This window comes from Bubalus bubalis, chromosome 7, assembly GCF_019923935.1.
Source record: "Bubalus bubalis isolate 160015118507 breed Murrah chromosome 7, NDDB_SH_1, whole genome shotgun sequence".
In the NCBI taxonomy this organism is placed as follows: Eukaryota; Metazoa; Chordata; class Mammalia; order Artiodactyla; family Bovidae; genus Bubalus; species Bubalus bubalis.
Genome location: NC_059163.1, coordinates 91,861,490 through 91,933,310, shown reverse-complemented (window position 1 = coordinate 91,933,310; position 71,821 = coordinate 91,861,490). Strand labels below are relative to the sequence as shown.

At 41.4% G+C, this 71,821-nt stretch overlaps 2 protein-coding genes across 5 annotated transcripts; both read left to right on the top strand.

Moving 5' to 3' along the window:
* Positions 1-13,832: 13,832 nt before the first annotated feature.
* RPL34 (ribosomal protein L34) lies at positions 13,833-18,569 on the top strand. Its single transcript, XM_006066868.4, has 5 exons — positions 13,833-13,913; positions 14,930-15,003; positions 15,086-15,185; positions 15,467-15,570; positions 18,437-18,569. Exons 2-5 carry the CDS (start codon positions 14,939-14,941, stop codon positions 18,519-18,521), a joined length of 354 nt encoding a protein of 117 aa, XP_006066930.1. The 5' UTR covers positions 13,833-13,913; positions 14,930-14,938; the 3' UTR covers positions 18,522-18,569.
* Positions 18,570-44,206: 25,637 nt separating this feature from the next.
* On the top strand, positions 44,207-66,529 carry OSTC (oligosaccharyltransferase complex non-catalytic subunit). Of its 4 annotated transcripts, XM_006066869.4 has the most exons (5): positions 44,207-44,402; positions 48,770-48,863; positions 52,424-52,621; positions 55,875-55,919; positions 65,557-66,529. In XM_006066869.4, the coding sequence occupies exons 1-4, from the start codon at positions 44,264-44,266 to the stop codon at positions 55,891-55,893; spliced, it is 450 nt and encodes a 149-aa protein (XP_006066931.1). In that variant the 5' UTR covers positions 44,207-44,263; the 3' UTR covers positions 55,894-55,919; positions 65,557-66,529. The 4 variants fall into 4 exon arrangements, with proteins under 4 accessions (XP_006066931.1, XP_044802075.1, XP_025146103.1 ...); XM_044946140.2 differs by lacking the exon at positions 52,424-52,621; XM_025290318.2 differs by lacking the exon at positions 65,557-66,529 and having other exon boundaries at positions 55,875-56,450.
* Positions 66,530-71,821: the final 5,292 nt, after the last annotated feature.

The following is a 71,821-nucleotide window of genomic DNA, read 5'->3' as shown; positions in this document are numbered from 1 at the left end:
ACCACAGTATAATTTTATCTTTTTAAATTTTTAGTTAGACTCCTGGACATTTCCCCATCATATATGCATGACACAATTTCTTATGGTTCATTTTTGTCTGAATCTTTATGGTATATGTGAAATTAGGAGGCTTTTAAAAAATGTTTTTTCCTCTACATTTGGAAAGCTATAGGGGTTAATTACCATAGGGAAAAATAAGTATATTAATGGCAATAATGCAAGAGTGGAAATATCGCATGGCAAGCAAGAGATAAAGCTAAAATATGAGAGAAGCACTTAATGGTGAACTCATGGCTTGTTGAGTGAGAGAGAAGGTTAGAATAGCCAACACTGGGGATGTGATATTTGAAATACACCTTGAGGCACTGGTAGAATTCTCAAAGACAGAGGCATTTCAGGAATAAGAAGTAGCATAAACAATAGCATGGACCTGCGGAATGTAGGATATGATTAGGAGGGCAGGTTGTGATCATATTAGGAAGATCTTGAATGCCACTCTAAGGAATCCAAATTTAACTGTCAGTATTTGGAAATCAACTTACGGGTCCGAATGAGAGTTACATGGTTAAAAGCAATGTTTTTTTTAAAAAATGAGTTTTGTAGGACCTTGCGGCTCAAAGACTGGTCAAGGACCAGCAGCATGAGCTTCACCTGGGAACCCCAGCACACTCTCAGTCCCCCTTTCCCAACCCACGGAATCTAAACCTGCAGAGTAGCAAGAGCCCCCCACATGATCTACTTGCGCATTGAACTTTGAGAAATACAGTGGAAGAGGAAAATCTGACTTAAGACCAGTTGCAGGATTAGGCCAGAGAGAGATGGACAAAGATGAGATCAGAAGATGAACCGAAGCTAATAAGGTTGGCCAAAAAGGAGATGCCATGATGCCACGAGCTTTTAGACTGGTAGGTGATGGCTTATTTCTTCCTCACTCACTTTCCTAATAGATTAATCCTCTTACCTTATTCATTAATGTCATTGTTTCCTTTGAATACACTTTTCTTCTATTTGTTCTTTCTATTCATTAGCAAGCACTGCTTCTAATTGTCTCATAGGCTATAAATGAAAAATTTTCCAGAGTGTAGTGTTTAAAAGATACAGATTGCAACTGCTGCTGTGCAAGATGCTGGAGTTAAAAAAAAAAGAAAAGAAAAAAATCATATAAAGAGATTAGAAGAAATGAGAAGAGTGAAAATATCTCCTTTTGTATTTCTGGGTTTTCTTCCCTTCTGTGTTTAATACGAATCAAACAGGTGTGCATTCAAAGCGTTCAAATGTGTCTTCATCAGCTTTTAATCATCAGCTTCAAGAAAACTCGGATCTCTCTGAGAGAGGGAAAAATAAACAGCTGAGCAGTGTGACTCATTTACACTTCAAATATACTTTGAATTGGTTATTCCTCAATTAATCAAATAGCTGGTGTATCCCTAAAGTAGTATAAAGTGACACGCTGTGTGAAATCAATTTTTCTTTCCAAAATCATTAAATCCAGTAGCCTGTGAACACATCCCTGCTAATTCTGGTACCAGTCCTTTCATCCTCCATTAACTTTGGCACGCCTAACAGGCTGTCAAGAATAATTTCCCAGGATGTAAATAATTCAGAAATTAAAAATTAATAAATAATAACAGAGAACTACTGGGAAATAGGCTGGGTCAATTAGTGTGCTCTGCGTTCTGTTTCTTCGCAGCAGGAGCGGGCCAGCCACATTCGTTACTTGAATCTTTCCTTCGATTCTGAGGTCTGATTTACAGCTCTTCATTACTGGATCCAGTCAGACACAATTACCTCCATCACTATCTCAGTTCCTAACTTCAAAGAAATGAACGTTTTCTTGTCTGCTTTTTTTCTCCTTGCAGCAGGCTCAGCTTGACATCCCTGGAATTTCTTCCATGCAGACTAATTAATAAGTCTTTGACTTATCATATTCGCTTCTCTTCTTTGATGTGCTACCTTAGTCAATCATCCCATTTAATTAGAATTTCAATGATAACTTTACTTATCTTGTGGCGAGATGTAAATTAAAATAATAGGATTTTAATTCTCTTCCATATGGGGTTATGACATTTCAGGAGAAAAAGTTTCAACACAAACATGATATTATGTACTCTCGATCGGGGGCAGAGAAGCAGTCTGCAAAACTGTTTTCCTCTCACTATTAATACAGAGTAAGCATAGCTGTTGAGCAAGCAATAATGGAAACTCATTGGATTTTTCAATAGAATCGTTTCATCGAGTCCTTCACAGAGAAAAAAAAATTACTTTGATTTGCATAAATAATTGGAACAAGATACAGATCATGTTACTAGCAAAGGCAGTGGCTATGTTTTGAAGAAAAAAGTATCTTCAGAAAGTCAACGCTTTGATATTCCAACCCTTTTAACTCTTTTTCCCCTTGCCTGTCAATCCATGCTAATTTCCATTCTGATAAATTCTGTACTAGTTTCTTTAGACTTCTTCCCCAATATACCTAAGGAAATGAAAAGATTCTCACAAGAACACAGCAAACAGTAGCCAAGCACAAGATATAACACTGATGTGCAGAAGTGGTTAATAAGGGATGGCAGAAAGCAGCATTTCACTTCTAGAAAACAAAGTAAGACCAATACTTATTTAGTTTCCAGTGTGTGCCAGCCTCAATGATATGTGTTATATCTGGTAATTCTCCCAGCATACCCATAATATAGGCTTGCTATGCTACGCTATGCTAAGTCACTTCAGTCGTGTCCTACTCTGTGCGACCCCATAGATGGCAGCCCACCAGGCTTCCCCGTCCCTGGGATTCTCCAGGCAAGAACACTGGAGTGGGTTGCCACTATTTCTATATACAGAGCTTCCCAGGTGGCGCACTGGTAAAGAAGCCACCTGCCAATGCAGGAGATGCAAGAGATGCAGGTTCAATCCCGGGTTGGAAAGATTCCTTGGAGTAAGAAATGGCAACCACTCCAGTATTCTTGCTTGGAAAATCTCATAGAGAGAAAAGCCTGGCATGCTACAGTCCATGCAATTGCAAAGAGTTGGACATGACCAAGCACGCATGCACACACACACACATTCCCATATACAGATAAGGAGATGGTCTCAGTGAGGTTAGCCTGGCCTTCCTAAGGTCACAAAGGTAGCGTTTAAGTCTCTTAGCATAATATTTAAAACCCTCCATGATCTGACTTCAAACTATCTGTCTGCCAAACTCATATTCTTTCTATTCTATTACATAAACTCATCCAAAATACATCTCCAGACATTAACCTAGTGCCAATTCTAGCATTTTACCTTATTAATATACTGTTGATGGTTGCCTTAATGTTTATAGACATTCTTTGAAGTTCAGTCATTATAGTTATAGTGATCTGAATCATCATAAATCATTTTAAAACAGCAAGGACAAACAGAAAATCATATATATATATATATGCAAGTTTCTGAATAAAAATAAGCTGCTCTCACATTTTATTGTGCTATTTTTCCCAGGAGTGAAATGATTAGTTTTTTGTTTGTGGCTTTAAAAAAGTTACTAACAATAGGAACATTAGTGGGAATTATTTTGTCCTTGATCTCTCAATCTTTCCCCTCCACATGCTCAATAACAATGCCTAGTAAAACAAACAGAGGTTACAATGTCCAATAGAAACTTATTTCATTAGTTAGACACGAAACCACTGCATTAATGCCATTTTGAAGCTAAACTTTCAGGGATTTAATACAGTTGTTCTTTAACAATAGAACTTGGTTCATTTACTACTTAAGACATGATTATTTAAATTAAAGTTAATTGGTTTCTTTACTCTCCTTTAGGGCTTTAGGCTCAGAACATTTCTATTAGAAAAATCTAATTTGTCTCAAGTTTCTATTTCTAAATTTTAGAGTGGTTAAAATGCTCTCATATTTTAACTGTTTGTAGCAAAAATTATATCACAGCTCAAACTGGCAAAGCAGTTAAAGATGCAGATGGCACAATTAACCAAAGGACTCAATAGTAGCTTGGAAGACTCGGAGCTCAGTGTAAGATGAGCGGTCGTCTCCATCAGGGCCTCTCAGAGGTGAATAAAAGCTTGAGGCCACCTTGCCTGAGGTTCTCAAGTATCAGTTTAAAAATGAAGACATGCCAAAACAAGATAACCAAAACCATGACACATTTTAAGTGTTTACATTGGACCAACTAATGTTTTTAATACGCAAAATACAGTGTAACATATTTGAGCTATTCACAAATAATCACAATGCTAAGAAAATGCATTATTCATAAAGCACTATAAGCTGTGATACCCAGTAACAGGACAAAGTACACAAGATCTACAATGAAAGTCTTTCAATCCCTTTTCTGTATCTCAATGGCTGCAAATATAAATATAACCTCATTTATAGAAAAAAAAAAGTTAAGTTTTTAACTTCAAGCTCTCTGTAACAGAAAGCTCAAGTTCAAATGCTCCCTCTCAGCATTCCTTGATAAGCTTCAATCTCATAAATTCACTCAAAAATTATTTTGAGTTCTTGCTATGTGCCAGGCACCACTCTGGGCATTAAAAATATATCAGTCAAAAGAAAAAATAAAAAAGAAAATAAATAATGTATAAACAAACAAAAAAAGAAAGAAAGAAACTACATCAGTCAAAAAAATTATTTTTAGAAGGATGAAACTCCCTACCTCTTGGAGCATGCTTCTGATGGAGAAAGAAAACATATAATAAACATAATAAATAGATATATAGTATCTAGAAAATGATAAGTACAGGAAAAAACAGAACAGGGTTGAGGGCATCTATAAGCACCAATGAGGGATAGAAATGTATGATTTCTGTGGAATAGTTAGGATAGGCCTCACTGAAAAGTGACGCAAAGAAGTAAAGGAAGTAAGAGGAAGTCATGTCCCCAGCCCCAAGTAAGACATCTGGGGGAAGAACGTTCCAAGAGAGGAATGGCCAGTGAAACAAGAACACCACGGTGACTTTGTGCAAATTAGAAAAGATGCTGCTTCCCCCACACCCCATATTACTGACTACAAGAATTGACCTAAGGAAAAAATTTCAATTATCATCTTAACAGATACAAGGAAGAAAATCAACAAATTCAACACTCATTCCTGACATAGCAAAAAATATAATTCATTAAGAAACAGTGATCAATGGCTATCTCTTTAGCACACTTAGCAGAGAAACACTGGATGCTTTTCTGCTAAAGTCAGGAATATGCAAAAAAAAAAAACCACATTATCTACACTGCTATTTAATATTGTGTTTGAAGCATCAGGTAATGTAAGAATTAGAAAGAAAGAAGTAATATACCTTCTTAATATACCTGGCTGCTGCTAAGTCGATTTAGTCGTGTCCCACTCTGTGTGACCCCATAGACGGCAGCCCACCAGGCTCCCCCATCCCTTGAATTCTCCAGGCAAGAACACTGGAGTGGGTTGCCATTTCCTTCTCCAATGCAGGAAAGCGAAAAGTGAAAGTAAGTCGCTCAGTCGTGCCGACCCTCAGCGACCCCATGGACTGCTGCCCACCAGGCTCCTCTGTCCATGGGATTTTCCAGGCAAGAGTACTGGAGTGGGATGCCATTGCCTTCTCCAGGACACCCCTCCAAAACAAGGGGTAAAATAAACAATAAAAAAGGCAGAAAATCTATATCAGTAAAGCTTTAAAAATAAAGATGAATTAATGGAAAGACATTTCATGCTCTTGGATAGGATGACTCAACATCACAAAGAGGTCAATTCTCCCCAAGTTAACACGTTAATATAATGTAATAAAAATGTCAACAAGTTTTTATCTGGACCTAAACAAGTTGATTCTAAAATCTGTATATGAGTAGATACTCAAGGCCTAAAATTATTTTAATTTTTCATATAAAATATCCTGAACTCAACAAAAAGCAACCAGTCACATGAGGTAACAAGACAACAAAACCAAGAGAAATATCAGACAATAGAAGGTTGGGAGGTTCAGATAATGGAGCTATCAGTCACAAAACATTAAAACTAATTCTGCTAAATATACTCAAGTATTCAAGGAAAGAGAAATCAAAGATAAAAATGTCTGCATAGAATAGGAAGTATAAAAAGAGAAAAAGAAAGTTTAGAACTGAAATTAAAAGCCCATTGGAGTTATACTGAAAAGAGAGTCAATGAACTGGAAGACAGGTCAAAAGAAAACAGAACAGAGCATGGAAAAAGAAAAGGACAGTAAATATTAAAGAGTGTAGGAAACTGTGGTAGCTTTAAAATAGAATCCCAAAATTGCTATCCATCAGGGCTTCCCAGGTGGTAAAGAACCCACCTGCCAATGCAGGAGACAGGAGTCATGGGTTCAACCGCTGGGTCAGGAAGATCCCCGGGAGGAGGGCATGGCAACCTACTCCAGTATTCTTGCCTGGAGAATCTCATAGACAGAGGAGCCTGGAGGGCTACAGTCCATGGGGTTGCAAAGACTTGAACACGGCTGAGTGACTAACACTCTCACTTTTTCTATCCATCAAGAGGTAAGAATATATGTCCACCCCCTATGGATCTGGGGGCTCATAATGGCTTTGGTCAATAGAATATGGTGGAAATGATGCTATGTTACTCTGAAGGCTAGATCATAAAAGACCATGAAGCTTCTACTGGTTCTCTTAGACTGCTTGCTTTCTATATGCTCCCTCTCAAGATGCTTCCTCTCAGCTGCCATGTGTGTGAGAATCCAAGCCCCAGAGATGTCATGTAGAGGTGCTCTGATTGATGGTCTCAGGCTGAGCTGGGTTTTTGAGGTATCCTGACCCAGGAATTAACTTAAAAAGTCTTCAGATGACTCTAGTCTGCAACTGTTCAAGTCACCCGCAGCTGAAGCACCCCTGTCATCCTGTAGTAAAGACAAACCATTCCCACTATGCCATGCAGAAATGCTTGACCCATGGACTCCGTAAGCATAATACAATGGTGTTATTTTATGCCACTAAGTTTGAGATGGCTTGTTATGCAGCAAACAATAACCAGAAGAAGGGCCTAGAGATACAGTGACAAGAATACACTGTGGGGACATCCCTGGTGGTCCAGTGGCTAAGACTGAGCACCCATTGCAGGGGGCCCAGGTTCAATCCTTGGTCAGAGAACTAGATCCCACAGGCCACAACTAAAACAGATCCCACATACCCCAATGAAGACTGACAATCTCGAGTGCTGCAACTAAGACTGGATACAGCCAAATAAATAAATAGATGTTTTTTTAAAAAAAAGTACAGGACTTGCCTGGTGGCTCAGTGGTGAGAAACCACGTGTCAATGCAGGAAATATGGGTTTGATCCCTGGTCCTGGAAGATCCCACATGCCTCAGAGCAAAAAAGCCTGTGGGCCACAACTACTGAACCTGTGCTATAGAGCCCAGGAGCCACAACTACTGAAGCCCGCGAGCCCTAGAGCCCACGATCTGAAAGAGGTGAGGCCAATGCAGTGAAAACCCTGCACACCACAACTAGAGAGGGGCCCCACTTGCTGCAACTAGAGAAAAGCCCGTGCAACAACAAAGGCTCAGCACAGCCAAAGATAAATACATAAATAAAACTACTATTTTTAAAAAAAACAGTACAATGTGTAACTGGAGATATTTAGTAAGTGTACACAGAAATTAATGAACAAAAAACTAAAAGATTAATAAAAGCAAATGAGGTTCTTTGAAGTGTTTAATAACAGTGCCATGTCTCTGGCAAGTCTGATAGAGAAAAAAAATGCAAATACAGAGTGAAAGAGAAGAAAAGTCATGTTATAGAACTGGGTTAAGTACAATAAGGGAAAACTGTGATAGTGAGACCACTGTTCTTCTCTCCTGGGGTGGAGGTGGGCTTGGAAAGATAGGTGAAGTGCACTAAGTTCACTGCAGTGCACTAACGGCTCCCACCTTCTGTTACACTCAACTGCTGGGAAAGTCTTTCCAGAAATGGAATATATTCCAAGTAAATGCATTCAGTTGTTCATTCATTCAAAGACCACATTTGACTCTCTGCCCCAGACTCCATATCAAGGACTGGTACGGAGATGAAAGGCTTTCCAAGGGATGAAAAGGGAAGGACTGGGAAGGAGAGAAGGAACTATGACAAGGTCAGGGGAGAAGCAGCTATGTGAGAGTCAGCAAAGGGAAGGGTAAAACCAGAGCCTCCCATTTGGCGTGGTGACAAATGTGAACAGGATGGAATTACAGGTCTCACAGTCTGACATAGGTCTGCATGGACAGGGAATCTGCCCTCGGTCACTCACCTGCTCTCTCACCTCGATAACTGGACTGGAAAAACTGGAAGGCAACTTGAGTGGACACTGGGATGCTCTATTCAAATCCTCTCTTCTGGACTAAGGATATTAGCTGGGTCACTGGACATTGCTCTCAGCTTCAAGAGACTGCCTCGCTCACGGTCAGGGAGCCACCAGACCAAAGACTGGATGATGTGGGGGTGCAGAGGCCCAGCTTCCCGCCAGTTTAGGGCAGCCACGAAGAGCCACAAAAGAGTCTGAAATGCAGTATTTGGATGCAACCTCAAAAACTACAAAATGATCTCTGTTCATTTCCAAGGCAAATCATTCAATATCACAATAATCCAAATCTATGTCCCAACCACTAGTGCCAAAGAAGCTGAAGATGATTGGTTCTATGAAGACCTTCTAAAACTAACACCAGAAAAAAGATGTCCTTTTCATCATAGGGGACTGGGATTCAAAAGTAGGAAGTCAAGCAATATCTGGAGTAACAGGCAAGTTTGGCCTTGGAGTACAAAATGAAGCAGGGCAAAGGCTAACAGAGTTTTGCCAAGAGAACGCACTGGTCAGAGCAAACACCCTCTTCCAACAACACAAGAGATGACTCTATACATGGACATCACCAGATGGTCAATACCGAAATCAGATTGATTACATACTTTGCAGCCAAAGACAGAGAAGCTCTATACAGTCAGCAAAAACAAGACCCGGAGCTGACTGTGGATCAGATCATGAATCCCCTATTGCAAAATTCAGACTTAAATGGAAGAAAGTAGAGAAAACCACTAGACCATTCAGGTATGACCTAAATCAAATCCCTAACAATTATGCAGTGGAAGTGACAAATATATTTAAGGGATTAGATTCTATAGAGTGCCCGGAGTACTATAGATGAAGGTTTGTAACACTGTACAGGAGGCAGTGATCAAGACCATCCCCAAGAAAAAGAAATGCAAAAATGAATAATAGTTGTCTGAGGAGGCTTTACAAATAGCTGAGAAAAGAAGAGAAGCAGAAAGCAAAAGAGAAAAGTAAAGCTATATCCATCTGAATGCAGAGTTCCAAAGAATAGCAAGGAGAGATAAGAAAATCTTCCTAGTGGTCAATGCAATGAAATAGAGGAAAACAATAGGATGGGAAAGATTAGAGATCCCTTCAAGAAAATTAGAGATCCCAAGGTAACATTTCATGCAAAGATGGGCACAATAAAGGACAGAAATGGTATGACCCTAACAGAAGCAGAAGATATTAGGTGGCAAAAGCACACAGAAGAGCTATACAAAAGAGATCTTTGTGACCCAGATAACCACAAAGGTGTGATCACTCACCTAGAGCCAGACATCCTGGAGTGTGAAGTCAAGTGGGCCTTAAGAAGCACCAGTATGAACAAAGCTAGTAGAGGTGATGGAATTCCAGCTTAGCTATTTCAAATCCTAAAAGATGATGCTGTGAAAATGCTGCACTCAATATGCCAGCAAATTTGAAAAACTCAACAGTAGCCACAGGACTAGAAAAGATCAGTTTTCATTCCAATCCCAAAGAAAGGCAATGCCAAAGAATGCTCAAACTACCACACAGTTGCACTCATCCCACACACTAACAAAGTAATGCTCAAAATTCTCCAAGTGAGGCTTCAACAGTACATGAACAGAGAAATTCTAGATGTTTAAGTTGGATTCAGAAAAGGCAGAGGAACCAGGGATCAAATTGCTAACATCCGTTGGCAAGAGAATTCCAGAAAAACATGTACTTCTGCATTGACAAGCCTTTGACTGTGTGGGTCAAAAAACTGTAGAAAATTCTTAAAGAGATGGGAATACCAGACCACCTTACTCCCCTCCTGAGAAACCCGAATGTAGGTCAAGAAGCACCAGTTAGAACCAGACATGGAACAATGGACTGGTTCCAAATTGGCAAAGGAGTATGTCAAGGCTGTATATTGTCACCCTGCTTATTTAACTTATGTGCATCATGTGAAATGCCAGGCTGGATGAAGCACAAGCTGAAAATCAAGATTGCCTGGAGAAGTATCAATAATCTCAGATATACAGATGGCACCACCCTTAAGGCAGAAAATGAAGAGGAACTAAAGAGCCTCTTGATGAAGGTGAGAGAGTGAAAAGCTGGTTTAAAACTCAACATTCAAAAAACTAAGATCATGGCATCTGGTCCTATCACTTCATGGCAAATAGATGTAGAAACAACAGAAATAGTGATAGACTTTTATTTTCTTGGGCTCCCAAATCACTGCAGATGGTGTCTGAAGCCATGAAATTAAAAGACGCTGGCTCCTTGGAAGAAAAACTATGACCAACCTAGACAGCATATTAAAAAGCAGAGACATTGCTCAGCCAACAAAGGTCCATCTAGTCAAAGCTATGGTTTTTCCAGTAGTCATGTATGGATGTGAGAGTTGGACTGTGAAGAAAGCTGAGCGCTGAAGAATTGATGCTTTTGAACTGTGGTGTTGGAGAAGACTCTTGAGAGTCCCTTGGACTGCAAGCCTGTCAATCCTAAAGGAAATCAGTACTGACTATTTATTCTTTCCCTGGAGAAAGAAATGGCAATCCACTCCAGCATTCTTGCCTGGAGAATCCCAGGGACAGAGCAGCCTGGTAGGTTCCCAGTCCATGGGATCACAAGAGTCAGACATGACTTTGTGACTAAAACACCACCACCAGCATTCATTGAAAGGACTGATGCTGAAGCTCAAATAATTTGGCCACCTGACGCAAAGAACTAACTCATTGGGAAAGACCCTGATGCTGGGAAAGATTAAGACAGGAGGAGAAGAGGACTACAGAGGATGAGATGGTTGCATGGCCTCACTGACTCAATAGACATGAGTTTGAGGAAGCTCTGGGAGTTGGTGATTGACTGGGAAACCTGGTGTACTGCAGTCCATGGGGTTGCAAAGAGTTGGACATGACTGAGGGACTGAACTGAACTGAGGAAGAGCCACCCCAATTCCAGAACTTCCTGTTCGAACAGATAAGGCCTCCATGAAGGAAAGTTACATGGCTCAAAATAGCCTTGAGTTAAAACTACCCTCCAGGTCCTCCCCATCATTCTATGCAAAACAAAGAACTCTCTCACCCAAAGAAAAAAATGGACATTAAGGTTGATTACGCCCAGCTCCTAGCTGGTCCAGCCTCTGGCCCATCTCCAGAATTTCTTGCGCCAGCCGTTTAAGAGATAACTACTCCAGACAACCTTGGAGAAGAACAGGCCCCCTTAAGACAGTAAGTTTCCACATACATGCCTATATATACTCTACTCTTTTCTTGGGTTAGTGCAGCAGCTCACTAATCTGACTGCTGCCCCTTCTTGCCTCATTAAAGGCGATCTGTTCCTGTAAAGTGCCGGTCTTTTTCTTTTTCCAAACCTTGCCTTCTCTAACTCCCTTACCTACACTCAGTAGTAACCACATTGTGGGTCCCTGATTTTACCTTTCTTATTTCCTTAAAGATGTATTTTTAAAAAGCATTCCCCGATACACCAGCATACAACTCTCTCTCAGTATGTAAAGACCCTTTTCAGCCATTTTCCTTAGAGCCCAAGGTGCTCTTCAGTTTTTTTGGACGTCCTGAGCCCCTTTGACAACATAATGAAAGCAAAGGACTCTCTTCTTGGAAAAATAAAAAGAGGCACTTAATGTAAACATTTTTTTTTCTTCCTCCTCATCTTTAAGGCCCAGCTCAAACTTTACAACCCATATGAAGCCTCAAGAAACTTTTTGCACATAATCCTAAAGTGAGCCACCATCTATTGAGTACTCTCTATAAGAAACTCTACTGAGTGCTTTAACTTCATAATGACTCTGATCACGAACATAATTCTTCAGGGCAGTTACTATCTTCCTTTTGGAGATTAAAGGACTCACCCAACATAACACAACTAATAATCAGCAGATATTGGATTAGAATCTTAATTTGTAAAATTTGTGCTTTGAATGAATGACAAGAAAAAAGGAACAGTTAAGGATACTAACTTCTCAAAGGTGACCTAGTGCCAAGTGTCAGAACTGGGATTTAAACTGAGGCCTAACCCCAAAATTGATGCTCTGTAAGTCCAATGTGCTCTAGCGCCCATGAGAATGGAAAAAAGTAGATCTTGTCCCACCTCTAGTAAAGTAATGCTTAAAATTCTCCAAGCCAGGCTTCAACAATACGTGAACTGTGAATTTCCAGATGTTCAAGCTGGCTTTAGAAAAGGCAGAGGAGCCAGAGATCAAATTGCCAACATCTGCTGGATCATCTAAAAAGCAATAGAGTTCTAGAAAAACATCTATTTCTGCTTTATTGACTATACCAAAGACTTTGACTGTGTGGATCACAACAAACTGTGGAAAATTCTGAAAGAGATGGGAATACCAGACCACCTGACCTGCCTCTTGAGAAACCTGTATGCAGGTCAGGAAGCAACAATTAGAACTGGACATGGAACAACAGACTGGTTTCAAATAGGAGGAGTACATCAAGGCTGTATATTGTCACCCTACTTATTTAACTTCTATGCAGAGTACATCATGAGAAACGCTGGGCTGGAAGAAGCACAAGCTGGAATCAACATGGCTGGGAGAAATATCAATAACCTCAGATATGCAGATGACACCACCCTTATGGCAGAAAGTGAAGAAGAACTAAAGAGCCTCTTGATGAAAGTGAAAGAGAGTGAAAAAGTTGGCTTGAATCTCAACATTCAGAAAACTAAGATCATGGCATCTGGTCCCATCACTTCATGGCAAATAGACAGGGAAACAGTGGAAACAGTGTCAGACTTTATTTTCGGGGGCTCCAAAATCACTGCAGATGGTGACTGCAGGCATGAAATTAAAAGTCGCTTGCTCCTTGGAAGAAAAGCTATGACCAACCTAGACAGTATATTAAAAAGCTGAGACATTACTTTGCCAACAAAGGTCCATCTAGTCAAGGCTATAGTTTTTCCAGTAGTCACGTATGGATGTGAGAGTTGGACTATAAAGAAAGATGATCACCAAAGAATCGATGCTTTTGAACTGTGGTGTTGGAGAAGACTCTTGAGAGTCCCTTGGACTGCAAGGAGACCCAACCAGTCCATCCTAAAGGAGATCAGTCCTGGGGTTCATTGGAAGGACTGATGTTGAAGCTGAAACTCCAATACTTTGGCCACCTGATGCGAAGAACAGAACTCATTTGAAAAGACCCTGATGCTGGGAAAGATTGAAGGCAGGAGGAGACAGGGACAATAGAGGATGAGATGGTTGGATGGCATCACCGACTCAATGGACATGGGTTTGGGTGGACTCCGGGAGTTGGTGATGGACAGGGAGGCCTGGCGTGCTGCGGTTCATGGGGTCGCAAAGAGTCGGACACGACTGAACGACTAAACTGAACTGTCCCACCTCTGCCTTTTGCAGCTAGCTCCTTTGTCATTTGTTTCTACAGCGATCCCCAAATGACCTCTGTGTGTCGCTGTTGAGGAAGGCGGTAGGCTGAAACACAACCCGGCCCACGGAGGGGAGGCGCGTCGCTTGACGCAAACGTGGCGGTGTTCCGAATCCCCGCGACCGAGGGCCGCTACAAGACTTCCGTACAACATGGCGGCGTCCTTGTCACCACGCCTCTTCCAATGACTTATTTCCTGTCATGCGCGGTCATATTTGACCCTTCACCCCGCAAGGACTTCCTTTTTCCTCTTCCGGGCACGGTATCTAAAGGTATGGTTGCCTGTTTCTTCGCTTTATCGCTACTGCATTTACAATCGGCCGCCATCCGGCGAGTTGCAGGGGCCAGGATCTCTGAGGCATAGTTTGTTTACTTAGCATCGGTGTAAGGGCTTCGGAGGAAGGTTGGTGGTGAGCTGTTCCTCGGATTTTAGCTTTAGACATCCTTCGATCCAGACCTTCGCTTTGGATCAGTGAGTGGCCGGAGCTCAGCACCCCTGGCTTTGCCGCCTTCGCAGTCCAGCGTTCGGAAACAAATGAGTTGTTGAGTTGTGTTTCGGTTTCTTGAAACTGCGAAATCGCGGAACATTTTCATATGTTAAGGTCACGTTTTAACGCCGTGCCTGTAACTGTGCTCTGTTAGGGCCGACGAGCGGCATGTCAGGGTCATTTCAAAATGCTTTCTATTAGCAGAGAAAATTAAAGTGTTTTAATTTGGAGTTTTCTGTCTTGGTTTTGGAGAGGCAAACGGCCGGTTCCGTGTCGGAGTTTTCTGTCTTGGTTTTGGAGAGGCAAACGGCCGGTTCCGTGTCGGCTGACAGTTCCAGTGTAATGTTTGTTTTATTAATATGTTGTTTTGGGTAACTGGGTTAACTGGGAAATGAGAAGTATAGCTGTCCATCGGTGTTCTGAGGGATTATTCCAGGAACCCGGAGGATTCCAAAATCGCTGCTACTCGAGTCCTTCATATAAAATCCTCCTGTATACTTTAAATCATCTCTAGATTGCTTATAAAACATAATACAATGTAGACGGTTATGTAAATAGTTATAAGCACACAGCAGATTCAACGTTTGCTCTTTGGAACTTAATGAAATGTTTTTTTCTCTTGAATATTTTGGCTCTGCAGTTGTTGAATCTGCGGATACAGAATTTGCGCCTACACAGGGCCAGCCAGATTTAAAACATGGAATCCTTCTCATAAGATACCTTAGTGCAAGGATATCCTGTGTAAAAACATACATGGCTAATGTGTAAACCCTGTGATTCCATTTTTATTTCTTAACTAGGCATTCAGGATGGTGCAGCGTCTGACCTACCGGCGTAGGCTGTCCTACAATACAGCCTCTAACAAAACCAGGCTGTAAGTATTTCCAAAATTTAATACTGGTATTGTCATTTATTCTGCGGAATGCTGAGCTGTTGTCTACTCTCTCACTTCCTAGGTCCCGAACCCCTGGTAATAGAATTGTTTACCTTTATACCAAGAAGGTTGGGAAAGCACCAAAATCTGCATGTGGTGTGTGCCCAGGCCGACTGAGAGGCGTAAGTGAACCTTTTACTATGAGTAGCAAGGGTTGAACGTCTGAAGGTTAATTCCTCCATAAGGGAGTGAGGGAAGGCGAGGTCACCGGTAGGAGGGTGGGGAATTACTAAGGGTTTATGATCCAAATATGAAGAACATAGGCTTTCTTTTAAAGCCTGTAAGACAAATAGAGTGAAATGCTGTTCGGGTAGATCGTTAATGTTTACACTTGACACATCAGATATCAAGGAAAATTTCTGTTAACGCTTCACAAAATAATCTCAACATTTTCTTTATGCAGGTTCGTGCTGTGAGGCCAAAAGTTCTCATGAGGTTGTCTAAAACGAAGAAACACGTCAGCCGAGCCTATGGTGGTTCCATGTGTGCTAAATGTGTCCGCGACAGGTAAGTAGCTGAAACCAGAGGGGCTGTCTTAAACAAGTGTGTGTGTTTGTGTGGCACTGCATGGTAATCATTAGAATAGTGAAAAAATAACAAAAGTTGCATATTCTAGAATCCTTCCTTGATTGGAGATAATTGGTGCTGTACAAATTTAAAAGTTATATTAATTATATAGTCCAAATTAATTTAGGTATGATATTTGGACATCTTTAAGCTATGTAGAAATTAAAAAGCTGAGTCTGGTAAGGTTTGGTTGATGATGGGGAGTGGAAAGTCTTAAAGATTGTAGAAACGAAACAGCTGGGTATGGTTCTAATGTGGTTGGAGCAGAGCATTGTGGGAGATGTTAGGAAAGGTAGAAATGTCACAAGTCAGGAAGGGCCCTATGGGACAGGTTTTTGGCTTGATTCTTACAAATGTGGGGATTGGTGAGGTTTGAACAGGGCTGGGAAAACTTTGGGGTCCTGGAGACTGAATGTGCCCCAGTGTGGACAGTAAAGGCATTCAACAAAGGATGCGTGCTTGGAACGGTTTCTCTACTTTGTTAAGGCTAAGGAAATGGCACCTGCATGCACCCGAAGGCTGGACTGAGGGTAAAGGGGGTTATTGGGAGATTGTTGGCTCTTGTGGATATGCACAAGGATTGGTAGTGGCATGTGTGTGTGCTCAGTTGCGTCTGACTATTTGCAACCCTGTAGACTGTAGCCCATCAGGCTCCTCTTTGCATGGAATTTTCCGGACAAGAATACTGGAGTGGGTTGCCGTTGCTTTCTCCAGGTAGTGGCATAGGTAGGAGTAGGGTGTATAAGGATAATACTTGCTCGGCAGTTTTATGATAAACACTGTTAGGGGACTTGGTCCAGTGGGTAAGACTCAGAGCTCCCAATGCAGGGGCCCCAGATTCCATCCCTGGTTGGGGAGCTGAGATCCTGCTTGCCGAGCTATGCGGCCTTTCCTGTTTTAAAAAGAAAAGCTGTCAAAAGGCCATCAGGGAGGTATCAATTTATTTATTTACTTATTTTTTGTGGAAAACCCAAGGCTTGTTGCTTAAAGTTTCATAGCTGGTAAGAGGATTCATCCCAGGTTTTATTGAGGCTCTTGCTATTAATTAACCCCACTGGCTACATTAAATTGTGTCAAAAGACTTAAGTGGAAAGATTTGAGAGTTGTTGGTCTTTATAAGATAAATTGGTTCAGAGACATGGTTTGCTTCTAGTTTATTCAACTTGTTCTGTGAAATAATCTGGCTCAGTCCCTGTACCAAATCTAACCTCACTTTGCCTTTCAGGAGTTAATTTGTAAGGGGAGGTTAGGTATGTTACATCCATACAAATACAAGCAAAATATATATAACTTATACAGAAAAACTTAACTATGGTTGAAGTTTGGAGAAGAAATGACATTAAAGTAGCTGAGAATCTGGGGGTAGTATTTGAGGTGGAACCTGAATGATGGGTAAGTTTCCACAAGAGGTGAGGAGGGCATTGCCAACAGAGATTGAGCATGGTTCAATCTGACACATTGAGATTCCAGAGGGAATGAGAAATGAAACTGGAAAGGTACATTGGATGAATGGGTTGTGAATTTCAAGGTACAGGAGCTTATTACCAGTCTCTTTGGTTCTCAGGCTCTGCTGAATGTAACCCCATGAGCATATTTATTAAAAATGAAGCCCTAGCTTCTGGAGGTTTGGGTGTAGATCTGTAGCATAGCTTAAAGCATAGCGTTTGCTGTGACACTGAGGGAGTCTGTTTTGCTCTGAGTAAGGATATCAACTATTTCTGTAGTGTGATTTCATCTGGGACATCTGAAGGAGTCAGAAACCCCAGGGTTTTGAGGGTAGCCAGGGGTACCAGTGGGGCGCATGGAGGGGTGGGTTTCTGTGGGAGTTAAATGAGTGCTTTATCTGTGGAAGTAGCTTTAACAAATGGTAATAAGGACTTGGCTATTTTGGCACCCCACTCTAGTACTCTTGCCTGGAAAATCCCATGGATAGCGGAGCCTGGTAGGCTGCAGTCCATGGGGTTGCTAAGAGTTGGACACCACTGAGCGACTTCACTTTCACTTTTCACTTTGATACATTGGAGAAGGAAATGGCAACCCACTCCAGTGTTCTTGCCTGGAAACTCGCAGGGACCGGGGAGCCTGGTGGGCTGCCATCTATGGGGTCGCACAAAGTCGGACATGACTGAAGCGACTTAGCAGCAATAATAGTGATAAATAAAATGCTTTCCTCTCTCAACCCAGACCCTTGGCAGTGAAAGCTCAGAGTCCTAACCACTGGAACACCAGGAGATGCCCGTGTTTCCTCTCTAAATGGAAGGTCTAAGACATGTTGACGAATGTAGTAGTTTCATTAGTCTTGAATCCCAGTGATGAAATGAGGTTGAATAAAAGCTGTCATAAGTGACAGAGTCTCCTGTGGGATGAATTTATAGTTTATCATGGCTCAGAAGGGGTGCTGCTGGCATAAAATTGAATTAACCTGTTTTAAGTTCCAGTGTAGGAAGGACACGTTAGGCTGAAAAGGTCTGTCCATAAAATCTCAGCTTTTAAAGTTTTAAATCTACCTGTTAGGTTTCCTTTACCCTTCTGAGCATCTTAGCTGATATGCTCAACTCAGTTCTTTCTCTCTCTCTCTTTTTTTTTTTCTTTCCCCATTTATGGAAGTTAAATTAATTTAGTGTTAAAAGATTGTGATTTTTAAAATTTATTTTTAATCGAAGGATAATTGCTTTACAATGTTGTGTTGGTTTCTGCCATACAACCATGTGAATCAGCCATGAGTATACGTACATCGCCTCCCTCTTGAACCCCCCACGCTATGCAGTTTTTTATGAAACTTTTAAACTGATATTTTCTTTTCTAGGATCAAGCGCGCTTTCCTTATTGAAGAGCAGAAGATCGTTGTGAAAGTATTGAAAGCACAAGCACAGAGTCAGAAAGCTAAATAAAAAATGAACCGTTTTTGAGTAATAAATCAAAACGCCTCGTTCTGTTCACTTCTGTTGTGGTTTGTTAGTGTACAGGTTTGGTTTCTGTGGTAACTGGAGATTCCCCACACATACACTACAGTTTTTAGTTGATCACTTTTTCTGAAAATAATTGGAGGTCAGTGATTGCTGGAATTTTAGACAACATTAAAATACGGACTGTAACGTATTTTCTCCTAGAGGCTATGTTATATTGTTCCTGTTAATAAACACTGTGAGTGTTAGTCACCCAGTTGTGTTGGACTCTTGGTGACCCCATGGACTGTAGCCCACAAGGCTCTGGAACTCTCCAGGCAAGAATACTGGAGTGGGTAGCCATTCCCATCTCCAGGGCTGGAACCCAGGTCTCTTGCATTAATTGCGGGTTCTTTAACTCTCTAAAGATTTTAATAATAGCTCATTCTTGTAGTATTTAGACTATCAGTCTATTTCACTGGTAACTCAGCTGGTAGAGTCTACCTGCAATGCAGGAGGCCCAGGTTCAATTCCTGGGTCAGGAAGATCCCATGGAGAAGGGAATGGCAACCAAAGCCAGTATTCTTAACTGTCCACAGGGTTGCAGGGTCTGACATGACATGACTGAGCAGCTAACACTTTTAAGACTATCAAGTATTCTTGAAAGTGGTCTACATAAGCTCTTCTGATTTGTCTTCCAAGATCAAGTTCTTATAAGGTCATTTCTTAGGACATGTCAAGCTTATTTCCCATTTCAAGGGAGTAGAAAGCAAGTGCTATTTTCACAAGCCGAGAATCTAGAAGCTGGAAAAGTATCTGAATTCTGTAAAATTTGACCTTTTTCCATTTAGGTGTTTACTGTTACTAGCCTTATGAGACTCAAGTGTCATAAAGAGTGTTTTCTCTTGATTAAAATCAAGACCATGCCCTTTAACATTTTTGCAGAAGAGGCAAGGCAAAACTAAGGGGCCAGGTGGCACTTGAACTCAGGGCCATTATAAATTTATTAATGATACTTAATGACATGTCCACAGCACTTAACATCTTAATTTAGTGTGGGACCCAACTATCATGTGATGGTTTCTGGCTTGAGTGAGGTAAATTGAGCTGTAGGTTATATATATTACCCAGAGCCGCTTGTGTTGCTAGAATACTTGGAAGTGGTGTGGTGTGATCAGTGATGGAGGTACCCCCAATAAACACTAGCATAAGGAACGATAGCTGAAGCCCTTTATTGTCAAAGTTCAGTGTTGGGACAATTCATCAGCCTTCCCTAAACACCCGCCAATCCCAAGAATTGTTAAACAACCAGGATAATAAAATTATGTTTAATCACTGAAATTTTTATTGGGGATATAATTGAAAAACACTGGATTCTGAGGTAGGTTAAACCCTTCTCTGCCCTAGGCTGATGCGTACTGCATGGACATGGTGATCCTGTAGTATTGTGTTTGGTAAAAATTTAATTAAAAGATGGTGCTTTTAAAATAAATTCAATTACTTGATTGGCTTATAGAGTAAATAGGTGTTAAAAGTCTTGAGTAGCTCAGCACGAGTTCTTGTCTCTCGGGACTCTTCCCTCCCTACGAAAGACAGTTCCACTGAAGAACTTGACAGAACACAGAAGAAATAAGGACTAGTAAGTTTCTGCAAAATAAACGGATTAACTTGGAAATTTGAGAAAGTCAAAGCATTGAAGTTTCATACTTGAGATGGCTTTTTTGTTGTTCAGTGGCTCAGTTGTGTCCAACTCGGCAATCCATGGACTACAGGATGCCAGGCTTCCCCATCCATTTCCTGGAGCTTGCTCAAACTCATGTCCATTGAGTCGGTGATGCCATCAAACCATCTCATCCTATGTTGTCCCCTTCTGCCTTCAATCTTTCCCAGTGTCAGGGTCTTTTCCAATGAGTTGCCTCTTCGCATCAGGTGCCAAAGTATTGGAGCTTCAGCTTCAGCATCAGTCCTTCCGGTGAATATTCAGGGTTGATTTCCTTTAAGATTGACTGCTCTGATCTTGCTGTCCAAGGGTCTATTCCAGCACCACAGTTCATAGGCATCAGTTCTTCAGCACACAGCCTTTTTTATCCTCCAGCTCTCATATCTGTTCGTGACTACTGGGAAAACCGTAGCTTTGACTATATGGACCTTTGTAGGCAAAGTAATACCTGCTTTTTAATACGCTATCTAAATTTGTCATAGCTTTTCTTCCAAGGAGCAGTTGTCTCTTAATTTCATGACTGCAGTCACCGTTCACAGTGATTTTGGAGCCCAGGAAAATAAAGTCTTTCACTGTTTCCATTGTTCCACATCTAACTTGTCATGAAGTGATGAGACCAAATGCCATGATATTTGTTTTTTGAATTGAGTTTTAAGCCAGCTTTTTCATGCTCCTCTTTCACCTTCATCAAGAAGCTCTTTAATTACGCTTCGCTTTAAGGGTGTTCAGATGGTTCAACCGAAATGTCCACTAGTCTTAAAAAAACAACTTGATAGATAATTTGGAAAGTATGGAAAAACAGAATGAAATCACCTTCAGTTTCAGTATCAGTTCAGTCACTCCGTTGTGTCTGACATTTTGCAACCCCATGGACCTCAGCGCGCCAGGCTTCCCTGTCTAGCACCAACTGCTGGAGCTTGCTCAAACTCATGTCCATCGAGTTGGTGATGGCCATCCAACCATCTCATCCTGTCCTCTTGCCTTCAATCTTTCCCAGCATCAGGGTCTTTTCCCAGGGTCAGTTTCAGTATACAGGTGATCATTTTTAACAGTTTGATATCTCTCCTCCCATTTTGTTTTCTAGTTACTATTTTTTAAATATAGGGTTTGTGTGTGTGTGTGTGTGTGTGTGTGTGTGTGTGTGTGTTTGGCAGTACTGTGCAGCTTATGGGATTTTAGTTCCCCAATCAGGGATCCAACTGGAGACCAAGTAGTGACAGTGCCAAGTCTAACCACTGGACTGCCAGGGAATTCCCAAGTTACGTATCTTAAAAGTTGTGGGACTTCCCTGGTGGTCCAGTGATTAGGAATCCACCTTCCAGTGCAGGCGATGCAGGTTCAATCTCTGGTCTGGGAACCAAGTTCCCACGTGCTGAGGGGCAACTAGAGAGCCCTCTGCAACTAAGGGCAGCCCACGTGCTTGTGACTGATAGCCGGCTCGCTGGCAATGAAGACCCAGTGCTGCCAAAAAAAAAAAAAAAAAAATTATAAGCACTATATGTGTAAATATTCAACCCTTCCCCCCCCCACCCTCTTAACCCCTGTGACCATATTTCTTTCAAAATAATTATTTTAGTGACTATATATGCCATCAAATCTATGTAGCATAATTTCAATAGTTTCTTTCATTTGAACATTTGGGCTACTGCCAATTTTTCTCTGTTTTAACATTTGTGCACATTTTTATACAGCTTTCTATTTCATTTATGCCAATCTTTTTTTTTTTTAATTCATAAACTTGTACTGGAGTACAGTACTTCACTATTCAACTTTAATTATTAGGGTTACAGTGATGTTTCCTAAGATTCCTAGCTCAAGCTGCCATAACAAATTACCATACATGGGTGACTTAAACATCAGACATTGATTTCTCACATTTCTGGAGACGGAAATCCAAACTGAAGGTGCTGGCAGATTGCTCTTGGTGAGGACCCCAGCTGTTCCCAGTAGGCCAAGGGCTGTTATCTTGTGTCTTCACATGATGGACAGGGGAGAGGGAAGAAAGCTCCCTTCTGCCTTTTCTTGTGTGCGTGCTCAGCTGTGTCCCATTCTTCGGGACACTATGGATGGTAGCCCGCCAGGCTCCTCTGTCCATGAGACTCTCCAGCCAAGAATACTGGAGTGGGTTGCTGTTTCCTTTTCCAGGGGATCTTCCCGACCCAGGGATTGAACCTGCGTCTCCTGAATCTCCTGCATTGGCAGGTGGAGTCTTTGGCACTGAGCCACCTGGGAAGCCCTTACAAACCTGGGGGAAGCACAAACACGCAGTCTCCAAGACGGGATGTGAAATGTGCCTGATTGGTGACCATTTCTTCACCTGTCTTAGCCACTACATTTTTAACCACAGACTGCACTTCATGCTCCCTTCGCTAAGGCAGGTTCTCTTCACCTCATCCTCTTGCACTCTCTGGTCCAGTTCCCTCCTCTCACACCAGCACTCGCAGGACTGCAGAGTTCATCTTGTGATGTGTAGACACAGAAGAGCAAAGACTGGTGTGAACATAGTATCAACTCCGTCCAAATGATCAAAATGGATTCTGCACTGTTTTGGGTTTTGATTTTGTAAAGAAAACGAAGCCTTTATTAAATCCAGTTCTGTGTGTGTGACTTAAAGTACTCTTGACAGGTTCCTAAAAAGACATGTGAATGTAGTCAGTGGTTTCTTTTTAAAGTCTAGTATTTCTCCTTCCATTGAACTGCTTATAAATATTAGAAGGATTGGGATGGGGGTGGGAAGTTCTTTCACCCTTAAAAGCAGAAAGTCTCCATATGTTTAAATAAATAAATCAAGTTTATTTTCAGCAGTGTCAATGGCATACCTACAGTTTTTACACTAATGATTTGTAACTTGGGCTCCCAGAATTTTAATAGTCAGGGCTCCAACAAAGGTTCATCTAGTCAAGGCTATGGTTTTTCCTGTGGTCATGTATGGATGTGAGAGTTGGACTGTGAAGAAGGCTGAGTGCCGAAGAATTGATGCTTTTGAACTGTGGTGTTGGAGAAGACTCTTGAGAGTCCCTTGGACTGCAAGGAGATCCAACCAGTCCATCCTGAAGGAGATCAGCCCTGGGTGTTCTTTGGAAGAATGATACTAAAGCTGAAACTCCAGTACTTTGGCCACCTCATGCGAAGAGTTGACTCATGGGAAAAGACTGATGCTGGGAGGGATTGGGGGCAGGAGGAGAAGGGGATGACAGAGGATGAGATGGCTGGATGGCATCATTGACTCAATGGACGTGAGCCTCAGTGAACTCCGGGAGTTGGTGTTGGACAGGGAGGCCTGGTGTGCTGCGATTCATGGGGTCGCAAAGAGTTGGACACGACTGAGTGACCTGATCTGATCTGATCTGATGTCTAGCTTTAACTGTTAACTATCTTATCACAGCAATTAAAATCATATACAGTCCCTGCAGAGTAAGACTGTGAAGCAGAGCTGAACATTACGATTTTTTCTCGGAGTTAGATTACTTATTGCCAGTAAGAGTCCTATAGTTATACGATGTTACCAATAGAACCACTGGAGTGTGGATCCAGCTTATTCCAGCTGTGTGAATCGGTTGTGTGCATCTCTTTCCAGCTCTGTGTTCAGTGATGTCAGTTTTGTGCCTTGAAATTGGTATGGAAGGAGTATTTACACCTGGGAAATCAGCAGGTGCCACAAAATTCTTTTTCTCCTTCCAAGGAGCTTGATGGTTATATTACCAGCAAGTCACTGGATATTATTCAAATTACAGTCTATTATCACAAGTTAGGTATGATTTTGTTGGTACCAGGAGCTCTCTATAAAATCTGGTACATGTTTGATTATTATTTTCCCTTAAATTTTTTTGTAGTAAATTGAATCTATGAATATTCTGAAATTTGATTTTATAAATGACAATGAGTCTTTTATTGAATCCAGTTCTGTGAATATGGAGAAATACAGAATTTAGAATCTTGAAATGTTGAAAGTTTCATCTCTTTTAACAATGATTAACACTTTATTTAAAACCAAGAGTAGAAAAGTTAAGACTCCATGAGTTTCCTTTTTAAAGGATGATATCCACAATAATTCTGGATCAAAAGATACTTTCTGGTTCCCAAAATATTAGCTAGTCAGTAATTTTGAGTAAGTCTTAAATGTTTCTGGTTAATTTGAAGGATTATGTAAATATTTTGCCACATATTTACATTATTTTATAACTCGTTTCAGATTTCATTCATTCATTCAACAAATATTTATGAGAAACTCAATTACGTTCCAGGAACAATGTTGCTGGGTAAACATTAATACAATTGTCAACAAAGCAAACTCTTCCCCTGCTCTCATGGTTGCATGGGGGACTTGGTTAAATGAGGATACAAATATGTTTGTAATTGCACACAATAGAATAAAACCAAAAAGAAGTACACAGCACTGTGAAACCATGTAAGAAAGGAACCTCATTGGGAGTGAAGCCAGGCTTTTCAGAGGAAGTCACATTTAAGCTCAGAACAAGGATGTTAGCTGAGTGACAAGAAGGGAAAACATTCCAGATGTAAGAACCAACATGTCCAAATGCCCTAAGTCAAGAAACAATTTGTATAAAAAAGCATAAAAACAATACATGCAATGCAATTCATTCTCAATATTTAGAGCTCAGTAAATCTAATGTGTGTGAGCAAATTGTTAATCACTGAGAAGGAGCATCCGTGTTAGCACATAGCTTTAAGTCCACCTGTGTCCAGTCAAAAGATCTGTGACATTTTTTCCTTCCTAAGTGAGACCAGTGAAGGAAAAGCTTTCCTTAACTGTTTATTTCAGTTAGGAGAAAAGACACTCCTGTGCATCAGAGGATACTTAAATTATGCTATCCCCTAGATAATTTAGGCATCAACCTACTATTAAGGAGAAAAAGCATCAAAATTATTGACTCAATTCCCCTGATATTCACTCAGCTTTTATATTCCTTGGCCTGTGCAAATAGCCTCAGGGCTATGCCCTCTTTCTCTCTCTTTGGTTGGAAGTAGGTTTACAGCTTAACATGCCTATCGAACAAATGGTCTTAAAGAAAATCCAAATGTTTATTACATTTTACAGTAAGTTCTATAAAGACTTTGTAAACCATATCGTCTCTGTTGCAGCTGCTCAGCTTTACCAATAGTGTGTGGAAGCAGCCGTAGTCAGTACTGAAATGAATGGTCATGGCTGTGTTCCAGTAGAGTTTTATTTACAAAACTGATGTTGGGTCACAGGTGGCCTGCAAGTTGTAGATTGTGGGCCTTCCCTGCTCTAGATGAGCCCTGCTTCCAGCTACAGCTGCCAGCTGACCAACTACATGAGAAACCTCAAGCAAAAACCAGCAGAAAATTGCCTGGTTGTATCTAATCAACCCAAAGGACAGTGAGAAAAAAATAAAACAATTGTTCTATCACAATAAATTTTAAGGTGGTTGGTTATACAGCAATATACCACTGAAACAGTTCAATGGTCTTTAAATATTTTTTTTGCTTGTATATTCCTTAAAGAATTTTGAAAAGCTATACAGACCCTCGCACGATTTTAGATTATCATCCAAAATTTTTCATCATAAATTTAAAATCATTTCAAAGGATATCATTTCCAACATAGTAAAGGTATGAATATTTCTTTTCAAAATTATTCTATCACTTTTTAAATATATCAGATGGAAGTTACACAGCAGCCTTTTTTTTTTTTTTAAAGGAATAAGCTCTTTTAACAATTGGAAGTTTTAGAGTCTTCCTTCTTTTTGACTTGTATTACCATTCCATTTCCTCTATGGAATTTTAAACCATGTTTTCATGTTGGAAGTCTTTTCCTGATTAGTAATTCCACAATTCTGTCTCTAAGAAAGAAAAAGCAAACGAGAGAGGTGTGGAATCTTAACACCCATTTGTCCTCTGGATAAAGCAAATGCATCACTGCTTTTTCAACCCTGTTCTCTTTACTTTGCTTTCAAGGGACTCTCTGTCAAGAATGATTCATTTGACAATTTGGGGAGATAAAAGAGGTGATGATGTTAAATTAAAATGACCATCACCCCCCTACCCGACCCTGTTCTACTGGGTTGGCCAAAAATTTCATTCAGGTTTTTCTGTAACACCTCATGAAAAAATACAAAGAAACTTTTTGGCCAACCTAGTGTCTGAATTCAGGTCATCCCAATGTGGGCCAGGATATCCTGCTCCAGTATCAAACATCTCCCTTGTGCATAAGTCAGGGCAAGATACAAAGCCCTATGACCCCTGTGCTTCAGGCACTGGATGCGGCTCGAGGGTGAATGTGATAACATGGTGCCTTCCAGGAGCTTGTAGTTTAGCTTTTTAACTTATGATTCTTGGGTAATTAGTTTAAATCAGTGGTTCAAACTGGAATGACACCTATGAGGCATTTTGTCGGGGGATTGACACATTCTGTAATGTACAGGACAGTCCTGCTCAACAAACCATCCTGACTCCTACGTGACTCTCCAGTACCCAATCAGATTTTTGTGTAGGTGAGAAACCTGCTTACTATTATCTTAACCTTGGTAAACACCATTTGAATATAAACAAAATTTTTTTGCATCGTTTTAATGCTAAAATTTCTGGGAATGCACTATGTCAAACCAGGGAGATTATATTTTTCTTCCAAACATTATCTGGAGAAATTTAACATTTTGGAAAAAAGAAATAGCAGTGAATAAAGTTTTAAACTTTTGCAAAGGAATCTAAGATTCACAATTTTTAGACAAAATTGTAAACGTATGGGTGAATGTATTGGTTTATATTTTTTCTTAAATCTTCGATTCTGGATATTGTTTTCACAATATCTGATTAACAATAAGTTAATTTGTGGCTTAATGTATAAATTGATCATGTTCTGAAAAGAGCACCATGATTTCTAAGTGCTTTGCTTTCTGAGCAAGTTAGAGAATTACTCTGGGAATTAATAAGAGACTCCAAAGTGTTTTCAGTACACTGGTGTTTAGAGAGTTCTCTTTGATGGCATGAAGAACTGACATCAATTCATTCAACAAATATTAACTCTGCACTGGTTGTGTGCAGGCACTAAGCCAGTGCTTACCCTGGGAAGAGTTTCTGGAGTCTCTCATTTGTTTCCCTTACCCCTCTTTCCACGCATGCAGGTGTGTGGCTTGGAGTATTTGACAAAATTTCATAGTTTCCACTAGTGTTGTTATGTGAACTTGAGAAGCTGCTTAAATTCTCTGAGTCTCTGCTTTATGAGCTCTTCAAGTGTTAGTTGCTCAGTTGTGTCTGATTCTTTGCAACCCGGAGGACTATAGCCCGCCAGGATGCTCTTGTCAGTAGAATTTCCCAGGCAAGAATACTGGAATGGGTAGCCATACCCTTCTCCAGTGGGATCTTCCTAAATCAGGGATCGAACCCGGGTCTCCTGCAATGCAGACAGATTCTTTACTGTGTGAGTCACCAATGAGTATAAAAATACTCCACTTCCAAAAGTTATAAAGAACTTGGTATCTAGCAGGGAATTAACAGACATTAGTTCAGGGTCCCTTTCCACGTCTCTTCAAAACCTAGCCTCATTTCTCTAGCAATTAGTGATATTGAGAATCTTTTCATGTATATAGTGCAGGAAGCTCAGCTTGGTGCTCTTTGATGACCTAGATGGGTGAGGGTCATCCATCTAGGAATTGAGAGGGAGGTACCAAAAGGAGGGGATATATGTATAGCTATAGCTGTTACTGGCTTCCCTGGTGGCTCAGACGGTAAAGAATCTGCCTGTGATGCAGGAGACTTGGGTTTGATCCCTGGATTGGGAAGATCCCGTTGGAGAAGGGAATGGCTACCCTTTCCAGTTTTCTTGCCTGGAGAATTCCATAGACATAGGAGACTGGCAAGCTACAGTCCATGGGGTCCGAAAGAGGCAGACATGACTGAGCGACTAACACATACAGCTTTGTTGTACAGCAGAAACTAGCACAACATTGTAAAGCAACTATACGTCAATTAAAAAAACAAAAAAACAAAAACTGATCTCAGAACACATCTGCCGATAGCCATGTGTGAACATGAGTTGGTATGTTCCCTCTAGAACTATTTACATTTTAGCTTCAAAATTTCTGTCAGTGGGTTGAAAGACTGACTTCTGCTAAAGGAATTTCAAGCAGGTGAAGCTAATAGTTCAACCTGCTAGGAGTCATCTAGGAGTCAAGGATCACACAAACTATTAAATATAAATACAAAGCTAACATGGTCATGGTCAAAGCAAGCTGAGATCACTAGCTCTTTACAAAGAGACGTCAGGGGCCTGAAGGAGGATTGTCATGGGAAACTTCCCTTTCTGTTCTAAAAATCTGAGCATTGCCATGTAGACAGTCTAGATTCACGCTTACTCCTTGGAAGGAAAGTTATGACCAACCTAGATAGCATATTCAAAAGCAGAGACATTACTTTGCCAACAAAGGTTCGTCTATTCAAGGCTATGGTTTTTCCTGTTATGTATGGATGTGAGAGTTGGACTGTGAGGAAGGCTGGGTGCCGAAGAATTGATGCTTTTGAACTGTGGTGTTGGAAAAGACTCTTGAGAGTCCCTTGAAATGCCAGGAGATCCAACCAGTCCATTCTGAAGGAGATCAGCCCTGGGTGTTCTTTGGAAGGACTGATGCTAAAGCTGAAACTCCAGTACTTTGGCCACCCATGCGAAGAGTTGACTCATTGGAAAAGACTCTGATGCTGGGAGGGATTGGGGGCAAGAGGAGAAGGGGACGACAGAGGATGAGATGGCTGGATGGCATCACTGACTCGATGAACATGAGTCTGAGTGAACTCCGGGAGTTGGTGATGGACAGGGAGGCCTGGCGTGGTGCGATTCATGGGGTCGCAAAGAGTCGGACACGACTGAGCGACTGATCTGATCTGATCTGAGGAGTTTTTGTTTGTTAGTTTTGCTTAAAAAAAGAACTAGAATTTACTGTCTCATAATATTGAAGCTAGCAAACTAAAACGAAGGTTTTGGCCGGGTTCTGCTTCCTCTGAGAGTCTGCATAGAATTCTTCCTAGTTCCTGGTTGTTGCTGGCAGTCCTTGACATTTCTTGGCTTGTAGCCATATAAATCTACTATCTACTTCTGTCAGCCCATGGCTGTCTTCACATAGTGCCTCTAAGAATCTGCTGGGGAGATTTTTTTTGTTATTTATTTATTTATTTTGGCCATACTGCTCAGCATGCAGGATGCGATATCTTAGTTCCATCTCAGGGATTGAACCCTTGCCCCTTGTGGTCCAAGTGCAGAGTCTTAACCACTGGATCTTCAGGGAAGTCCCTGGGGAGATGTTTTAAATGCAGTTTCCCGAGCACCCCCTAAGACTTCCTCAATCAGAATCTCCGAAGATCGGGCCAAGAACCTGCATTTTATCAAGATCACCTAGTTGATCCTCACAGAGATGGATCTTGGACCAGCCTTTCCCAAGTTATGGTAGAAGGGACAGCTGATGCTGAACAACACAGGTTTAAATTGTGCAGGTCCACTTATTCATGGATTTTTTTTAAATATAGAAACTACAGTACTATAGGGTCTGCAGTTGGTTGAATCCACCGATGCAAAACCACAGATACTGACAACTGACTGTAAGTCATGCTCAGATGCTTTACAACCCCCTGTGTTGTTCAAGGGTCAACTGTGTACAATTTGGTGTTAGATGAATGTGGCTTTAAATCTTAAGTCGATCATTAACCAGTTAGGTGACTTTGAACAAGTGTCTTCCTCTCTCTTAAGTCTTAGTCGCCTCACCTATAAAATGAAGATACTATAACTTCAGAGGTTCAATGAAATATCCTGTATTATCCACACCATAGAATGCATGATGTTTTCCTGCTTCTGGTCCCAAAGCTGCCTTCTCATATATTTATGAAGGAGAAACACCGTGCATGAAGATGGTCACTATGGAGTCTTTTCATTTGGAATGATTAAAGACAAGTGATAACTTCGGAAATAGACCGAAAAGGCAAGTGATATCCTCTTCTATCATGTTTTACCCAGAATGATTTTTTTTTTTTTCTCTCTTTGTAAGGAATTATACCCACACCCCGCCTGAAAGTGCCAAGCTGTATTTGATTAGTTCTGGGCAGAAGCACGTTAGGGCATCTGAAAACCACAACTGGAGACATCTATTCTGATGGGCCTAATGCTCTGGGTATTTCCTTTCAACCGAACTTGGGAGGGGGGAAGTACTTTGATATAATGTACATATGGAAATATTTTACAACATTCTTAAAAACTTAGATATTTTATTCGGTATATATAAAGCATACTTTGCTCTTCACTGTGTGCAAACATGGATAAATCAATGTCTTCCAGAGTCCCTTGTCATTTCCAAGCTAGAATTGTTTTGTTTTGTTAAATCGGTTTCGGTGCCTAAAAGGACCGAACTGACAACCCTCTTTTCTCCAGGCTTCTGGCAGACAGCAGGAGCAGCTGCTGTTCAAATGTCCCCCAAATAGCTCACCTCTGGGAAGATCGTTTCTGGAGGTGAGAAGGCACTTTGATTTCTCCTCCACTCTGATATGTGTGGGCGGGGGTGGCGGCAGGGCAGTGAACCACTTACTCAGGCCTTTGGTTTTCAGGCCACTGCCACATTTCACATGTGCAACTAAATAGTGATCTGCATTCTGGTTCGCATTCTTTTGAAAAGATTAAAGTCTCTTGCTTTAAATGCCGTTCCTAATCGTGGGGTAAAACATTCCTTGGAAATATTTTTCATCACAAGAATTTACTAATAGTGATTACTTTCAGGGAAAAAGGATGGGGACAGGAAGGAGATGATAAGCAGGAGATGGCACTTGATTTTCATGTTTTTAATCCTTGGTACTCTGAATTTTATAACTCTGAACAGGTGATCTTATTTGGAAAAAAGCCAAACAAGCAGGAATCATCTGTATGAACGTGCTGGAGGCCACTGTTGCTATTTATTCTTTAAAAATTTCTATATTGAAAATGAACTTTTTAAGTTCACTTTTCAAACCTTAACTAGAAATTTTCCCTTTTTTAGGATTTAATAACTAAAACTTGCCAGACAAATACACATTTCTGTTCTCGCTTTTATAAGTCTGTAAGATTTGCAAAGTAACTAAATATAAAAATAAATATCCTGGGTTTGCTGTTTAATTCATCTGAAGATACTGCTTTCACAAGATTTTTCTTTCATCATTAAAAGAGTAAACCATTCGCATTTTAAAGATAGGCTTGACTGTGTGAGAAGCAGCCTTTTCCATTTGTGTAATATTTCATTGCACTTATTTGATCATGGCATTGAGGCAAGTTTCTTTTAAATAAGTTTGCCTTTTCATTATGCCAGTGAATATTGTTTTATAAATCTCAAAGTATCGAAAATACATTTGGGTGAAGTTAAAACTATAAAGGACTGTGATTTTTATAAAAGAGAACTTCTGCCCTGCTGTGGCCACAGAAAGGAATTACATGTGGGCAGCTATCAGAAAAATGGTTCTTGAGTTGAATTGCAACAGCTTTGCAGGAAAGCTAAAAAAAAATACAGATTTACAGTTATTTTCCTTCAATAAATTTAGAGTAAAATGAGTCTGTGTATATATATACATACACATGTAACTTATATTACAAATAATTGAAGAGTACTATTACCATCGCTGAGTGAGTGAAAGTCGCTCAGTCAAGTCTGACTGTTTTCGACCCTGTGGACTGTAGCCCATCAGGCTCCTCTGTCCATGGAATTCTCCAGGCAAGAATACCGGAGTGGCTACAGCCATTCCCTTCTCCAGGGGATCTTCCTAAATCAGGGATGGAACTCGGGTCTCCCGCATTGCAGGCAGATTCTTTATTGTCTGAACCACCAGGGAAGTCCATATATATCTAATTAATTCTATATATTAATTAATTAATTCCTAAAAATCTGATCCTTATGTTATACAGTAATCCACTCTTCACATTGGCTGTCTCAAAGTCTTTACCTCTCTCCTCAACCCAGCACTCACTCCAGGTTGTCTAATAATATCTGAATGTATGCAACTGAATGTAAACAACTAGGTGTGAGCTTCTGGAGCTCCCTGCCCTCTTTGGCCCCTTTAACTTTAATGCACATAAAAGCGTGGGCTTTGTAGTCAGGTAGCCAGGGCTACTTTTGAACTATGTCGAGGTTAGTATGTTTTGAATCTCTATAAACCTCAGTTTCCTCACCTGGAAAAGTGGAATCAATAATGCCTATTGGATTGTTTACATATGACAGCTTAACAGGTCATTAAGTGTTGATTGACTTCCTTATGCCACTAACCTTGCCGCTCTCTCTCTTTAGATGGTTCAAATCTTTCCCAAGGTAAGCTTTACCCCTGGTGGGCTCCCTCCACACACTCTCACCACAGCCCTAATATTGTTCTGTTACTTAACCCCCTCTCCTTCAGTCCCTCCCTGTCCACAATTTCCTTTGCCCCATCTTATACAAATGTACCCAAGTTCCCACCATCCTTGAAAACTGCTTTCTGCTACCATCTCCTCTTCCTTTCATACCCAGCTGTACTGGGAGGGATAGACTCTATATTGATTCATTACTATTATTTTTTTAATTCCCATTCACTTCTTTCCTCTGCAGTCTGGCTTCTCCTGCTGCCATAGTACTGAAATTAACAAATTAATTCACCAAACCTTGAGCATGATACCATATTCTAGGACTGTGCCTAGTCATGGTGTCAGATCCCTACTCAAGCCACCATAATATTGTACACTCAACAAAATACTCACTGGTCAAAAGTTACCAATGCCCAATGGTCAAACCCAGTGGCTTCTGTTCAGTTTCACTCTATGTGATTTGCTGGAGACTGGCCCTCCTGAGCTTTCTCTGCTCCTTCTCTTCCTGGGCCCTTTGATCTTGCTGTATCTACTTTGTAGTAACCTCTTAATCATGCAGATGATTCCCTAGGCATCGTCTTTGGCTCTCTTCCCTCTCACTCTTTTAACTACTCTGTGAACCTCCTATAATTATAGCTACATTCGGAGAAGGCAGTGGCAACCCATTCCAGTACTCTTGCCTGGAAAATCCCATGGACGGAGGAGCCTGGTAGGCTGCAGTCCATGGGATCGCGTAGAGTCAGACAAGACTGAGTAACTTCCCTTTCACTTTTCACTTTCATGCATTGGGGAAGGAAACAGCAACCCACTCCAGTATTCTTGCCTGGAGAATCCCAGGGACAGAGGAGCCTGGTGGGCTGCCGTCTATGGGGTCGCACAGAGTCGGACACGACTGAAGCGACTTAGCAGCAGTAGCAGTCGGTGGATGTGTGGGGGCACTTTTCTGGGAAGAGAGCGCATAGCTTATATCAGCAAGGAAATTTGTGATCCCTCCAAACAAAAGCCCTGCCTGCTCCATTTCACATTTCAGCAGTTCATCCACTAGTATGGCTCCCACCATTACCCAGTCGCTGCTGACTTCTGGATCTCTAAACCCAGCCTCTTTCCCAACCCTACTAAGGTCCAACCCTGCTGGGTCCTCCTAGAACAGCAGTTCTCGCCAGCGGATGGCAGGACCTCCGCTTCCTGCCCCCTGCATCTCTCTCTGGGGCCTCTGTGTGGGCTGGGGGTGATGGGCAGGGAGTGCACCTATAACCAAAGTCCCTGAGGAAAGCACTCCGACGTGGCTCCTGTATCCATGTAAGCACTGCATGACACCTGCCATTCCCCCAGGCTCCTCCTCCTACTCCAGGAAAACCTTCCTGTTTGGTCCAGCTCTTGGACAAAGCTGCAGAGTTGCCTGGGCCATTATTACACAGTTCATTTTTACCAAGCCTCGTATCTATTTGTTGACCAAATTCAACTGATTTTATCTGTGAAAGATCTTTTTTAATCTTTCCATCACCACCAACCTCCCTGCTCTCTCCACTCCCCAGTCTGTCACACACTCATCATCTCCCACCTAGAGTCCCCATGAAGGTCCTGAAAGGTCTCTGTGCTTCATGTCTTTCTGCTCTTTCATCTATCTTTCAAACACACAACTGACTATTTCAATTTAAAAAATAATCCTTCAATTTTTTTTCTTTTTTAAAATTAATTTAATTAATTCATTTTTAATTGAAGGATTATTGCTTTACAGTATTGTGTTGGTTTCTATCAAACATGAAGCCATAGTTTCAGTGGTTTTTTAACTGCCTATATAATAAAATCTAAATGCATCCTGAGAACCCCTCTACAATCCAGCTCCATCCTTCCCTTTTGAGTAGCATCCCCAACCAGTCTTCCTTTACTTTCTGTCATACACAACCACTCATCTTCCTTTGTACTCTCTCACCTTTCTTTCTTGTCTCAGGCTGGTCCTTATTCCTAAAAAGCTTTTTCCTGACCCTTAAAGAATCCAGCTCCTCCTTCGATGCTCAGCTCAAATGTGAACTCCTTGGTAAGCCTGCATTTTCCTCCCTGAGATAATGACTCCCTCCAGGATTCTCAAAGCAAACCTGCAATAAGCATGCCTTTCTCAGACAGCACTGCCATTAATTGGGTATGTGTTTCTCCTTTGATTATAATGCCAGTCTCTTGGGGGCAGGAATCAGGCACCCCTCATTGCATAGAATAGTGCTGTCTCTGCTACATGCTCCACGAATGCTTGAAGAATGAATGATGGTGAACATTATTATGACTAGCACTATTGCTTGCCCTCATTGATTCCCACCTTTCCTAAGGAGTAGGCAGATGCTTTAAGAGTATACTCACAATTTCCACAAAATAGGTATTAAACTATGGAAAGAAGCTATGAGATAGAAAAGAAAGGAGATAGGAAAGAATACAAACAAACCAAATTTTACTTCTGATCCAACTTACTTCTCTAGCAGTAAAGCTGGAGTCTTAATGGGCACTTTTGAAATGTGTTCAGTTTCTTAGAAAGAGCACCATGCCTGCAAAGTTGAGAGAAATGGAGCAGGAGACAACGTGGGTCTGGACACTTAAATGGTGGGGAAGATGGAGAGGAGAGGACAAACTAAAGAAACATTAATTAAGCACCATTGTTAAGATGATGCACTGAAGGATGAAAAGAGATAGAGGAGCCAAGGGTTTGCTTGTTTGTTGATTCATTCAACTAATATTTAATGAGTCGTACTGTGGGCTTCCCTGGTGGCTCAGATGGTAATCTGTCTGCCATGTGGGAGAACCGGGTTCAGTCCTTGGGTTGGAAAGATGCCCTGCAGAAGGGAATGCAACCCATTCCAGTATTCTTGCCTGGAGAATTTCAAGGACAGATCAGCCTGGCTGGCTACAGTCTGTGGAGTTGCAGAGTCGGACATGACTGAATAACTAACACACACCCACACACACACACACGCACACGCTATGTGCCAGCACTGTGAGAGATCCAAGAAATTCAGTGCTGAAAAACACATTGACCCTGTTTAATGGAACCATTGCAGTGTCCCTTGGTGGAAATATTCCTCCCTTGGGACTAAACCTTGTAGACCAGCAAAGCCTAAAGTTGTAGGAAATAGGAAGCAAAAACTTTACTAGTACGTGACTAGAAGTAACAGTGAGTGGAGTCATTCCCACCTTTGACACTGGATTCCTGGACTGGTGAATCCTGGCTCTAAGAGAAGAGGCATCATACACTGATCACTGATTTACAGCACATGCTGCATCTCAGAAGACATTGTCCTAGCCCTAGAAGGTGTTGACATTAATCTGGAAGCATACCTGAGTTTTCAAAAGGCCAATTCCACCATTTCACAGAGCTGCTTCAAGGCAATGGTGCACTCGATGAGACCAGTGAATTCCGTAACATGAGCCAATCACCACAATTCATATGCTGTCAAACAGGTTTCTTGGCTATAAGCAGTACTGTGTGGGCTACCATGATACTGATTAAGGCATTCCTCAAGTCCACACAATAGTGATTTTGGTAGAAGCACTGTGGGCAAGGATTGAAAAGTTGTATTCAGTGTAAACATCTATTTCAGTAAGAACTAAGTGCTACTGGAAGTGTTCCTGTGTAATTAACCTGCTACCAAGTGGGTGGCTCATCCTCCTGGAGATCCATGCCAGACTGTGGGCTCATTGTTGATTTCTGCTGTTGGCAGTTGGGGCACTCAGCAGTGGCTCTAGCCAGATCAGCCTTGATGAGTGAAGTCCATGCATAACTTCCATCCCTGCTACCATGGCCCTTTGTTTGTGGACCTGCTGGACAAGGACAGGAGTGACTGGGGAAAGAAGATGACTAATGTCCACAGGAAGGGTCATCTCATCTACCTAAAATTTTTTCTCTACATAGATGGCTATTTGGTGGAAATCCACATGGGGTACAAATATTTTCATACTTCATGCTGATACAGAGGTTTATCCATATGTCTCTCTTACAGATCTCCTCAACATCTTTCCAGTTGTATTCATTTTAGTTCCCTTTAGACATCCATTTACCAAATGATTAGCTGCTACCAATGAGTCAAAATTCCCCAAGCCAGGCTTCAACAGTACATAAACTGTGAACTTCCAGATGTTCAAGCTGGATTTAGAAAAGGCAGAAGAACCAGAGATCAAATTGCCAATATCTGTTGGATCATTGAAAAGGCAAGAGAGTTCCAGAAAAACAACTACTTTGCTTTATTGACTATGTCAAAGCCTTTGACTGTGTGGATCACAATAAACTGTGGAAAATTATGAAAGAGATGGGAATACCAGACCACCCGACCTGCCTCCGGAGAAATCTGTATGCAGGTCAAGAAGCAACAGTTAGAACTGGACATGGAACAACAGATTGGTTCCAAATCGGGAAAGGAGTCCATCAAGGCTGTATATTGTCACCTTGCTTATTTAACTTATATGCAGAGTACATCATGTGAAATGCTGGACTGGATGAAGCACAAGCTGGAATCAAGATTGCTGGGAGAAATATCAATAACCTTAGATATGCAGATGACACCACCTTTATGGCAGAAAGTGAAGAACTTAAGAGCCTCTTGATGAAAGTGAAAGAGGAGAGTGAAAAAGTTGACTTAAGACTCAACATTCAGAAAACTAAGATCATGGCATCTGGGCCCATCACTTCATGACAAGTAGATGGGGAAACAGTGAGAGACTTTATTTTGGGGGGCTCCAGAATCACTGAAGATGGTGACTGCAGCCATGAAATTAAAAGATGGCTGCTCCTTGGACAAAAAGTTATGACCAACCTAGACAGCATATTAAAAGCAGAGACATTACTTGGCTGACAAAGGTCCATCTAGTCAAAGCTATGGCTTTTCCAGTAGTCATATATGGATGTGAGAGTTGGACCATAAAGAAAGTTGAGCATCAAAGAATTGATGCTTTTGAACTGTGGTGTTGGAGAAGACTTTTGAGAGTCCCTTGGACTTCAAGGAGATCAAACTAGTCAATCCTAAAGGAAATCAGTTGGAAGAACTGATGCTAAAGCTGAAGCTCCAACACTTTGGCCACCTGATGAGAAGAACTGACTCTTTAGAATAGACCCCGATGCTGGGAAAGATTGAAGGCAGGAAGAGAAGGGGGTGACAGAGGATGAGATGGCTGGATGGCATCACCAACTCACTGGATATGAGTTTGAGCAAGCTCCAGGAGTTGGTGATGGACAGGGAAGCCTGGTGTGCTGCAGTCCATAGGGTCACAAAGAGTCAGACACAACTGAGTGACTGAACTGAACTAAGGTCAGACAATGCCAAATTGGGGGTGGCCGGTTCAGGTTTCATGGGGACTTGTTGCCCTTGATTAATAGTTTAGCCTCAAAGGAAAGTTATGACCAACCTAGATAGCATATTCAAAAGCAGAGACATTACTTTGCCAACAAAGGTCTGTCTAGTCAAGGCCATGGTTTTTGCAGTAGTCATGCATGGATGTGAGAGTTGGACTGTGAAGAAGGCTGAGCGCCAAAGAATTGATGCTTTTGAACTGTGGTGTTGGAGAAGACTCTTGAGAGTCCCTTGGACTGCAAGGAGATCCAACCAGTCCATTCTGAAGGAGATCAGCCCTGGGTGTTCTTTGGAAGGAATGATGCTAAAGCTGAAACTCCAGTACTTTGGCCACCTCATGCGAAGAGTTGACTCATTGGAAAAGACTGATGCTGGGAGGGATTGGGGGCAGGAGGAGAAGGGGACGACAGAGGATGAGATGGCTGGATGGCATCACCGACTCGATGCACATGAGTTTGGGTGAACTCCGGGAGTTGGTGATGGACAGGGAGGCCTGGTGTGCTGCAATTCATGGGGTCGAAAAGAGTTGGACACAACTGAGCGACTGAACTGAACTGAACTGAACTGAAGATCCAGTGGTGAGCCAGAAGCTATTTCTCAAAGGAAATTATTTACCTGCTAAGGATGACATAGATTTGCTCTAAAACTCTAGGGCTTCACGCTGTGATTCACCTCAAGGGGCTTGTCAAAAAATTCATAAAGCATCCCTACCTGCCACAGACATCATAAATGCAATATCATAAATGATATTGGATCTGCTGAGTCATAAGGCTCAAGTGACAGAGCAGTTTAGCAAACTGGCAGACTGGACCTTTTGCATAGTCTTTGCTTGTTCTGGGTCTTACTCAAAACAAGCAGCTTATTGGACTACTCACTAAATAGACTGAAATAGTATGATTAAATGAGGTATATGTTGCCTCCAAAATCCTAAGTGGTTCCCTAAGCATTGTGCAACTTGGTGAAAGGAGAAGTCAGATACAGTAACTATCCTTTACCTTGGAAGGAATATCTCACATGTTACAAAGTACTGCGTGCATACGTGCTCAGTTATGTCCAACTCTTTGCTCCTCTGTTTGTGGGATTTTCCATGCAAGAATACTGGAGTGGGTTGCTATTTCCTTCTCCAGAATATCTTCCTGATGCAGAGACTGAACCCGGGTCTCCTGTGTCTCCTGAATTGCAGATGGATTCTTTACCACTGAGCCACCGGAAAGCCCACCAGTAGCTTAGGGTGGCAAAAAAAAAAAAAAAAAAAAAGGAACAAGGATGGGGATTCTTTGACCCTGAGTATGTTTATTTCAACTGTGCATTCCAAAACTAATTCCATGATCCTCACTACTTCTGGAAGGAGAACTAAAATGAGAGCACTGATGAAGAAAAGGGGCTTCCCTGGTGGCTCAGCAGTAAATGCAATGCCAGAGACACAGGTCAGGAAGATCCCCTGGAGAAGGAAATGGCAACCCACTCCAGTGTTCTTGCCAGAAAATATCCCATGGACTGAGGAGTCTGGCAGGCTGTAGTCCATGGCGTCGCAAAGAGTCAGACACAACTGAAGCAACTTAGCAGGAGCACGATGAAGAAAAATATTTTCATATGTGTTTCTGTTGTTACAATGGGCATGTACCTATGTTTTACTTGCTAATTTTCAAAGTTTAAAAGAAATGACAGCAATAGTGACAAAATCTACAATTTCGTATTGCGTTGCAAAGAGTTTGTATAGATCATGATACATAATAGTGATTCACAGAGTGCCTGGCATAGAGTTATCACTCAATAAACACTGAGCTGGGGAAACAAATACTCTCATGCTTATACAAAACCCATAAGGGAAGAGCATAGTTCAAGAGACTGTTATCTAAACTGTAAAATATCTTTGGAAATAAATCTAGGATAAAATTGTATATTATTCTCTGATTTTTAAAAAGTTACTAATTTCCTCTCTAGTGTATATTTAAATAAACTGAAGTTGGTAGTATTAATAGCCTTGATATTATCTGGTTTGTTTAGAATTTAGTTAAAAACTTATTTGTGGACTCTTCCTCTGGTGGTCCAGGGGTTAAGACTCTGCTTCCACTGCAGGGGCATGGGTTAGATCCCTGGCTGGAATACTAAGCTTCTGCACGCTGTGCAGGCAAAAAAGCTCCACCAAAACAAAAAACTTATCTGTAGGGTTTACCTTCTCTTTTGACTGGCTCAGCCATTCCTGACTTCAAGGCTTTTTATTAAAAGTTTTTACATTAAGTATGAAAATCTTGGTAGATACGTTTTATGCTCCTTTCCTCGAGTATGGATTTGATTGTGCGCAGTAAGAATTAGTCATTTTTGCTTTTATATGTAGCTTAAAATTATAGGCACTGCTATACAAAATGTGTTTTTTTAATCCATCAACTCTGATTTTATTGAAGAACAGCAGCACTGGCGGCTGGGCAGGCAGAGGGACATTGCTGTTGCCCGGCTCGCTTCAGATGAATACACGTTTCAAGGATTTGTTTCTTTCAACATTTGTCCTTCTTCATCTACATACGATAATTAACCCACTGAATTAGATTCTGTTTACTTAAGGGCATGCCCTAATGCCCATGCTTATATTCATTGTTTGTTTCGTTTTCAGTCTCAAAGTTTATGTTGTATTTAAAAAAAAACATTTTCTATAGGAAGATTACTGGTTAGGACACAGATGGTAATAGATGTGCATATTTGACACGTGAAAGATTTCTTTTTTTACCTGGCTTGTAGAACATTACAAACTCAAGTTGGAAAATATTTGAAAGTTTAAGGTGTTAAAAATAATAATGAATTGGTTCTTGGAACAAACTTTTAGCATAAAGACATGACAGTAATAATTTGATATATAGGTGAATGTGGATCACAATAAACTGTGGAAAATTCTGAAAGGGATGGGAATACCAGACCACCTGACCTGCTTCTTGAGAAATCTGTATACAGGTCAGGAAGCAACAGTTAGAACCGGACATGGAACAGACTGGTTCCAAATAGGAAAAGGAGTACGTGAAGGCTGAATATTGTCACCCTGCTTATTTAACTTATATGCAGAGTACATCATGAGAAACGCTGGGCTGGAAGAAGCACAAGCTGAAATCAAGATTGCTGGGAGAAATATCAATAACCTCAGATATGCAGATGATACCAACCTTATGGCAGAAAGTGAAGAACTAAAGAGACTCTTGATGAAAGTGAAAGAGGAGAGTGAAAAAGTTGACTTAAAACTCAACATTCAGAAAACTAAGATCATGGCATCCGGTCCCATCACTTCATGGCAAAGAGATGGGGAAACAGTGAGAGACTTTATTTTGGGGGGCTCCAAAATCACTGCAGATGGTGATTGCAGCCATGAAATTAAAAAACGCTTACTTCTTGGAAGGAAAGTTATGACCAACCTAGACAACAAAGGTCTGTCTAGTCAAGGCTATGGTTTTTCCTGTGGTCATGTACGGATGTGAGAGTTGGACTGTGAAGAAGGCTGAGCGCCGAAGAATTGATGCTTTTGAACTGTGGTGTTGGAGAAGACTCTTGAGAGTCCCTTGGATTGGAAGGAAATCCAACCAGTCCATTCTGAAGGAGATTAGTCCTGGGTGTTCTCTAGAAGGAATGATGCTAAAGCTGAAACTCCAGTATTTTGGCCACCTCATGCGAAGAGTTGACTCATTGGAAAAGACCCTGATGCTGGGAGGGATTGGGGGCAGGAGGAGAAGGGGACGACAGAGGATGAGATGGCTGGATGGCATCACTGACTCGATGGACGTGAGTCTGAGTGAACTCCGGGAGCTGGTGATAGACACAGAGGCCTGGCGTGCTACAGTTCATGGGGTCGCAAAGAGTCAGACACGACTGAGTGACTGAACTGAACTGATGTGTTCTGACTTTAGTTTTATTTTTTATTGGAAAGTTGATACTTTTTAAAACTTCTCTGCCTTATCCACAGTGTATATGGACTTATTTGGCCCCAAGATATATAAGGAAGGATAAGTATATAAACTTGTCTCATTTCAAAGGTCTTAAATCTGCTTTATGTTAGGGCAATTGCCTTTAGTTCATATCCAATCACATAATATGCCTTTTGAATTTGTTTTACTTCCCAAGCTTCAGTCTTGTCATATGTAAAGTGGTGACATTAGTAATTACCTAATAGAATTGTCATGAAGAGTAAGTAAGAACTAATGTAAATGACAATATAATATCTGCCAAGAGGTGGTTAATTAACATTAGCTTCCCTTCAGAAGATATGAAGGAAGCTTAAACATTTTAATTTATACATTTTTTCTTATTTTTTTCAAGGCAAAATATTTTTAATTGTTCCAAAGTTTTCCTTATTTATAAAACTATGGAAATTTCTGGAGAAGGAAATGGCAACCCACTCAGGTATTCTTGCCTGGAGAATCCTGTGGACAGAGGAGCCTGGTGGGCTGTTGTCCATAGGGTCGCAGAGTTGGACACACCTGAAGCGACTTAGCATGCATGCATGCATTAGAGAAGCAAGTGGCAACCCATTCCAGTATTCTTGAGTGGAGAATCCCAGGGACAGAGGAACCTGGTGGGCCACCATCTATGGGGTCACACAGAGTCAGACACAACTGAAGTGACTTAGCAGCAGCAGCAGCAGCATGGGAATTTCAGAAATATTCTGTTGTATAGTCCCCAGAAAAACTTCCCATGTATAAATGCTGGCTGTGGTGTAAACAGCTTTTATTATTGGTGTTATTAGTGGCTCTCTCATAATCTACCATTAACATACCTTCCTTAATACACACTGAGTAAGGCTCTGGGGAGACTCTCACTGGTAAACAGTTAGGGCAGCAAGCCTCGTCTATATTTAGAGTTAGATGCTACTACATTTTATAAGTATTTTTATTATTATGGTATTTAAACAATTTCTCATTAATTGAGTCTCTGAAAGTGCAGAACCAACGCAAGAAAGTGAAAGTGAAGTTGCTCAGTCGCGTCCGACTCTTTGTGACCCCATGGACCGTAGCCTATCAGGCTCCTCCGTCCATGGGATTTTCCAGGCAAGAGTGCTGGAGTGGATTGCCGTTTCCTTCTCCAGGGGATCTTCCCAACCCAGGAATCGAACCCGGGTCTCCACATTGCAGGCAGACGCTTTACCGTCGAGCTCATGCCACCCTGTAAAAAATCATGGTGTCTCAAAGGTAAAGCATCTGCCTGCAATGTGGGAGACCCGGGTTCGATCCCTGGGTCAGGAAGATCCCCTGTAGAAGGAAATGGCAACCTACTCCAGTATTCTTGCCTGGACAATCCCATGGACGGAGGAGCCTGGTGGGCTACAGTCCACTGGGTTGCAAAGAGTCGGACACGACTGAGCGACTTCACTTTCACTTTCAAGAGAGTATATAAAAAAGAAAAACTAAACAGAAAACAAAAAAACTTTTTAGGCCATGTAGTCCATCCCCAAAGACAAATTCTCCATCAATTATTTTCATTCGCTTGGATTGTAAATATCTAGCCCAGGCTATATACGATGGTGCCTTCCACTAGGGTGGTAAATATGGAATGGAGAGAAGTGGATGAATTAGATTTTTTTTTTTGGTAGTAGTTACCCAAACTATCAACAAACCAAAAAGATTTGTTGATACTTTGGACATGGAGGTTTTATAGAGAAACCAGGAGGATCTCAAGATTTTCGGCCTGAAAGGTTTTACGAAAGCATTTACGAAAAGAACAGAGGACACGGGTTATTTAAAATAGTATTTTGGTCACTTCAAAGTCTCCGCTTTAGGCATCTTGTGGCGATGTCTTCTTGACATTTGTGATAGCTCTAAATTAGATATATATTTTCAAATGTTATAAAATATTAACTTAGCAATTATTATTAACAGTTACTATTATTAGCACCACTGCTACATCAGGAAGTAAAAGCTCAACAACCTAGGACTTTCTCAAACTCTTGAAAAACCCGCTAATAAAAAAGACAACATTTCCCAAACTTCCCCATTCATCCTCTGGCTCTGGGAACCTGGGGCGCTCCGCGTCCAATCAGCTTCCAAAATCCGCGGCATCTGTGAGTGGGAGGGGCTCAGACAGTCTCCGTTCCCTCTGCTTCTCCGGCTTGGCCACGTCTGAAGGCCTGCAGGTCCTTGAAGGTGCATAAATCGCCTGTTTATTCATTGGCAATAACTGAACCTCTTATTCAAATTTATGTTTCAAAAGATTCTATAATACATAGTTTTGGGTCAAGTCACTTATCCGTTTTTATAGTCCCTTCTTTTCTTCTGGGGGTGTACACACTGCCTCCGAGCGTTGCGGACCTGCCGGTCGCTTCCCTGCGCACGCGCCGGGGAAAGGGAGGGCGGGCCTGTTTCCGGGTGGCGCGTGGGGCTGGAGGCCGAGAGCGTCCCCTGCTACCGCCAACATGGAGAGTTTGTACCGAGTCCCGTTCTTAGTGCTCGAATGCCCGAACCTGAAGCTGAAGAAGCCGCCCTGGGTGCACATGCCGTCGGCCATGACGGTGTACGCTCTGGTGGTGGTGTCTTACTTCCTCATTACCGGAGGTAACTCGGCCTGCTGGGGGCCCGAGAGGCTCGGAGAGCCGGCCCGCCCCGGGGGCGCGTCTGTTTCCTAACTTTCAGCCGGGGAAAGCATCGCTCTGCTCTCAGTCTTTTCGGAGGGTGGAGGGAAATTCTGGGGCCATAAGTGTTCACCGCCCAAAGGTTTCTTTATCCTCACGCCCTGTCTTGTATCTTGAGAGGAGTCGCATTCTGTATCCCATTGCCTTCACTCTCCTGGCCTCTTAGCTAAACGATCCTAGTTGAATAGTGTATTTTTCAAGCCCAGATTGTTGCTGTTGTTATTGCATGCCATGAGTTACTTAATAAAGGCCCTGGGAAAATCTGTTCTGGCCCATTCTATTTCCACTGTTGATCAGGAGGGTGTGGGACTTCTACCTTCTCTGTCTGTGGTCCCTGGAACTTTGGTAGACCCTTAACAGTCGATTTGTTAGCTCAAACCTAAGGCTTGGTGTCGCTTTCTCCTCAGCCAGCAATACATATGAATGGAATCTTCCGAAACCCACGGTTTTGATAAATATTTGAGGTTGGAGATAAATTTTCAGAAGCTGCCGTATTTGAGAGAGCAGAAGTGGAGAATTTAAAGAATAAGGGGAATAGCATTACTTTTGAACACTTTTGCATTATCATCTTATCCTGTTCTTTGCAAAAGGGGCGTCGCTTTATATAGTGGTGAGTTGGCAATCCGGCTGCAGTCTTTTCATAGCCACCACCCCTTCAACATTTCCATGATTTACTCCGCACTGTGCTACTGCACTTTTGGATTTTGGGAAGTGGAGAGCTTAATTTGGAAATGATAAAATTAAAGCTGTACAGATTAGGGACAGCAAGAGCAGATGACTATTTTTAAGGGAAGAGTCGGAGACATCATTTTCATAGATGTTTTGTGAGAATAATTGGCACTGAAGAGGGAAGTATTTGAAGTGCGGGATTAGTTCTAGCATGAACCTTTAGGTTTACCCTTCTCCCAAATCTAGGATAATGACAGTTAATTTATGTTCAAAATAAGTTACATTTAAAATACTTTTTATGTTGCTAAGATACTGTCCAAGCATAACATTAGTATTAACATTTGCTCAGCACATTAATAGGGGCTGGACTGAATAAACAAAATTTAAAATGCATGTTGCTTTTTTTAAAAAAAAATCTTCATCTGCTAGAAATCTTTCCTGTAACCCTTACCTCCCTTGGAGCCAGGGCCTTAACTGGAAACCTCACAGTTTTCATTCTGGCTCCTTTTTCCCTGTCAGTTTTTGTAATGGGGAGATTCTTTGCCCTAACTTCTGGCGGAAGTGAGAGGACCCCTTTTAGTGGCCAAGACCATGAGCTATCTCATACGGGAGTTGGTTTTGCCACTGGAAAGGAATCACCTGAATACTGAGTGTACCTTTATAAATTAACAATACTTATTGCTGAGAAATAGCAAATAATGTACTGAGTCCCTATTAAGTTCTAGGCATTAAGTACTGGAGAGAACAATGATTGTAACAGATAAGGGCCCTCCCTTCCTGATGCTTATAATGCCATTTGGTTGAGACACATTAAATCTCACATAAATTTTTCTCCATAACATTTTTTCCATTGCCGATTGCCACAAGTGCCTTGAAGGAAAAGAAAAAGAGATTTTGAAAAATAATCAGAGTTAGGAACATCATTTACGTTGGAGACCCTGAGGAAATGACGTGTTAGCCAAAGGCTGAGAGATTGGGGGAAGAGTATCTGGGCAGAGGGAAAAGTTTGAACAAATATGGGATTAAGAGACCAATTAGGTGGGTTTTACAGTTGACTTAGGATGGTGGCAGCGGAGATGGAGGAAGATACAATGAAAGATATCTTGGAAGCAGAATCTTGGTGATGATTGGATGTAGGGGGAGAATGGTGTGAAGGAATTTTACTATTTTACTGGTATCTAGTTTGAGCACTGAGTAGGTGGAAGTGTCATTTTCTGAGAAGACTGAAGAAATAAAGTGGTTTTTTGGTGGGGAATGGTGAATCCAGAGGTCACTTTGGGATATGTAATAGTTGGACAGACCAACTATAATTAGTTGAAAATGTCAAGTATGCAGATAGGAAGTGAGAAAAGAGGTTTGTATTGAAGTTAGTCAATAACAAATGTTTTTGGAACTCCTCTTATAAGCCAGATATTGAAGAACAGAGACAGAATTTCTGTCCTTAAGGAGCTTCAGTTCAGTTCAGTTACTCAGTTGTGTCTGATTCTTTGCGACCCAAGGACTGAAGTACGCCAGGCTTCCCTGTCCATCACCAACTCCTGGAGCTTACTCAGACTCAAGTCCATTGAGTCGCTGATGCCATCTAAACATCCCATCCTCTGTCATCCCCTTCTCCTCCTGCCTTCAGTCATTCCCAGCATCAAGGTCTTTTCAAATGAGTCAGTTTTTCACATCAGGTGGCCAGAGTATTGGAGTTTCAGCTTCAGCATCAGTCCTTCCAATGAATATTCAGGACTGATTTCCTTTAGGATGGATTGGTTGGATCTCCTTGCTTACATCTAATTTTAACGGTGCGAACATTTGATAGGTATTGGCACATTGAGGATCATTAGCATAGAAAAGCCATGTGAAAGGATTAGTTCAGTTGGGAAAAGAATGTAGAAAAGAGAAGAAAATAGTGGATCAAACCCTAGGGAACTCCGATGTTTAGTGGTTTTATAGAAGAGGCTCAGCAAGAAAAACATGGACAGGAGTGTCACAAAAGCCATAAGAAGCCATCCCTCCCACCCCCCAAGAAAATGGATTTAGTAAACTGGATGGAGTGCTGCTAGGAAACCTCCTAAGATGAGAACTGAAAGTGTCCTTTGAATTTGACCACAGCAAGGTCATTGCCACCTTAGCAAGAGTAATATCAGTGGTGGTAGAAGTCAGATTGGAGTGAGTTAAGGAATGAAGGGTAAATGAGAAAGTGGAGATAGCAAGTTTACCAAATTCTTTTTTTCTTTTCCAGAAAGAAGCCTGGCTCCCTTTCCAAAAGGAAGCATAGAAATAGAATGTTAACTAGGAGGATCTGGTGTCAAGGAAAGGTTGATGTAGGGAACGGGAGGTTGATAGATAATACAGGAAAGAGAGGAGCTAGCCAGAGGAACAGTCTTTGAAATGGTAAGGGTGTGGAGTCCTGATGATTGCCAAGGGGATCCCATGGTGATAGGAGGAGGGACTCTGCCTCTGGGGTAGCTGGAGGGAAGGAGGTGAAGATGGAAGCTGGTTCCAGTTTGTGGATTTGATGGTGAGGTAGCATTAGGCAATTCCTAAATGGTGCTTTTGTTATCAGAGGTGAGGGAGACCGTCTTGCTATGCTTAAAAAAAGCTAAAAATGAGGATGGTGGAAAACAGTGGAGAAGATAGTAGATGTTGACAGCTGGAGATTTGGAAAACAGTGTCAATGGGCAGTAACATAAGTGGTCATTAAGACATAAAAATTCTCTAGTTACCTCTTAATTATAGAAACATATCCAAGCATATGTGTAACATTTTTCTTGAATTAGACGTAGCCTTTAATGTTAAATTTCCTTTATTGTGGAGTCATTCTTGAGTTTGGAAACAGTTACTGAATGAATTCTGTCATAAAATATCTCTTTTTGGAGATAATTCTGATTTACAAGTCATTCTGAAAACACTGAGTTGAATTTCTGAATGGTTTATCTGAAGTGTAGAAGATAAGCTGGGCCTCATTTCACTGTAATAATACATTAGAGCAGTTCTGTTTAAATATAAATGCATCTTTAGAGACAGATACTTCCTTTAACTTCAGTATCTTTCTATGAATGGGCTCCCAATCTTCTCCAGCACTCAGGCTCTAAGATTTCTCTGCTCAGTTACTCAGTGGTGTCCAACTCTTCATGACTCCCATCGACTGTACCCTGCCAGGCTCCTCTGTCCATGGGATTCTCCAGGCAAGAATACTGGAGTGGGTTGCCATTTCCTTTTCCAGGGGATCTTCCTCACCCAGGGATTGAACCTGCGTCTCCTGCTTTGGCAGGCAGATTCTTTACCACTAGCACCACCTGGGAAGCCCCAAAAGGAAATATTATTTAAATACAAATGAACCTCTAGAGACAAATGGGCTTCCCTGTTGACTCAGACAGTAAAAGTTCCTCTTGCAATGCAGGAGACCCAGTTTGACCCTGAGTCAGGACGATCCCCTGGAGAAGGAAATGGCTAACCACTCCAATATTCTTACCTGGAGAATTCCATGGACAGAGGACCCTGGCAAGCTACAGTCCATAGGGTCACAAAGAATCAGATGCAACTGAGCAACTAACACTTTCACTTTAGAGATAGATAAAAACTAAATAAATTAGAAATCCAGTCTAATCTATGTTCTTACCTTTCATTTAGGAATCATTTATGATGTTATTGTTGAACCTCCAAGTGTCGGCTCGGTGACTGATGAACACGGGCATCAGAGACCAGTCGCTTTCTTGGCCTACAGGTAAAAGATACCATTTTGAATGATTCGATGGTGGGAAAGAAGATTGCTGGGGTATGCCTGCATATTTAAAATTATGGCACAACCTATTGGGTCGATTTGTATTTTGACAATAGCTGTTTTAAAAGGTTAAATTTAGAGATTGTAGGAAGTGGACAAGAATAAGAATAAAAGTGTATTATCTATTTATTAGAAAATATTTCACAATGATGGACATAATCACTTATTTAAAGGAGGATATCAGTTTAAACTACATTTATTTATAGGCTGTTCTGGGGTCAGTAAACTGGTACATATTTATTTGTAAATAAAGCTTTATTGGAGTCAGGTACAGCCATTTACTTCTATACTATCTATGGCTGCTTTCAAGCTACTGTGGTAAGCGTGACACAAACTATATGGCTGACAAGCCTAAGATATATACTGTTGGGCCATTTAAGGAAAAATATGTGGGGCTTTGCTGGTGGTCCAGTGGTTAAGAATCTGCCTTTCACTGCAGTTCGATCCCTGGTCAGGGAAGATCTCACATGCTGCGGAGCAGCTAAACGTGTGCACCTCAGCTACTTAGCCTGCACTCCAGAGCCCTTGCATCTGGTGGAGCCCCTGCGCCTAGAGCCCAGGCTCTGCAAGGGTAGCCCCCAGTCACTCCAACTAGGGCAGTAAAGCCCTCAAACAGCAGTGAAGACCCAGCACAACAACAACAACAACAAAAAATTGGACTACTGGATTATACTGTTAAATAAGAAAAATAATATTTGAGACTTGGGAGGTCCTGTTGTTTATTTTTCCTGAGCAGTGTTTGTTGTGAAGTGAAGTGAAAGTTGCTCAGTCGTGTCTGACTGTTTGTGACTGTATGCTGCTGCTAAGTCACTTCAGTCGTGTCCGACTCTGTGTGACCCCATGGACGGCAGCCCACCAGGCTCCCGTCCCTGGGATTCTCCAGGCAAGAACACTGGGGTGGGTTGCCATTTCCTTCTCCAGTGCATGAAAGTGAAAAGTGGAAGTGAAGTCGCTCAGTCATATCTGACTCTTCGCGACCCCATGGACTGCAGCCTACCAGGCTTCTCCATCCATGGGATTTTCCAGGCAAGAGTACTGGAGTGGGGTGCTATTGCCTTCTCCGTGTGACTGTATGGTCCATGGAATTCTCCAGGCCAGAAAACTGGAGTGGGTTGCCATTCCCTTCTCCAGGGGATCTTCCCAACCCAGGGACCGAACCCAGGTTTCCCACATTGCAGGCAGATTCTTTACCAGCTGAGCCACCAGCAAAGCCCAAGAATATTGGAGTGGGTAGCCTATCACTTCTCCAGCAGATCTTCCCGACCCAGGAATCAAACTGGGGTCTCTTGCATTGCAGGCAGATTCTTTACCAGCTGAGCTACTAGGGAAGACCCTATACTGTTAAATAAGAAAAATAATATTTGAGACTTTAGAGTTCCTGTTGCTTATTTCCCTTGAACAGTGTTTGTTGTATTGCCTTATAAAGTCCACTTGGTAACTGTCTACCTAAAGATAGCTCTTTATTTTGTATGTGTTTGTGCTGACTCTCAGTGGTGTCCAACTCTTTGCGACCCCATGGACTGGAGCCCGCCAGGCTCCTCTGTCCATGGGATTCTCCAGGCAAGAATACTGGAGTGGGTTGCCATTTCCTCCTCCAGGGGATCTTCCCGACCCAGGGTTTGAACTGGCATCTCCTGCATTGGCAGGCAGATTCTTAGCCATTGAGCCACCAGGGAAGCCCCATATTTGTATTTACAGTTATGTGAATGGTATTCCATGCAGAGAATATTCCTGGAAAGATTACCGTGATTCTCTGTGGGGAAGAGGGTTCTGGGTGGCTGGAGATCCTGCTGGTAGGGAGACTTTTCACAGGGTTGACATTTGAATTTGAATTTTGAAACTGCTGCATGTGTTGTTTTCAGTTAAAGCAATTAGTTTAGCAAATATATGTATATATATACATATATACACACATGCATGCATATACTTTCTTTACATGTGTCTTTGTATAAATCATATCTTTAACAGAGAAATTTGCCTTTTGGGGCCCATGAACTCTTGAGAATTTGAAAGTTCTTCACCCCTAGAAAGAGGCTTCCCAGGTGGCGCAGTTGTAAAGACTCTGCCTGCCAGTGCAGGAGATGCAGGAGACTCAGGTTCAATCCCTGGGTCAGGAAGATCTCCTGGAGGACATGGCCATGCACTCCAGTACTCTTGCCTGGAAAATTCTGTGGACAGAGATGCTTGGCAGGCTATAGTCCATGGGGTAGCAAAGAGTTGGACACAATTGAGCACGCCCACACACGCATCACTAGAAAAATCATATGCACGTATATACAGGAACTTAAGATGGGAAATAGATGGGGAAACAGTGTCAGACTTTATTTTGGGGGGCTCCAAAATCACTGCAGATGGTGACTGCAGCCATGAAATTAAAAGACACTTACTCCTTGGAAGAAAAGTTATGACCAACCTAGATAGCATATTGAAAAACAGAGACATTACTTTGCCAACAAAGGACCGTCTAGTCAAGGCTGTGGTTTTTCCTGTGGTCATGTATGAATGTGAGAGTTGGACTGTGAAGAAAGCTGAGCTGCTGAAGAATTGATGCTTTTGAACTGTGGTGTTGGAGAAGACACCTGAGAGTCCCTTGGACTGCAAGGAGATCCAACCAGTCCATTCTGAAGGAGATCAGCCCTGGGATTTCTTTGGAAGGAATGATGCTAAAGCTGAAACTCCAGTACTTTGGCCACCTCATGCGAAGAGTTGACTCATTGGAAAAGACTCTGATACTGGGAGGGATTGGGGGCAGGAGGAGAAGGGGACGAGAGAGGATGAGATGGCTGGATGGCATCACCGACTCAATGGACGTGAGTCTGAGTGAACTCCGGGAGTTGGTGATGGACAGGGAGGCCTGGTGTGCTGCAATTCATGGGGTCGCAAAGAGTTGGACACAACTGAGCGACTGAACTGAACTGAACTGAACTGAAGAGTTTATAGGTTTCTGGAAATCTTTGTGGAGTTCATGAAGCCTTAATTAAGAAAACTTGCTTTTTAAAAATTTCCCTTTGAAATAAGAGGTTTGTTAATTACTATAAAACTCAGGAAATGTTTCTAACCAGTTCACAATTTGAAATTGATAGTAGACATTTAAATAATGTAACTTTTAAAAGCAAAACTAAAATTCTGAGTAAAAGGTTCATGTACCTATAGTAGTTGACTTTTTAAGCTAATAATTAAAATGTGCATATTGATTTTACATAGACAGTTGTGTTAGTTGAGTTTTAAAGTTTTTTTTTTGAGCATAAGCTCCATGAAGACGAAAGATTTTTCTCTTGTTTTGTTCATTGTTACATTTCTAGAACCTAGAACAGTACTTGATGCATAATAGGCTCTCAATAAATATTTATTGGAATGAATAGCCAGAAATGTGGTAAAACACTTATAAGAATAAAAAATAAACACAAAAATGTTTTAGCAGAATAGGAATTTCAATCTGGGGAAAAAACTTTATTTTTCTGGAAATTTTCATTGGCTCTTTTGCTGTTTTCTTTCTTTTTCAGAGTAAATGGACAGTACATTATGGAAGGACTTGCATCCAGCTTCCTGTTTACAATGGGAGGTTTAGGTTTTATAATCCTGGACCGATCCAATGCACCAAACATTCCCAAACTCAATAGGTTTCTTCTTTTATTCATTGGATTCGTATGTGTCCTATTGAGTTTTTTCATGGCTAGAGTATTCATGAGAATGAAGCTGCCGTAAGTTATTCAGTGCTTTGTATAATCAATATCTTAAGTTGCAAACTAGTAAAATAATTATGTGGATCATGTGAAATCATAGGAGTTTTAATTTAACCCTTATTTAAATAGATGAACATTTTGAGAAGCAGAGAAATGTGTGACTTGCTTGAGGTTAGTTAGTAGCAAAATGGAAACAAATAGATCTTCCTGTTATTTCCATGTATGTTCATGAGAAAATCCAGTTATTTTGCAGTAGCATCAGTGACCACTGATGGAGGCTTTTCTCTAAAAATGCATTTTGGTTAATCTGTAACCTATGGAGGAATTCCCATAGTAGTACTACTAATAATAGAGAGTATTTTCAAGCCATTAATTGCTGCTGCTTTCTGAATATTGATAGGAGGAAAATCGATTAAGCCTAGGACAGAAAAGAGACTTTCATATATATATATTACATTATTTAGATTCATTCAGAAAGCTTAACGTTATCTTTGGAACAAAAATAAATTGGTTTGGGATTTCCTTGGTGGTCCAGTGGTTAGGACTTGGTGCTTTCACTGCCAGGGCCTGTGTTTGACCCCTGCTTGGGAAACTAAGATCCTGCAAGCCGTGTGCCGTGGCGCTGCCCCCCAGAAAAGAAAGAAAACGCATTTGAAGGATAGGATAACAGAGCTGAGCTATCTCCTGCTTAGAAAAAAATTTTGAAAATTGTTTAATTCTCTGGATTAGTTTCATCTTACTTTTGTAATTATTTATGTAAACATTTGTCTTCTGCATTGGGTAGGCCAATTTCCAAGATAGTTGACTAAGATCTAACAATAGGAAATAAGAAACAGGAGTATACTCTCTGGGTTTCAGGTGTAGATAGATGTAGTCAAAACAGAACAATAGTCTAAACAAAAGATTGCTGTTTCTGTAACTTACCAAGCAGCCAAATCTAAGGTTTAAATTTTAAAGAGGAAAGACTTTATGGTCCCCTCTCTGATGTAGTTTCTCATTTACAGCTCCTAATGCCTGGTACCTTGAGTGTGGCGTGGGGAGAAGCAATGGACAGTTTTAGAAAATAAAGGGACGCAACACTATTGCATTTTGGCATATTTGCAGGCCCCAGAGAGATGATGAGCCAGGTCTGTGGGCCTGCATATTCCTCATGACGGGTATGGTTACTACCACCAGCAAGGAAGGGATGTGTCGTCTTGGGCATAGATTCTCTTTGCTGTCCCAACATATAGAAGCAGTTAGATATGTAATAAATGAGACAGCAACAACAGTTCAGTAAAAAACACCGGTAACCAGGAATTTTTTCACATCAGATAAGTTGCTAGCATCTGAGATAAAAGATGGCTATGCCGTAAGATAACTTGCAGGGTGGCACTCACTTTCACCAGGAATCTGATACCCTTAACAAGAGGTACCCTGAGAAAACAATAGCAGCGAAAGGGTACAACCTGCTTTATATTTTCTGAGCTGTGCTTTTTAAAAGACCTGGTGTCCTTCCTACTGACACAGTTTTACACATTAAAAGATGGCTTTATTTGATGCGGAAGCATAGGTCACACACTAATTACAAGGAAGGATACCACAGCGTATAACTACATCAAGAGATAAATGTCCTGTGTTTGCATATCCGCACGTGCAGATGACCGACAGCTGTCCCTGAAGAGTCCTCGGCTCTTGTGTTTGATAGCGTAAGCTGGCTGTTGAGCAGCTTCCCTTGGTGCCGACACTGGTGGTGGACACTTCTTAGAATCTTCTTGAACCTTTTATTTCCTGTGAAGCTTAGGTCTTTTTTTTTGTTATTGTTAAGAATTATCTGACAGATTTTATTTTATTATAGGTTTAATCTTTTTTTTATAATGGAGTATCATTGGTTTACAGCGTTGTGTTTCAGGAGTACAACAGAGTGATCCAGTTATATACATACACCTATCGGTTCTCTTTCAGATTAAGTACTTGTGAAGCTTAGGTCTTAAAGTATGCTTTTTGTGAAGTATCAGGCATTACCTTAGCAAATTTACGTAGAGGTCTTCAAAATCAATATATATGTTAAAAGAGTTTTTGTATTTTTTATTCAACCCTGGGTTGTCTCAGGGTTGTGAGATTAAAGTTCTGTATCTCTCTGCTCAGAGTGTGAATCGGCTAGTCCGGTAGAGCAGAAGGAAAGGGATAAATGAGTTCTAAGGAGATCACTTAGGCTGCACGTAGACCCAAGACCTGTAGGGAGTCAGGTGGGTCTAGGAGCTGGAAGGAGGAAAATCACATTTCTGAGCGTCTGCGCTGTGTCAGGCATGATGCAAGGTATCAACCCCATGATGCAGTTTTTTGCCGCCACCTTAGAGAGGAAGAAACTTGAGACTCTGAACTAATAATAGCTAATGTTTCTCAAGTGCTTACTGCTGTGAATAGCAGTTACTATATTGGTAGATTCTCTTATATAATCCTTAAAATTCTTTGCTGTAACTCCATTTTACAGATGAGGAAGCTAAGGTTTGCCCAAGCTTATCTACTCATGTTAGAAACAACATCAAAAGCAGAGAAGTTCTAAAGGCATCAATGAGGACAGGATGTTTTCACCCCTTTCTTAATGTGGATAGTTTTACACAGCCTTTCTGTTTTCTCCTTGATCCTAATAGGTTGCAAGGATTTATTGCAAAAGGAAAAGTTTGGAACTTTATAAAACAGACTGTTACTACCTGAATTTAAAGGGGATTTCAGGGCCTACCTTGTGCATTTAGTAAAAGGATCTCCTATTTGAACATTGTGAAGTTTGACTTGCTCAACAGTTACAGCTGACGCCCCTGCCCACCGTCAGGACATTTCCTAAAGAAACAGGTGCAGGGTGCGAGGGCTCACTTCCCAGGCATGGACAGCTCCTGGTCCCTCCATCCTTCCCTTCGGTAATATTAGGCTTTCTGGGATATCGAAATGAGCTGCTTTCTATAAAAAGCTTTGTGACTCTTGTTGGAATTGTGAGAGTCCAAAGGAAATTGATTCTAACTCTTAGCTTTAACTTTTACATAACATTTTCTCATCTGGTGTCATTTAGGACATTGGTTTGTAAATTTGTCCTGTGAGGGGGAAGGATAATGGAACCAGGGCCCAGTAATGTATTATATTTATCGAGGGGGCAAGATATGAAATAAGAACCATAACGAGGAATCACACATTTATATTTTCAGATTGTCCTTTGATTCATCATAAAATTTGTTTGGGACACTTTGAAATGTTGCTTCCTTTTCACTCTTGTGTTTATAAATTTTATGTTTTACAGGGGCTATCTGATGGGTTAGAGTGCCTTTTGAGAAGAAATCAGCAGGTACTGAATTTGCTCCTGTTAATGAAATTTTAAAGGCTGTACCAGTCCTCAGATACGAAATACAGAGAAGGATGAAAAGCAGCAGAAAAGAAACATCTAGTGAAAACTTAGGAAGCATATTAAAGCATGGACTAGAATGTCTTCTTGGTGTCAGAGACAAGCTTATCAGTATTTTTTCCTGCTGGCCTTCACTGACGTACCAATGATATTAAGTGACATTTTCTTCTTTTTTTTTTTCATTTCTTAAAATGTACTTCATTTCTATAGCTATAATATTGAATAAAGTGATTATTTTTTACAAACCCCTTAACATTTTTTGGAGGTGACTTTTCTGACCTTCAGAAATTAATGTAAAATCAGGACACGTGATCCCATAAGCTGAGAACTCTGGACAGCTGATCAGCTTTAGCAATGGTGCTTTGCCTTTAAACAGAGTGTGTGACAGTACATCGTTTCAGATATGTATGGAAGACTGTTTCAGGAACAATAAGATGTATGAAAGGAGCAGAAATAAATAATTTTTCTAATTAACTTTTTGTTTTTTTTTTTCATTGACTGATGGTATTAATCTTCAGTCTGTAATTAATCCACTCCCATCCTGTAACTATCAAGCTACTGTTGGTAGCTTGAAGTCTCCAGGTGTAGGTGGCAGGATGCCTTATGAGGTGGCATAAATATCCATATCCTATAAATATTCAAGCACGGGCTACGCAGTCATGTCTGTTTTAAATGTGATTGTGTTAGATGAAGTTCCCTTCAGACATTCACTTCCAGTAATTAATACAGTTTTGAGCACATAAAAACATCTGTAGACTAGTCTGGTCTTCTCCTAATTGCTTCTAGCCAGGGCTTTTGGTTCCCCCCAACGGGCTGGGCCTGCATGCTCAGTTGCTTAGTTGTGTCTGACTCTTCGCGACTCCATGGACTGCAGCCTGCCAGGCTTCTCTGTCCTTGGGATTTTCCAGGCAAGAATGCTGGAGTGGGTTGCCATTTCCTCCTCCAGCGATCCTCCCAACCCAGGGATCCAACCTGCATCCCTTGTGTTTCCTGCATTGGCAGGCGGATTCTTTCCCACTGTACCACCTGGGAAGCCTGTAGGGAACAGACTTGTGGTTGTCATGGAGGTTGGGAGGAGGACGCTTCTCTGGGGTCTCAACTCTTAAGATTGATCCTTAAGTTTACAGTAAAATTTCTACTCAGGTGGATTTTCCCCTTATTCCAGGGCTGATCTAAATGTAGCTGTTCATTAAAAAGATGGATTTATTTATCCAGAAAGTTTTGAGAACCTATTGTATGCCAGGGAGCACAGAGCTTATATGCTTATAAGGAAGTCAAATTATTGAAGGATTAAAAAATGTTTATAAAGTCTCAGATACTGATAAATAACAACCAACAAAAACAATGCAAGAACTGTCCATTAGTGATGAGAGGTGGGAGAGGTGGTTACTATATCCAAAGCTCTGAAAAAGGAAAACAAGACCTGTATGTATCCACCAACTTTAAAGGCTTGATTTAACTTACGTTTTCTGTTTTGTTTTGTTTTTGGGCCTTATTTTAAAACCTGATTAGATGGACAAGGTGACACAAAAGTTTTATGATTTCCATAGGTCTTTTCCTGAGATTGAATAGTGAGAAATTCCTGTTAAGCACCACCAGATGGTGCTGTTAAGGTTTGGGGTGTGTTTCTATGTCATAGCTTTTAAGGTTTTGGTTTTTGACTAAACACAATGAGATGTATTTAAATAATTCTGCTGGTAAAATTGCAATGTTTTATGTGAAGGAAAAAGTTGTGCCTTGAACTAGACTTTTGCTTTTGGGGACACTGCCAAAATGTTAACAGCCTGATAAAAAGCCTGCTAAGCAGTATTAACATCAGCAGAGGTTAAATAAATGAGATAGAGTAAATTAGTGGCCTAGATGGGAAACAAACTAGTCTTTGATTTTATAACAGAATTCTCTACAATGTGTATGCTACAATGGAGTTAGAAGGGCAAAATGGTTTAGTGGAGAGTAACTCTGGTGAAGGGATTCCCTTGTGGCTCAGCGGTAAACAGCCTGCCTGCCAATGGAGGAGACGGGTTCGATCCCTGAGTGGGGAAGATCCCCTGGAGGAGGAAGTGGCAACTCAGTCTAGTATTGGTACCTGGGGAATCCCATGGACAGGGAAGCCTGGCGGGCTACAGACCATGGGGTCGCAAAAGAGTCAGATACCACTTAGCGACTAAACAACAATTCCAGTGAGAGGTAAAGAAGATGCAGAAGTTGCCAGGAGACGCTGCCATCCTGTGATACACAGCTGACACAATTGGTGTCAGCCCAGGGGGAGCTCCAGAGAAAAGAATGCCTGCCAGAAACATGTTGGGTGGAAAGAGCTGGGCCTTTGTACCACTCACTGCCTCTTCGGGTTTTGGCCTGGTGCCATCTTGAGACTAACGTGGTGGAAAGGTGAGGGAAGTCTGACAAAGCTTGGAGACTGTCAGCTGGCCCCTCCTTGCAGCTAGCCATTAGGGGATCTGAGCAGCACATCTCTGTTTGCCACAGATTTAGAAAGAAAATACCCTCTTTATAGGATTACAATGAGGAAATCCTGTGTACCTTGCTTATAAGGGGCTTCCTTAGTGGCTCAGACAGTGAAGAATCTGCCTGCAGTGCAGGAGACCTGGGTTGGACCCAATCTCTGGGTCCAGAAGATCCCCTGGAGGAGGGCATGGCAACACTCCAGTGTTCTTGCCTGGAGAATCCCATGGGCAGAGGAGCCTGGCAGGTTACCGTCCACAGGGTCGCAGAGAGTGGGACTCACAGACATTCACTTGCTTATAAAAGGAGGGTGGTGCTATGCTTGTTAATGTCTTTTTGAAGTGGGAAGTGTGGAGTAACTTAGGTTCTTAGTAACTGGTATATTCCTGAAATGTAACGCTGGGAAAAAGGTTATTTCTCCACTTTGCTGATAAGAAAATGATGATTCATTGTTGTAGAGCTTGAACTAGAACCCAGGTCTTCTGCAAAGCAGACCAGTTCTTTTCATTATATACTGTTTTCTGATACAGATCAGTCCCTGAAGGTAGTAACGAGTACACACTTATTTATATTAATAAAAGAGGTAATGCCAGATGCAGGGTTATGTTAACAAGAAAAACACAACCTTTGTTCATGTGGAATTTATTCTCCACTGACTGTACACCAAGGGACCAATTCTCTTGGCCACAGGAACACAAGAGAGGAGCACCTAAACCCAGACTTGTGGTGAGGCAAGCCTTTAATTTGTTGCGAGAACAATGGCTACTCATCTGCCTAAGTATTTCGAGGTACAAATACATTTCCCCCTAATCTCTTGTTTTTCTTTTTGCACTATGACTATTTTTTTCTTCCTTTTAAAAAAATTTTTTTTTACTTTACAATATTGTATTGTTTTTGCCGTACATCAACATGCATCCGCCACGGGTGTACACGTGTTCCCCATCCTGAACCCCCCTCCCACCTCCCTCCCCATACCATCCCTCTGGGTCATCCCAGTGCACCAGCCCCAAGCTTCCTGTATTCTGCATTGAACCCGGACTGGCGATTCATTTCTTATATGATATTATACATGTTTTAATGCCATTCTCCCAAATCAATCCCCCCCCTCCCTCTCCCACAGAGTCCAAAAGACTGTTCTATACATCTGTGTCTCTTTTGTTGTCTCGCATACAGGGTTGTCATTACCATCTTTCTAAATTCCATATAAATGCGTTAGTATACTGTAGTGGTGTTTTTCTTTCTGGCTTACTTCACTCTGTATAATAGGCTCCAGTTTCATCCACCTCATTAGAACTGATTCAAATGTATTCTTTTTAATGGCTGAGTAATACTCCATTGTGTATATGTACCACAGCTTTCTTATCCATTCATCTGCTGATGGACATCCAGGTTGCTTCCATGTCCTGGCTATTATAAACAGTGCTGTGATGAACATTGGGGTACACATGTCTCTTTCAACTCTGGTTTCCTCGGTGTGTATGCCCAGCAGTGGGATTGCTGGGTCGTATGGCAGTTCCATTTCTAGTTTTTTAAGAAATCTCCACACTGTTCTCCATAGTGGCTGTACTAGTTTGCATTCCCACCAACAGTGTAAGAGGGTTCCCTTTTCTCCACACCCTCTCCAGCATTTATAGCTTGTAGACTTTTGGATCGCAGCCATTCTGACTGGCGTGAAATGGTACCTCATAGTGGTTTTGATTTGCATTTCTCTGATAATGAGTGATGTTGAGCATCTTTTCATGTGTTTGTTAGCCGTCTGTATGTCTTCTTTGGAGAAATGTCTATTTAGTTCTTTGGCCCATTTTTTTATTGGGTCATTTATTTTTCTAGAATTGAGCTGTAGGAGTTGCTTGTATATTTTTGAGATTAGTTGTTTGTCAGTTGCTTCATTACTATTATTTTCTCCCATTCTGAAGGCTGTCTTTTCACCTTGATTATAGTTTCTTTTGTTGTGCAGAAGCTTTTAATTTTAAGTAGATCCCTTTTGTTTATTTTTGCTTTTATTTCCAATATCCTGGTAGGTGGGTCATAGAGGATCCTGCTGTGAAGTATGTCGGAGAGTGTTTTGCCTATGTTCTCCTCTAAGATTTTTATAGTTTCTGGTCTTATGTTTAGATCTTTAATCCATTTTGAGTTTATTTTTGTGTATGGTGTTAGAAAGTGTTCTAGTTTCATTCTTTTACAAGTGGTTGACCAGTTTTCCCAGCACCACTTGTTAAAGAGATTGTCTTTTCTCCACTGTATATTCTTGCCTCCTTTGTCAAAGATAAGGTGTCCATAGGTGTGTGGGTTTATCTCTGGGCTTTCTATTATGTTCCAATGATCTATATTTCTGTCTTTGTGCCAGTACCATACTGTCTTGATGACTGTGGCTTTGTAGTAGAGCCTGAAGTCAGGCAGGTTGATTCCTCCAGTTCCATTCTTCTTTCTCAAGATTGCTTTGGCTATTCAAGGTTTTTTGTATTTCCATACAAATTGTGAACTTATTTGTTCTAGCTCTGTGAAAAATACCATTGGTAGCTTGATAGGGATTGCATTGAATCTATAGATTGCTTTGGGTAGTATACTCATTTTCACTATATTGATTCTTCCGATCCATGAACATGGTATATTTCTCCATCTATTAGTGTCCTCTTTGATTTCTTTCATCAGTGTTTTATAGTTTTCTATATATAGGTCTTTAGTTTCTTTAGGTAGATATATTCCTAAGTATTTTATTCTTTTCGTTGCAATGGTGAATGGAATTGTTTCCTTAATTTCTCTTTCTATTTTCTCATTATTAATGTATAGGAATGCAAGGGATTTCTGTGTGTTGATTTTATATCCTGCAACTTTACTATATTCATTGATTAGCTCTAGTAATTTTCTGGTGGAGTCTTTGGACTCTGGTGGAGTCTTTTCTGGTGGGTTTTCTATGTAGAGGACCATGTCATTTGCAAACTGAAATTTTTACTTCTTCTTTTCCAATTTGGATTCCTTTTATTTCTTTTTCTGCTCTGATTTCTGTGGCCAAAACTTCCAAAACTATGTTGAATAGTAGTGGTGAAAGTGGGCACCCTTGTCTTGTTCCTGACTTTAGGGAAAATGCTTTCAATTTTTCACCATTGAGGATAATGTTTGCTGTGGGTTTGTCATATATAGCTTTTATTATGTTGAGGTATGTTCCTTCTATTCCTGCTTTCTGGAGAGTTTTTATCATAAATGGATGTTGAATGTTGTCAAAGGCTTTCTCTGCATCTATTGAGATAATCATATGGCTTTTATGTTTCAATTTGTTAATGTGGTATATTACGTTGATTGATTTGCAGATATTGAAGAATCCTTGCATCCCTGGGATAAAGCCCACTTGGTCATGATGTATGATCTTTTTAATGTATTGTTGGATTCTGATTGCTAGAATTTTATTAAGGATTTTTGCATCTATGTTCATCAGTGATATTGGCATGTAGTTTTCTTTTTTTGTGGCATCTTTGTCAGGTTTTGGTATTAGGGTAATGGTGGCCTTGTAGAATGAGTTTGGACGTTTACCTTCCTCTGCAATTTTCTGGAAGAGTTTGAGTAGGATAGGTGTCAGCTCTTCTCTAAATTTTTGGTGAATTCAGCTGTGAAGCCATTTGAACCTGGGCTTTTATTTGCTGGAAGGTTTCTGATTACAGTTTCAATTTCTGTGCTTGTGATGGATCTGTTAAGATTTTCTATTTCTTCCTGGTCCAGTTTTGGAAAGTTGTACTTTTCTAAGAATTTGTCCATTTCTTCGACGTTGTCCATTTTATTGGCATATTATTGTTGATAGTAGTCTCTTATGATCCTTTGTATTTCTGTGTTGTCTGTTGTGATCTCTCCATTTTCATTTCTAATTTTATTGATTTGATTTTTCTCCCTTTGTTTCTTGATGAGTCTGGCTAATGGTTTGTCAATTTTATTTATCCTTTCAAAGAACCAGCTTTTGGCTTTGTTGATTTTTGCTATGGTCTCCTTTGTTTCTTTTGCATTTATTGCACTATGACTTTTAATTGCAAGTGAGAGAAACTCACTCAAGCTGTCTTAAGCAAAGAGGGTAAATTATTCAGATGCTGGAGTGTGACGATACTCAGTACAGGGATGCTGGGTGTTGAGAGTACCAAGGTTGAGAACATGGGACTCTGAGGATGCCACTGTTTACTTCTGATACATCCTGTGGGTCTGCTTCATGCTTTTCGCTCTATAAAACTGGTCACTTCTACAGACTTTCCTGGGGGTCCAGTGGTTAAGAATCCACCTTCCAATGCGGGGGACATGGGTTCCAACCCTGATTGGGAAGCTAAGACCCCCACATACCTCCAGGCAGCTAAGCCCACACACCACCAACACACTGCACTAGAGATGCCAGCAGAGCCCCATGCACCACCATCAACTACTGGCCCGGGAGTGAACCCTTGTGGACAGCCAGCCCCAGCTGCAGGTGACTGCAGCCACTCGAAACACCCCAGGGAGAACTGCCCCTCTAGCCTAGAAAACCTGGAGAAGTATTAATGAGCTGTTGCTTTTAGGTATTATGTTTTGGGGTGGCTTTGTATGCAGCATAGATAACTGGAATAGGGGTGCGGCCTTGGCTTTGGGACTGAGTAATGGATGGACACTGCCAGGGTCTTGAGAAGGTGGAGGATGCCACCTAGAAGGGCTTCGAGAAGACCCAGGGACAGGTCTCCAGGGAAGTTTGACGAGGGCTTGAAGACAGCGAGGAAAATGACCTTGGAGGCTGAAGGGAAGGCAGCAGGTTCTGCTGCCTGCTATTAACATGGAAAATAGAAAGGGCACCTAATGAACCCATGGATCCAAGGGAGAGATTTCCAGGCAGAAAGTAGAAAGTGTGTACTGGCTTCTCATAGCTTCTGTTGCAGCTAATGAAATGTAAGGAGAGAGAGGCGAACCAAAGAAGGAACTTTTCAGTTCAGTTTTTGGAGTATAGAGAAATAGAGAAGCCAGACCAATCTTTCCAGATAGCAAATGAAAGCTTGTGTTTTAAGAATGTAGTTTATCAAAGAAATGTTCCTTTTTTTTTTTTTTTTTTCCTTTTTGATCATACAGCAAGGCTTGCAGGATCTTAGTTCTCTGACTAGAGACTGAACCCATGCCCCTTGCAGTGGAGGTGTGGAGTCTTAACCACTGGACAGCCAGGGAAATTTTCCCTCATTTTTTTCTTTCTTAAAGAATTTCTTGTTAAATCAATGATTAAAAATGTTATGTTTTAAACACCATTGCTCTGTGTCCAAATTAAAACTGTAACTTTTAGTTGTACTGTAAATTTTCAATTTTGAAGAGTTTTTATATACGTTATCCAAATTCTGACAATCCTGGTGTTAGACTTATATAGGAAGCTATTGTTAGTTCACAATATTAATAATAGCAATTTTGGGGTTCTGACTCTGTGCCTGCTGTTTGTTAAGCTTTAGACAGGTGATTTTACATCCTTATAGAGGAGGATTATGAAGGATTGTTAATTTATTATTATTAAGTATTTAGGATGAAGTCTGTTAAGCCAGAGAGGTAAATACCTAAACCAGGAAACATCAGGGGTAAAACCTCAATTCACACGTTAGTTTAATTCCAAGTCCAAAGTTTTACCTTTTTTTTTTTTTTTTGTGAGAAGAACAGGTATCAGCTTTAAACCAGAAAACATCTTCAATGTGTGGAATAGTCTCACCTTAAAAAAGTTCATACTCATTGTCTCACAGTCAATATTTTATATGAACTATAGTATTGATAAATTTTTTTATTTTCTCCATTTCCTTTAGTTAGAATACACCAGTATTATAATAAGCTTCTTTATTTGTGAAATAAATGGATTGGATCAGGTGACCTCCAGAGCACCTTTCACCTTCAATATTCCTTTCATGTCTTCTAATTTTCTGACACATGGGTTTTCTAAACGGTATCTGCAGGGTTGCAAATGAATTCTGTTTGACCAGCAGATGGGGCTCTTGATAATCAAATAGGTAGAAGCATTTATTGAGCTCCTACCTGGTAGCTCATACAGGAAAGAATCTGCCTTCAGTGCAGGAGACCCTGTTTTGATCTCTGGATGGGGAAGATCCCCTGGAGAAGGGAATGGCTACCCACTCCAGTATTTGGAGAATTCCATGGACAGAGGAGCCTGCTGAGCTACAGTCCATGGGTTGCAAAGAGACAGACATGACTGAACGACTGACACTTTCAAATATTCCCAGGTGGCTCAATCACTAAAGAATCTGTCTGCCGATGTAGGAAATGCAGGCTACGCAAGTTTGATCCCTGGGTCAGGAAGATCCCCTGGAGAAGGAAATGGCCACCCACTTCTGTGTTCTTGCCTGGAAAATACCTTGGACAGAGAAGCCTATAGGTCTATAGTCCAGGTGGTCACAGAGAGTCAGGACTGAGCAACTGGGCATGCACCTTGTGCCAGGCCTGGGTTGCCGCTGTTGCTGTTAAGTCACTTCAGTCATGTCCGACTCTGTGCGACCCCATAGACGGCAGCCCACCAGGCTCCTTGCTATTTCCTTCTCCAATGCATGAAAGTGAAAAGTGAAAGTGAAGTCGCTCAGTCGTGTCCAACTCTTTGCGACCCCATGGACTGCAGCCTACCAGGCTCCTCCTTCCATGGGATTTTCCAGGCAAGAGTACTGGAGTAGGGTGCCATTGCCTTCTCCAGCCAGGCCTGGGTGCAACCCTGCTATTGCTTCAGATTTATGTAACTATGTTCTTAGGCCTATTTCAAATTCTTGTTTTTACATGTGGTTAAAAACTTTCAAAGGAACACTTACTATTTTACCAAGAAGGAACTTTTCCCCTTGAATAATTGATTGATTACTGAGCTGTCTCCCAATGCTAAGTGCCATGATTTGATGTCCAGAGTTAAGTGACCTTAAGAGTCCAGGACTCCTTTGTGAAGGAGCTGTTATGTCTGATCTTCTGTGACTTTCAAACGTCTCCTAGGAGCTCAGGGGCTAGATACTGCAATTTATTAAGGCTTTTGTGATCATAAATAGGATACCAAAGCCATTGAGAGTTCAAGCATATTTTCAATTTATGCATGTATTTCTAATACAATCTTTCATCTATAAAAGGATAATAATACTAATACCATCTTTTTTTCCACCCATAGGTACCAGCTCTTCAATACATAATGCTTCCAAATGGGAAGTAGAATATTCCAGATGCTGCTGAAAATTTGTATTCTCTTTGTTTCTCAAGCTCTCTTATGATTTTCCAAAATCAATTATGAATTGATACAGAGCCACCATCAATTATAGAAAGCGAAAGTCACTCAGTCATGTCCTACTCTTTGTAATCCCATGGACTATATAGTCCATGGAATTCTCTAGGCCAGAATACCAGGGTAGGTAGCTGTTTCCTTCTCCAGGGGATCTTCCCAACCCAGGAATCGAACCAGGGTCTCCTGCATTGCAGGTGGATTCTTTACCAGCTGAGCTACCAGGGAAGCAATTATAGGGTGGTGACTATATTGTTCTTTAACATTTCTAAGAGAGGTCTCAAGATAGGAGCTGCACTGTAGCTGGAAATGCCACATAAAACTCTTCAACAGTGAATTCTCTGGCAGTCCAGTGGTTAGAGACTCTGCACTGCCAAAGACCTGGGTTCAATACCTGGTCAGGGAACTAAAATCCCATAAGCCACCAGGGGGCAGCCAAAAAAGAGTCTGCTTCAACAATCAAATAGAAGATCCGTCAAATATTTAGATAACCTCTCAAAGGTAGGCCAGGACAAACTACTAGTTCTTCCACTCCCTAAGCTTGGCCATGAGCGGTCACACCCCTACTTGGTGTAAGCGCCTCTTCTCTGAGGCATGCAGAGGTTGAGTAATCCACGTAGGTCTTTGCCACAGGTTTGTCCTATGTGGGTCCACATGGCTGGATGTTCTTTGCCCTGGGCCATGCCTGGTCAGCACTTTGAGAAGCAAAGACAGATGTACCAGAAAAAACTGAATGGGTCTTTGGGGTCTAGCACGTGAAGATATGCTGTTTCTTCCCGCTTTGCCTCTGACACCCAAAATGTCGCATAACCAGTTTGTTACTAGAATGGAACTTTAATAAAGGAACTGCCTGTCTACCAGGGAAGTTGGTTGTTTTCCTTGTCATTGGAATTTGTCTTGGAGCTCTTCCTCTGAGCATGTTAATCAGTGTTTCTGAGCAGCTGGGGAGTAAACAGGAAAGTGCTGATTCACTAGTCTTAATACAGTGCTCCATTCTCTAGGACTTTTAACCTGTTAAATCCCTAACTCTTTTCTTGAGAGGACTTTCTTCTACCTTGGAAAGAGTTGTTGTTCAAGCTCTTGCATGCTCAGTTGCTCAGTCATGTCCGACTCTTTGTGGCCCCTTGGACTGTAGCCTGCCAGGTTCCTCTGTCCATGGAATTTTCCAAGCAAGAATTCTGGAATGGGTTGCTGTTTCCTACTCCCTGGGGATCTTCCCGACCCAGGGATCAAGCCTGTGTCTCCTGCATTGGCAGGCAGATTCTTAACCACTGTGCTGCCTGGGTAGGTATTAATATTAGCTATTTGCTAATATTTATTGAGAATGTATTGTGTGCCTGGCATTGTCCCCAGCATTCTTCATTTGTCACCTCACTGCGATCTCACAACAATACTATGAGAGTAGTAGTATTTGGCCCATTTTGTAGCTGAGAAAACTCAGAGAGGTCAAGTCACTTGCTAAAGGTTGCACAGCAGGTGATGGACCCAGAGCCTCTGCTCTTCACCACAATGGAACATTCCAGGAATGTGTCCTTATTTGACCTCAAAGGAATAGAAAACTTTTAAATATTTATAAAACAGAATCAACTAGACTGAAAATTACTTTACTTCAGGGTCTGATCCTGTTTCTTATTTACTTTTTTACAAAATTTTCCATGCCATAGCCCTGCATATAATATTAATAGTCACCTGCTGTATCTCTTATATTGTATCAGTTTATCCTCATCATTTGCATCTGAGAAATGTGCCCAGTACTCAGCATATAATAGGAACTTAATTTATGTTTGGGGGCGGAAGTAGAAATAAATTTTGGAGACTATTTAAAGTTTACAAAATACATGTCTCTTACTCCACTGATTACTAATGAGAGATATTTCACACAGCATTCATTTAGCTGGAATTTAGAAAAGTATGTTTTTATGCAGTTTTTATCTGAAAGCATGTTAGTTTAATTGTACGTGAATTATATGTACCAGATTATATGTATGCACCTTATTTCCTTTTTCTTTTATAGCCATGCCACAAGGCTTGCAGGATCTTAGTTTTCTGACTGGGTTTTGAACCCGGTCCACAGCAGTGAAATCTCCAAGTCCTAACCATTGGACTGCCAGAGAATTCCCCTTACTCCCTCTTTATAATGTAGCATCTTCATTTCATTTTCAAGTATGAGAGCAAAGTGAATCAAGGCATTTGTTCATGTCAGGAGTTCACAGCTTCAGCAATGAGGAGACCTATTAAGAACTTTAAAAAAAGGGAAACGAGAGCAGTCTTATTTAACTGGTAGAAATTCCTATAATAGAGGTAATTAGTTACCTTGAATTATAAGTCAAGAAACTGCAGATGTAGAACTGAAAGTGCGGGAGCACTGCCTCCAGTCGGTGGGCTAGGTGCAAGCTCTGGATGCTTGTCCACTTGTACCGAGGTCAGTCTGCAGGTGGATAAAGGGTAAAACGGGCAAGGTTGGCCTGGCCTGTGAAAAAGAACATCCCCAAAGCAGTCAGCAAGATTTCTCCTGCACTGTCCAGGATATTAGAAGCCTTTGTCCAGTAGATTTGAGTATTTACCTGTTTGGCAAGATGATTTCAATAAAGGAGACAAGTGCTTGAGCTCTCATTTGGGGGACATTTTTAGGATCACTTAATCACTGCAAAACCATCTCCATCTGACACACTCCTGACTGTACCCCTTCTATCCCTCATTCCAACCCCCAGCTTGATTTCCTAGCCAAATCTTTGCCTTTCTTTTCAAATAGTATACTCCAGCACAGCTGTGTCCTGTCCAGAAGAAAATTAGCTTCTCTCGTTTCCCACCACATCCCAGGACGTGTAAGATAACAGATGTCTGTTCTCTGTGACGAGTGTCAGGGGCACTGTAAGTTAGGTTGGAATAGTATTTCAAATCTTCATAACGAGGCTGTCTCAATGAACACAGTACTAACCAGGCTCCTGGAAGTTGAACCTCCTTGGGCTTTCCCTCTGCCTCTCTTGAGGTACCAAAGCCCGCTTGGGATTGGGATCCCTGAGTGCCTGCTCTATTTCCCTACTAGGACTTTGTACTCCTCAAGGTAGAACTGGATTGCAGACTCTCCACTCCATGAAGCACAGTGGTGCTATGCAAATCAGACTTTATAGTCTGCCAGGCTCCTCTATCTGTGGGATTTCCCAGGCAAGAATACTGTAGTGAGTTGCCATTTCCTTCTCCAGGGGATCTTCCCAATTCAGGGATTGAACCCAGATCTCCTGCATGGCAGGCCGATTCTTTATCAACTGAGCTACCAGGAAAGCTCATGCAAATCAGAAGTGCTCAAGAATTCTTGTGTGAAGGTTTTCTTGATCTTTTCACTTTTATTATGGAAATTTTAAACACTAAAGAAGTGAAAGAGGATTGAATAGTACAATAAATCTCTCCTTACCCATTGCTTCAGTTCAGTTCAGTCGCTCAGAGTCATGTCCGACTCTTTGCGACCCCGTGGACTGCAGCCTGCCAGGCTTCCCTGTCCATCACCAACTCCCAGAGCTTGCTCAAACTCAGGTCCATCAAGTCGGTGATGCCATCCAACCATCTCATCCTCTTTCATCCCCTTCTCCTGCTACCCATTCTTAGCTTCACCAAATCAGTCTCACTGCTGGGACTTCTCTGGTAGTCCAGTGGCTAAGACTCCACACCCGCAGTGGAGGGGACCCGGGTTCCATTCCTGGTCAGGGAACTAGATCCTACATGCCTCAGCTAAAGATCCCATACCTTGAAATGAAGATTGAAGATCCCACATGCTGTGACCAAGACGTGGCACAGCCAAATAAATAAAACCAGACACTGAAAAACAAAACACTCAGGTACAGTTTTATTTCAGAGATAATCCCCCCATCCCTCCACTCCCATACCAGGCTATTTTGAAAGTCAACCCATATAATGTGATATATATTTATCTATAAGCAAGTAAATCATGTTGAATGAATAAATGTATTAGAATGTAGTTATTAGGCCAGAGCTAGATATTCATTTGAGATTCCATAAATTTCAGTCACATTTAATAAATTTTTATGAGGAGTTTTTATGAGTCTAGTTCATATTCTATCATTCTGATCCTATTTAAATTCTATGGCTGTTCTTCTCTTGACATGTTTACTCATGACTAAAGTATTACCGCCCAACTGCAACAGTTTTGCCTCAAGCCACTTGTGTTCTCTGAAGATTTCGTTTTGATTGAGATAGACCTGAAGATTCATCCTTTGAGACAATCTTGCCATGACAATTCCAACAGGCTGCAGCTGAAGTGCTCCTTACACGTCTCACTCGGGCTAGAAATGTGGGGCATGTTTTTCCTTACAGTTTATGAAGGTAGTTCATCTTTTGGAAAAACATGACTCAGCTGTGAGAAGGTCCTCTTTGTACAGTAGTTCAGATTTTAGCCCCATTGGGCAGCCGCTGTGCAGGACCACCTGTCTTAACTTTCTGAGCTGCTGGCATTTCATTTCAGCCTTGGTCCCAGGGCTACATGGGCTCTTTGGGCCCGGCAATGGCCCTTGACCAGACGTGTTCCTCGTTGCAGTGATTGTCATGTTATTCCTCTTTCAAGAGTGGGGTTGGGGAGGTAAAAGTTGTGCCACTGCTGCTGATAAATAGCATCAGTGCTGAAGGGAATTAATTATTTCATTAAAAAAACAAAACAAAAAACACAAGTGTGAGTCTAATTCATAGAGACAGGGGCTGAAAGGCAGTCTTTCTCTCCAGAGGCAGGAGACCACAGTGGCAGAGTGTGGGGATATTCGGGCCAGTCTGGGTTTTAATCTAGCCTCCACCACCCACTCTGTGACCTTGTGCAGCTTAAGTGACTCCTCAGTGCCTCAGCTTTTTTTTTTTTTAATCTGAAACAAGAAGTAATCATATTACCTATTACCTCTAGCATAGTTTGCTAGGGGATTAAATTTATTTATTCAACAAATATTTAAAGAACTGTCAAGATTCTTCAGGATGCTGATGATAGAAGAAAACAACCTAAAGAGGATAAGATCCTCGTGGAGATTAAGTCTTAGAAGGGGAGACATATCCAAACTAGTCAACATGTAATGTAAGATAGACAAGCATTATGAAGAAAAATGAGGATATGGAGATTAAAGGTGTTCATACAGGAAAAACTCTCAACCAACACTAGATGTTACTGTTTCCCCTCATCTAAGCCCAAAGGCATGGCCAACCAGGCTTCACCAAGGTGGAACCAATCCTGTTTAAAGACTCTGTGTGTGTGACTGACTGTATACCTCAAAGGAAGGGAATGGTCATTCATGTCAAATTGTGACTATGTACTTGGCCCTGTGTTCAGAACTTTCAGATCCATCAAACAATTCTGTAAATTGGATATTTTAAACCCAAGTGTTAAGAAGAGAAAACTGAAAAAGAGAAGAAACGTCTTTGCCTACTTAATGCACGTGCAAAGCCCTTGCAGTTTCTTCCATCTGATAGGTCTCAAAAGTGCTGTTTCTCTTGAAATGGTTCAAAGACACCAGAGACCTGGAAACTGTCTGTACTGTACAGGCCATTTGGTCTGCACCTGACACCGTCCCCTCATGAGATAAGTGGCTACAGGCAGTTCTTTATGCCCAGGTCTCCACGCCTGGAGCCCTGTAGCTCAGCTGCCCTGATCTCAACTCATAGAGCTAAGGGCAGCTGTGTAGAGACTAACCAGTAGCCCATACCAAGACTAACAGAAATAAGATACATTAGATTGTGGGAAATGGCATAGTCAGATGTTTTAAAATGGGAGTTGGCAGCAGCAGGAAAGACAGCTGAAGTCTAACTGTAGACAGGCAGAGGGAAGGGGAACAGTAGAGATGCCAGAGTCGGCATGACTCCATGGCCCAGACTCAGGAACTGCTGGACTGCCAGTCTCTCAGCTTACCCTGATTGCACAAGGCTCATGCTCTGGAGGCTTCCCAGGTGGCTCAGGGGTTAAGAATCTATCTGCCAAGCAGGAGATGCAGTTCCGATCCCTGAGTCAGGAAAATCCCCTGGAGAAGGAAATGGCAATGTGCTGGGAAATCCGATGGACAGAGGAGCCTGGCAGGCTACATACAGTGCATGGGATCACAAAGGGTCAGACACGACCGGGCAACTAAACAACAGAAACAGTAAAAGGGACTTCTGTCCTCTGTCCTTTGTA

Coding starts and splice junctions, on each gene's coding strand:
- RPL34 (XM_006066868.4), top strand. CDS start 14,939: ATGGTGCAGCGTCTGACCTACCGGCGTAGGCTGTCCTACAATACAGCC. Junction 15,004..15,085: donor GCCTCTAACAAAACCAGGCT/GTAAGTATTTCC, acceptor CTCACTTCCTAG/GTCCCGAACCCCTGGTAATA. Junction 15,186..15,466: donor GCCCAGGCCGACTGAGAGGC/GTAAGTGAACCT, acceptor TTCTTTATGCAG/GTTCGTGCTGTGAGGCCAAA.
- OSTC (XM_006066869.4), top strand. CDS start 44,264: ATGGAGAGTTTGTACCGAGTCCCGTTCTTAGTGCTCGAATGCCCGAAC. Junction 44,403..48,769: donor TTACTTCCTCATTACCGGAG/GTAACTCGGCCT, acceptor CCTTTCATTTAG/GAATCATTTATGATGTTATT. Junction 48,864..52,423: donor GTCGCTTTCTTGGCCTACAG/GTAAAAGATACC, acceptor TTTCTTTTTCAG/AGTAAATGGACAGTACATTA.